Raw genomic sequence first — 72,089 nt, 5'->3', positions numbered from 1 at the left:
TTTAAAACAAAGCCTTAAAATAATATTTTCAATTTTCTTATATTTTTATTTTGTTTTAATGTACATAACAATTTATAATAATGGCATATAAATTACTATATCATTCTATGTTTTAAAATCAAAAAGATATCAATTTAAATATACTATCTAGTAATTTATGTAACGTCCCTAACATAGACTTAATAGCATACTTGAGCACCTCACACCTCCATGCACGAAGTGACACGGTACACCTTTATTCATACTTAGATGCACGTTCTTAGGTATATCCTTATATGAAAGAGTTAACATCTATTATGCATTTACAATTTATAAGCACATTCATATTCATAAATGTGAATTATACTTCAGCCATATAGTACACAACACCTGATCATCAATTATAATTTATGAGTATAAAACAACTTTTGTCACTTTATGAAGACTTAATGAGAAATTCTTTTGTTCCCAACATAAATCATAGTTTGAAATAACATTGGCTCAGGAAAATACACTTGTGATCATTTAGTATGAAACATCCCTAGTTTTAATACACCTATAATGACTAACACAAGTAGAATACAAAATAGTTATTAACTCTATTTAAACCTAAGAACAGTTCTCACGCTATATCTATACATAGGTGACAATCGCAAGTGAATTAGCTAGAGGGAGTGAGCCCCTTTGAGGAGTTCAACCATGTGCCTTGGAGGACTCATAAGTTGGACTCAAGGTCATCAATATACATGAGATACACCATCGTAAGGCTGGATTAAAGAACCACATGTTCTCTAATAGTAGGATCTGCACCTTGATTAAGTCTCGATTCCTCTACACACAACAACAACAAACAAGCAAGCAAGAAAAAGACACGAAACATACAAGAGGGTGAGCCATGTGATAGATAGAACAAGTTAAGCCAAACAATAATCCATACAATGGATTCATTCTTAATCACATTCATCATGTTCATCAAATAATTAATTTGGTAAGGGAATTTGTCATTAATCACACTCATAACACCTAACTCCCAACAATTTAATAAGGCAAACAATATAACACAACCACATATATGTTGGATGATGTATGATACAAATTTTTTATAAAGTTCTCTCTTTATTTAGTCACATGATGCAATACATGAGCATCTCAGTCACTCAGAATATCGTCATAATCTTTTAACTTCAGAAGCAGTCGGACGACTCTATTCTCTACTCCAAATCATATTGCAGCACATGTATTTCATAAAAGTAGTTTCTCGACAACCCACACTTCAATAGCGTCCTTCAGGAATAGATCTACCATGACCATGGAAATACTTGCTCGCATTAAGATTGGTAAGGGTTTGTTGGCAATGTGACTGATCACGGTGAGCTACTCCACACCATTGGGTCATCCCTTTCACTATACCAAAGTTCTCCCTTGAACCTGAACACAGGTATCCCGCAACTCTGCCAATTGTAATCTTGACAACTTTCTCTTCACATGTTATAATGCGTGACAAACAATTTAGTTATTATGTTTTCTACTCATCATTTCTATCACCATTTAATTCAGTTTCCTCTTCCTTTTGAATGATATCATATTCAAGCACATAATTAGACATGTGTGTGCCAATTACCACACATTTCTTTGTCAATATTCACACATATTCTACAACACATAGAATGACTTCACAATAATACAACACCATTAACATCTCTATTGAGTGTTGAGTCACATACAAGAAAAATGGGACCAATCATTCCAAAATTGAATTGTGACTCAATAGTCATATATATACATGTGTGTTTGTTCACAACTCATCCAATGGCACTCTGCATTATTCCTCAATTGAAACACTCGATAAAAATTTAGTAAACTAAAACACATCTAGCAAAATTTGGCAAACAAAATACACTTAGCACGATTTACGATCTAAATGAATTCTGCATAATTTGGCAACCGAATAAACATTGCATGAGATACACACCTTGCATAATCATTTAATATGGTCAATTACTCAAAATCTACAATGCATTATCAGCTAGCCAAGACATATTCTGCATTAATATACAATTCTACATAGTTATCTAGCTAAGTCATGCATTGTACTATGTGTCAGAACACACACATGTGTTTGTTTCAGTATAGTCTCATGCTAAATCATACGCACAATTTAAAATGTTCTCCAGTTTGGTTATTGCATCATACACTTGCAATTTTAACATAATTCAGTAGAGATCTCAAATTGTCATTGCGTTGATGATTCAAAAATCAGAAGACTCTTCTATTTTGAGGATTTATACACTTTCATTTAAACACACTAGTACGTGTGCATATACACTCATATTAGAATTCATACTAAGGTCAACAGTTATGCATCATAATTGGGTAACATACACACGGTCAATCATTATGCAGATTTTGTGAGCTAGAGATGTACCAAATAGCCACATTAGTCTAATCAAACTAAGAACAGTAACTAAGTAACCTACATGTAGTAGCGTGTAAAAAATTCTTTCCTTAATATAGATAATTATATATGTAATAGGGTGTGAAAAATACTCTTGTCAATATAAAATTGTGTGTATGATTAGGTGCATGGATTTGTCCTTATTAATGCAGAATTTGTAGGCAATAAAATGCTAAAAAATGTCCTCTTTATGCAGAAATAAGTAGTTGTAATAGCATGCAAAAAATACTTTCTTTTGGTAGAATTTAGCGTACAACATGCACTAAAAATATCTTCTCCTAAGGTAGAATTATGTAATACAGAATGTAGAAAAGTAAGAGAGCAAGTCATTGATACAAAAACAATTGGATAATAAGGTGTAACATGCATATTGGTATTCCTTTTAATGTAACATTATGTAGGCATAAGAATGTAGAATAATACTTTCTTTAATGTAGAAAAGTTATACAACAAAAAGTAGAGTAATGGTCTTTTTTGTACAGAAATGATCATACATCCAAATTTTGTGTAGTGTTTCCTTTCATATAAAATGATTTCCTTTGATGCAAAGATAGTTATGCAATAAATGCAGACTATAGAAATATACAAAATAATATTTTTCTTTATGCAATTTCTCATGTGGCAGAGATGTATAATGAGGATTATAGAAGGGTATAAAATGATATATTTTTTGTAGAATAACATTTTTCAATCCAAAATAGTTATGCAGCATAATTTCAAAAGTTAAAGTGCAGTATGCAGGATAGTGTATATTTTTTTATTGTGAAAATACTTACTTAGCATAGTGCAAAGTACAGAATACAAGAAGAAAGTGAGGATGTGTTTCTCATAAATGCAAAATTGATTATATAGTGAGATATAGAATTAATATGCAGTTCATGTGAAAATATAATGGGTGAAAAATGTAATAGAACATAAAATAACCTATTCTTTGATGTTAATTAGACAACAAGGTAAGATCTTGGTCAAATTCCATTGCCTTTAAGTCCAGTCGCTTAATTTGTAGGCAACTGTTGGTCATCAATTACTTCACAGCCCCCATTATTCTATCGACTGTATTACATTACTAAATTGTTAATTTTCATCTATTTATCCTTTCTTATTTAGTCCTATTTCTTAGTCAAACTTTGTGTTTAGGATTAGTATGAATTTGTTTCACAATGTCTCTCACCCTTTTTTCTTTCAATCTACAGTCTTGACATTTTACTAATTAAGTCTAAGTTAGTTTATCTAAGTGATTAGTGAATTCTCTTTAATACTAGTTTAATTCCTAAATCTCTTTTTATGATCGTTCCTTCAGTTGTCACACATTTCTAATCAATATATTTTTGCTTTATTCTAAGGTATTTCACCAATACTTTAACACATTATTTTATTTTAAGGTTGCTTTCTCTACTGTCTTGCATGTACACTTACCTCTCCTGGTTGTCTGAGTACTAGAACTCTGGTGAGACTAAGCCTGGTTATAGTTTGGAATTAATTTAAGGATCCTAGGTTTTTGTCATGGAGTGATCAATTGAGCAAACAAAATAAATAACAACACACACTCATGCTAAACTTCATATAATCTAATCTACTTTCTAATTCACAGCAACAATATTCCAGCATACATCACACATATACCTCAGAATTTCATTTTATATAATTCCTCCCTTTAATCACAGCAACACTACTCCTATTTTTCACACACACCACATACACATCAGACCTCCACCCAATGTACTCTACTTATTAACCATTATTGCATCATTTCTACACACAACACATACATATATTCACATAAAAGTATCCAATTATCTATACAATAGTCCACACAAGTATAGAGCGTAGACCTAAAATAAAATGGGGAGTTTAAATGCTATAACATAATTCAGTCACAGTGAGTGCAAGATTCAAAGATTACACGTCTCAACTTTTAATGCAGTAGCATCAATAATGTAAAACAAAGATAGAATGTCTCATCATATACCAGATTCCCTATCAATCCATATTTAATACATCTCATGATACAAAAGGTGGTTGATAATAAATACACAATTGTCATCCAGAAACAAAATGTCACCCTTTTTGCATTCAACATTCATCGATTTAGCAAAATATCCATAACAAAATTAAGGCAATTATAGTGGCAAGGGTGTTATAGTGTGCAGTAAAGTGTGTCGCGTTTAAGAATATTAAGAGGTTAGAACATTTAGTAAATAGAATAGATTTCAAGATAGTATATCTCAACAGTTGAGTGAGTGTGGTACTTGGTTTAGAGAGTAGAAGAATAACAATGTAGAATGCAATGGGTTTACTCGAATTTGAAAGTGAGTTGGTTCAGATTATTAAGTTTGCGAAATCGATAAAGTCTCCCTACACATATTTCATGTTAGGATCAAGCATCACACATTCATATTAAAGGAAACATCATATGTATTTCATAAACATAAGGTGCAAAAGTGATTTCTTTCTTAAAACTTATTTGACAACTAATTAGAACTGTGAGTGGGACATCAATTTAGAATACATGCAAGAGGTCGCCTTCTTGGCTTGCAAAAAAAGGAGAAAATTAGAAAGGGATGTTATTAGTCCTATTAGATACAAGAAAAAGAAATGTAAAACTGCAGTCTCGATATTATGGAAAATTCATGGTACAATTAAGGTTTGTCCAAATCTACCATAATACATAGCACAGATTAAATTTAAACCCAAGGGATATTTATCGCTTAAGAGGATTTTCTATTAATTTAAGTTAGACGTTGCATTATGCATATCTTCATGGAATAAACAGTTGCACACTTTTTAGACAAAAAAGAAACATTATGCTTTGAATTCTATATACACAGGTTCAGCTGAAAGTTTACATGGAATCTAAGTAGCTATAGTAAGTGTGATACAATAATATACTACGAAGTATGTCATGTCCAGAGCATCCAAAGGCAAGAATTTAATAATCAAAATAGGTCACAGGGAGGTTCAATTCACCATGCAGAAATGTGTACGTGTTTCTTATTTCAAAGGTACAAAAATAACAACATTGAATATAGTGATTTTACACAAATAAAAAGGGACCAATTCAATTCAATAAGTTTAAAAAAATCAACACAAGTTACTGATGTATAGTTTACATCAAAATTAAGCATCATTCTTTTATATTAAAAACTTAGAATGAGTATTATATAGTGTAAAGTGCGGTTAATAATTCCATTCCTTAAATTTATTTAACTGACAACTCTATCCACTCAACCAATAATTAAAATCATAAATGAGGTGTTACTTTGAAATGCATATAGGTCATGATTCTAGTTTCATAGAAATAGACAAACAAAATATCACTTATCCTAATAAATACAAGGAAAGGTAATGTGAACAAATAATTTCAACTCATTAAAGTATTCAATATTAGATTCACAAAATTTCATATAATTTCATTCTCTAGTTAAGAATTTGTGAGGATGGAGTATCTCCTAGTCAAGATAATAATGTATATGTCATAACACAACCAGGTAATAAAAATCAAAATAGAACCACATGCATCAAAATTTACACCACACCTATGATACACGATTATACCAAATTTTATTACATGTAATTGATTCTAGTCAGTGGTCACGCAAAATAGCAGGCACATAACAGTCCCTAACTATTATTTCATCACACATTCAGTAAATGCAATTCAAGTATTAAAGGATCATGCACACATGCTTAATTGAAGCATTTTGTATCAAACAAGAAGTTCAGAAAATTAGGAGTAAAACCTATATTCCACCATTTATTTCACTTAACACCCACTGGATTCAGTCATGTTAGTCAATTAAAAGGAAAGAAAGAGAGAAATGGATAAAGCAATATCAACATGCAATAGGGATATAGTATAATCGTACTCCCTATCATTAGGACTCATTTTATTCATAATCTGTGCAGAAAATATGAGGGTAAAAGAAAACACCATGCATGCAATTGATCCAAGTCTTAGAAAGGAGAAAAAAGACACACATGCAGGACACATCATCTATTCACAACTAACAATACTTGTACTCCCCTTACCTTGGCTTGATCACGAGAAATAATGTGTGTAGGAGTTTCCTCTTGATGAAGCAATGTCTTGGATGAGTAGCTCGCGGACTGATGGTGCAGGTAACGAGAAAGTAGGATGATGAACAAGGTGCAATCCAAAGGGTACTATTCAATCTCTCTATTTTCTCAATGTTTTATCTCATGCAATGCTTTTTTTTTGTTTTTTGTTTTTATTTTTTAAGCACCGAGGCAAAGAGTAATAAGTCCCTCTTGATAGGTGTTCAAGGCATAAGGCAAAGTGGAAGATTAGAGGTTGTGGGTGAGGTTTTCTCTTCCACAAGCGTAATTTTTGCATTATATGCCATTAAGGGCGATGACCACTGTATGAGTTGACATGCATTAAAATAAAAAAATTTGAGGTTACCAAGGTAGGTTTCATACTCCTTTTCTAATTGCACTCTAACTATTACTCTTATGCAAGCATCGAGAGAAAATTAACAAATATAGTAATATAGGAAAGAAGGAGAAAACAGAATTCAACTCTTTCACTTTAAATGAAATTGAGATACATCTAACATATAATGTAATGTCCACATAGCAACATGTAACGATAAAATTGTACATGGATGCATGAAAACAATTACAATTCACGCATAAAAAGGTAGAAACATAAGTCTAGAAAAGACTAGTAAAGAGAAATCAACAACAGTGGAATTATCTACAAAAGAAGACCCATTATCACTGGCCAAAATTTAGAGATTAGCTAAAATTTAAGGATGTTACACTTTACACATGTGAATTATCTTAAATCTTATTTTTAAATTACCAAGTACATTCCTACTTTTTCCTTTAAAATAATAATAATATTTCAATTCACACAACAATTTATAATAGCGATATATAGATTACTCTATCTTTTATAAAAAAATATTAAATAGTGTTTACGTTCAAATAATTAAATCGCGATAGTCTTACTAATTGAAAACAATCTTTGTGTGACAATATTTTGAGAACTAAATTTGAAAACATCTTTATTACTTTTTGATAAGTACACTTGTCTACAAACAAATACAAATAGAAATTCCACTGGTGCAAACATAGTTTATCTTAACCCAAGTGTTATTGCATGGTCCTGTAAGAAATAGTCCATGGTTATCCACTCTTCCACAAAGGCTGAATATTGCACCATATATTCAAGTGCAACTGAGCTTCTTTGATTACAATAAGTCTTGCTTGAACTTGAAGTTAATATTCAGCATCCATTATAAACACTTAATTTTATTCAAGGTATATTTTTATCAAAATTTATTTTATATAATTAGTTGTTATCATATTTAATTATATTATTTATATTTAAGAAACTAAAAAAAAGGAAACAAAAATATAAAATAAATCAAATCAAATAATATTTTTAGATTATGTTAATTAGTAATATAATAAGCAAATAATAAAAAAAATGAAAGAAAACATTTGCATGATGAGATGGTTGCTTGTGGGGTACTTCAGCTGCCTGCAAGCCTTAAATTGAGGCTGGAATTGTAGAAATGGACTGTAAAGAATGGAACTTATGAGGCACGCAAATAAGAATGAACAAAGGGGTTGTTTTGAGGAGGACACACTATGAGGAAGAAAAAAGGATTTCATTCTATCCCAAGATACAGTACAGTGTGAATTCTGCGTCAAATAAATAAATATATATATATATATATATACATATATATAACCCGAAGTGGACCGAGGGAAAGACGAACGAAATTAAAAGACTGAAAGGAAAGTAGGTAGTAGCAGGACTACTATATGAAATGCAGAAATTAAAAGTGCAGTATGTAAAGAACTTAAAACATAAAGAAACTAGAACGGTGGTATAACCAACACAGATCTAGTGAGGAGAGAAGAGAAGAAAGCCGGAGCGACGGTAGTCCGAACAGGACCGGCTAAGAGGGAGAAGAGAGGAAAATAACTTGAAACAACAAATTTTATTGAAAGATCTCAAAGAAGAAGAAGGCTTACAAGGGATTATCTCTCAGAGCTTCTCTCAGAGCTTCTCTCTCTTAAATCTCTCTTATGTTTCTAAATGAAAAGGTACCTCACAATATGGTCGAGGCCTCCTTATAAAGAAAATTTTTTGTATTATTTCTACAGTTCCGGTTGGTAACTGGAACTATTTACTACAGTACAGGTTTAAAGATCTTTGATGTCGATGCCAAAACAATCGTCTTCATTTTGATCTTCAAAATTAGTTTCTTGTTTTGTAGAAGATTCTCCTTCTTCTTGGCTCTGTAAGAGTAGGAGAACATCTTGAAGATTTTTCTTCATTTTTTCTTTGGTATCGCATCCTGACAAGAAGGCTGCAATTTTGGATTTCTGGTTGAGAAATTAGAGTGTTGCCGGATCTGTTAAATTTAATAATTTTGGATTTTTTCCAAAATATTCAGCAACTCCTTCTGGACCTGCATGGTCTGCATTGAATTGGTTCCACCATTTGACAAAGGAATACCTGTGCAATAATGGAAGAGAGTCTTCATTTTCTATTTTGCCATATCGGTATTGCCATGAGAATACCCATGCTAAAGCAAAATCAGAAAAATATTTGAGGTCTGCTGGAATTCTTGACTCCCGCAGATATCTGCTTTTATAAATTGTATATCCTTCTTTGACGGGTGTAGGAAGGATTTCTTCAATTGGTCCAAAATAGTCCCACCATTGTAGAAACCAATTTGGAAAATTATAATTCTGATTCTTTTTAAAGTATATCAACCAAGAGTGTCGGTTGAGTTTGTTTTGGAACCAGAAAGTTCTCGTCCAAGCATCAATGTAGTCCCAGTAATTATATCCTACTGGGTCAAAGGGTTGGGAAAACTTTTTATAAGAGTTTAAATTTTTCCCAAAAGCTTTTGGAGTTAAGACTTTCAGGATCTGGATTGTGGAATGGGTTATAATTGAAGGATCTTTGTGGTCCTTGTAATGTTTAATGGAGACCGAATCTGAATCTACTAAAATAAATTCATAAAATTGTCTGGTTCTATTTGCCGCATAGGGTCTGAAATGGAATCCAGGTGGGAAGACTTTGGTGATAGCTTTGTATGGGTTTTTGTCCCAAAATTCTGGTTCCATTTGTATGACTGAGGAGAATTTTCCTTTGGCAACATAATGGTTTGGATTTGAAAGTTTTTGTTTTCCTTTTTGAAGGTCAATGGTCCCTTCTATTTTATTGATTATTGTTTTCTGGGTTTGATTGAAGGACTGGAGTATAGTGTTTAGGCTGGCTAAATCTATTTCCATGTTTTCTTCAGAGGCAATGTCTGCCCAAGATTTATTGGGTAAACTACTTAAGCTTCCTTGTTGGACAGCTAAGAGTGTACTAATTGGGAGAGCATAATCTGCTTTGGTTTGTCTGGTGGTTTTATCAATAGAACCGGTCTTTTTGGAGGATTCTTTTGGAGTTCCAGATTGTTGTGTTGAAGACTCAACAATTTGGATTGCTTTTTGAGTTGATGACTCAATGGGGGTCAATGACCCAGAAGAAGATGTTTTTGAATCTGTCGAAACAGATTGTGGCTTTGATTTATTTAGAGTCAGGGCTAACCTGACTTTGCCGCCTCTGGTGGTACCTCCCCTGGAAGGGGTAATTGCCTTTCTATGCATCTTACTTATCCTGTAAATATTCACGGGTAAGGTAATCAGGAAGAGAGTTTGAAGTGCCTTTGAGATACTTAATATCAAAATCAAAAACACTTAAAATTGCTTGTCATCTCGCAAAAATTTGTTTTGAGGCAAGATTTTTAACATCCTTTTGTAAAATTTCCTTGGCAGACTTACAGTCTACTCTAATTAAAAAATTTTGATTTAATAAATCATATTAGAATTTTGAAACGCATAAAACAATTGCTAAAACTTCTTTTTTAACAGTAGAGTAATTCTGTTGTGCAGAATTCCAATGTTTTGAAGTGTATGCAATGATATGCTCACGAGACTCTATTTTTTGTTTAAGGATACCTCCATAACCTATGTCTGAAGCATCAGTTTCAACGATTTTGAAGGCTTGAGGGATGGGAAGATATAGGCAATTTATCTTCCTGACTTTATTTTTAATTTCTTTGACGACATTGGTGTGAACGTCAGTCCAAGGGGAAGGATTCTTCTTAAGCCTATCATGTAAAGGCTTGATGATGTTATTCAGGTGGGGGATGAAATCCCCTACGTAATTGAGACATCCCAAAAACCTTTGTAATTGGGTTTTGTCAAGAATTCTGTCAGGAAATTTATCAGCAAATTCAATGGACCTACTGATAGGAATAATGGTACCTTGGTGGATATTATGTCCAAGAAACCTGACATTGGTTTGAAAGAGACTAATTTTTGATTTTGAAACGGCAAGGCCGTTTTGTTTAATAACATTGATAAAAACACTTATATGTTTGAAATGTTGATCAATGGATTGAGAAAAAATTAAAACATCGTCAATGTAGACAATGACAAATTTTGAATAAGGATTGAAAATGTCGTTCATGATTTTTTGAAACTCAGAGGGAGCATTTTTCAGACCAAAGGGCATAACATTCCATTCATAATGCCCAAAGGGAACAGTAAAAGCAGTTTTGTACCTATCATTTTCGCAAATTTGGATTTGCCAAAACCCAGATTTCATATCGAATTTTGAAAAGATCTTAGCAGAATTAAGTCTGTTAAGAAGATCTTTTTTATTGGGAATAGGATGCCTAATCCATTGGAGGGCTTGATTGAGGGGTTTGTAATTGATGACAAGCCTGGGAGTCCCTATCTCAATCTCAACTGGTTTATTAACATAAAAAGCAGAGCAAGACCAAGGACTCTTACTTTTTCTAATGAGATTCTTGTCTAAGAGATCTTTAATCTCCTTTTGACAATAATGAAGAAGTTCTTCATTCATTTGGATTGGTCTGGCCTTAGTGGGAATTTGGGTATCTTTGAATCCTGATTCATAAGGGAGACTGACTATATGCTTCTTCCTATTCCAGAAAGCACTGGGTAGGTCAGAACAAATAGAAGCTTGGATTTTGTTTAGGAGAAATTGGATTATTTTTTTTGAAGCGAAGGATTATGTAATTGCTTTTGAAGATTGGCAAAAGAAACTTCTTCTTTTAAAAAATTAATTTGATTAATTTTGTTTTGAATAGAATTAATATTCTTTATAAAAGGTTTATTAAAAAATTTTAAGGTTATTTGTTTTCCCAGATGACGAGTGGATATACCATCTTTCGAAATTTGTAGAGGGAAAAGAGCCTTTATGAAAGGTGTTCCCAAAATAACTTCATTTTTTAAATTTTTCACAAGAAGAAAGTTTGTTTCAATCTTAAGTTCTTGATTTTCAATTACAGCTTTGGAAAGCTTGTAATTTATTTTGAGTTTTGAACCACTAGCAGTGCTGAGTTTTTCAGAAGTTTTTTCAAAATACTTGGTAGGAATTAAACCTTCTAAAATACAGTTTGAATCAGCACCTGTATCAAAAAGGGCTAAAGTATCAAGAACAAAGTCATCAATAACGATTCTGATGTTTATGTAAAATTTTTGTAGTTTGACCTTGTTGATCAAACACATAAAGGTTTCTTCTAAATTATCAGAATCAACCTTTACAGAATCACTATCTTCAGGAAGTTCTGCTTTCTCAATATCAGATTCATCATCTAACTGAGAAAGAATAACTTGATGAATTTGTTGTTGATCTTTGATTTCTCTGATCTCTTTCTTAAGATTATTTATCTCAATCTGGAGATCTTGAATAGTGGTTGGTTTAATACTAGAATTCTTTTCTAGTCTTTTGAAAATATTTGTAATATCGAATTTGTTTGAAGTAAAATATTCTTTGGGTTTAGGTTTGTTTTCTAAAACCTCTTTGAATTTATTTAGAAATTCTTTTCTATCTTGAGGATCCGATATAGAGCTTATTGCTTCAAAAAGAAGATCTTGTTCTTTTGTTAAAACATTGATTTCTGGAGTATCATCACTATCAGAAGAGGAAGCTTGGTCGTCATTTTGAATTTGGTTGACATTTTCCTCAGATTCTTTAACAGAGTCTTCATCAGAGGTGTCAGCCAGGAGATTGTTAATCTGGTCTTCTAGAGAAGGCTCCAAATTAAGACTACTAATTTTCTTTTTTAACCTGCAGTATTTACTAATATGGTCAGGTTTGCCACAATTGTAGCAGGTTATGCCTATTCTAGGTTTTTTGGGAATATTGGTGGGGATGACATTATCCCCTTGCTTCTTAGGATTGGGTTTCCTGTTATATCTGCGCTTGTAGGGTTTTTTGTAAGGTTCAACAGCCTCTTTCTTAGGGACATGTTTCTTCTTTTTGGGAGAACAGGATGGAAGGCCAAACTGTTCGCAGAACGAACCTAACTCTTTTCTGCTTAAGGCTTTTTCCTTAGCAAGTTGTTTTTGGAGTTTATCCTTCTGGCAGGCCTTAATACCACTATGGATTATGATAGCAGTAAGCTATCCATAATCATAATTATCATAATTAATTTCTCCAGTAGGAGAACGACTTCGGAGTTTACTTCTAATAAGATCTCCGAAAGCCTTGGGAAGCCCGTCAAGATATTTTTCTTTCCAGTAGGCTTGGTTACAATCTTCTCTGGTTAAGACCCTAGACATAAAGGTATCTTTATACCATTTGAAATGTTCTAAGGAATCACATTTGAGGTTTGAGAGTAACTCTCCTGATCTTTCCCTCCAAAGAGAAGGATCACCAAGAAAATGTTGGGATATTGTGTATAACAATGTATACACAGCATCAGGGAGATGTTCATTGTCACTGACAATGTTTTTCCCTTTATCATCAATTTTGACTGCAGAGAGGATGTTTTCTCTATCAGCTTCAGTGAGATAATTATCCCACCATCCTTTAAGTTGGCCAGTAAAACCAGCAACAAGGATGTAAACAATGGTGTCTTCGGGCATATTTTGATTAGTAAAATAGCCCATGGCGACAACTGACATATTCTGAAGCTTGGCAATGATATTATATTCAGATAATCCATCGATATTCCAAATATAAATATCATTAGAGTTAAAACTTTGAATAAAGTCTTGTTTTTCTTCTAAAACAAGGTCAGGAGCAGTGGCTTTATTATAATAAAGTTTTGAGGAATTTTTCCAATTGTTGATTGGATTGATGGCTAAGACAGAATCTGTTTCAGAACAATGTTCTGAATCAGCCTTGAAAATAGTATTGACAGTTTTGCCAAGAGACCTAGTTCTGGGTTTAGCACTAGATTCTTCAGAGGGCTGAGGAGTGTCAGGAATGGTAGTGAGTAGGCTAGTAATTTTACTAAGCAACTCATTTTGGTTTTCCTCGTTTACTTTGGTTTTTTCTTTTTGCCTAAGTTCTAAGATTTTCTGCTTAGCTTTGGCACTAATCTTAAAAGGTTTAAACAGAGGTTTTTCTAATTGTGGTTGGGAGGATGAAGAAGCTATTTCTTCAATTTTAGGTTTGACAGGATTAACAGAGATTTTTTCTCCTAAAACCTGAAGGTATTTATTGGTATAATTGGCCTGTTCCATGAGGCCTTGGATGTCATGAGGAGTGATAGACTCATCAGGATTCTTAGACTTAAAAGGAGTGGCAGTAACAGGGTTACCGCCTTTATCTTTCAGATTAGGCAATTGGTATTGAGAAGTGGGTGGTAAATCACTTTGGACTATTTGTCCGTCTTTGATTTGCCAAGATATGACATTAGCAGAGGAAGTACTAATAATATCCTCTTGCCAAGGATAATCAATATTGTTATGAATGGTATAAGCATGATACCAGTCAAAGAATGGAATGTTTTCTTTGACCTTTTCGAGAAATTGATAAAATTTCTCTTGAATATCGGACCTATTTTTTCCCTTATAATTTTGAAAGAACCACTCTCTTTGAGGTTTCCAATCCTCAGAGTAGAAATCTTTCTTAAGGGTTTCTTTATCTATAATGAATTTATGAAATAACATCATAAGACTCATTAAGGGAAGAGTAGGTTGTAGATTGGATACTCTGATTTTCGTCTTCTTTTTCAGAAGTCTGGTAAACATTTCTAGGAATCCTAGAAGAAGTATCTAAACCTTGAAGATTTAGAGAGGGGTCATGATTAACAGACCTAGGAATATCAGGTCTAATATAAGATCTAGAAGAAAAGGATCTTCTAGCAGAGACAAAGTCAGATCGATTACTATAAGCATCGATCCTTGAGGAGAAAGAGTTTCTCCTGTCAAAGGTTATTTCAACCTTTCCAGAATTGTCTTGTGAGATATCCTGTATTTGAGGAGCAGGACGAGGAACACTGGGTGAGGCTTTATCCATAACCCATTTTTCTGGGAGAGTAACTTCATCCCATTTGATAATTCTAGGTAAAGAAACATTAGCCTTTGTCATATCAGTGATAAACAAAGTAGTTTCTCCTCTTTGGGGCTTAAGAAGGACTCTAGAAGCACAAGAGTTCATGACCTTGTACTGAATCCTATAGATTAGAGCTGCGGGAATAGATCCCTCTTTCATGTCTAACCCATGAAAGCAAATATTGAGAAACAAGGAGTCGAGAATGTGTTCATCCATAAGACTCACAGTTTTGTTAGGAAAACAGTTAAAATAAATAGGACCTTGTCCGAGACTGGTTTCAACTGTTCCTATAAGAGAATCATCAAACTTATTATGACGAATATCCCTTAGACAGATTAAGACAGCAACATCTATGCCTATGTCTATCAAAGGTTTAATTGCTACCTGAACACATCCTATGTGAAGGTATTTGTATTTTCTCTTATGATCGTTGAGGGAGGATTTAGACAGGAGATGAAATTCTTCTCCTATACCTTTCCCTAAAGGGATATTATTTTCAACAGTCTTGATAATATAATCAGAACTGTTTTTCTTTTGTTGATCTTCAGGAACATATAATGTATCCTGAGGAATGACTGGGATGGTCCAGTCATCCATACTTTGATTTATCTCTTCAAAACGAACTTCTTCGTCAAAGAGATTGTGTTTGGGTGTTATTTCAGGAGAATGTTTCTCCTGGTCATCAAAGAGATTGGTTTTAGTGGGAGAGGAGGATGAAGAACTAGAGCCAGAGCGAAAGGAAATGCGAGAGAAAGAGCGTAGAAGTCTAGACATGATATAAAAACATCTGGCTCATCACCCTCATCTGGTTCCATAACAATACATCTGTTAATTATTTATAACTTATTCAACTGGATCTGGTTATTTATGGACTTTTTTTTTTTTTTTTTTTTTTACAAAAAATCTGAAAATTCTTTCACTATAGCCACCAGCTTCTTATGTTCTTAGTTTCTTTTGAATACAACATCGTCAAATTAGCCTTACTGCCCTTTCAACCATACGGGACTTACTGCTACAGTCCTATTCAAAAGAACGAAGAACTGCTGTACTTCCAGTAAAGGATTTTCATAAAACAAAGATCTATACAAAAGCAATATTTCAGAACCATTAGTTCGTGGCGTTGTTACAGACAGGGACGACCATTACTGGTCTCACCCGAAGGGCCTGTCAGCTGTCCAGCCGATAAACCATGGTTACAGAAATTTCATAACGAAATTTAAAGTCCAGATCAAGAAGAACATAGCCATAAACAATTAACAGTTATATTCCTACTTTCCCATCAGGCTGTCCAGCCGATAAACCATGGTTACAGAAATTTCATAACGAAATTTAAAGTCCAGATCAAGAAGAACATAGCCATAAACAATTAACAGTTATATTCCTACTTCCCCATCAGGCTCTGATACCAGATAATGGTCGTCCCTGTCTGTAACAACGCCACGAACTAATGGTTCTGAAATATTGCTTTTGTATAGATCTTTGTTTTATGAAAATCCTTTACTGGAAGTACAGCAGTTCTTCGTTCTTTTGAATAGGACTGTAGCAGTAAGTCCCGTATGGTTGAAAGGGCAGTAAGGCTAATTTGACGATGTTGTATTCAAAAAAAACTAAGAACATAAGAAGCTGGTGGCTATAGTGAAAGAATTTTCAGATTTTTTGTAAAAAAAAAAAAAAAAAAAAAAAGTCCATAAATAACCAGATCCAGTTGAATAAGTTATAAATAATTAACAGATGTATTGTTATGGAACCAGATGAGGGTGATGAGCCAGATGTTTTTATATCATGTCTAGACTTCTACGCTCTTTCTCTCGCATTTCCTTTCGCTCTGGCTCTAGTTCTTCATCCTCCTCTCCCACTAAAACCAATCTCTTTGATGACTAGGAGAAACATTCTCCTGAAATCACACCCAAACACAATCTCTTTGACGAAGAAGTTCGTTTTGAAGAGATAAATCAAAGTATGGATGACTGGACCATCCCAGTCATTCCTCAGGATACATTATATGTTCCTGAAGATCAACAAAAGAAAAACAGTTCTGATTATATTATCAAGACTGTTGAAAATAATATCCCTTTAGGGAAAGGTATAGGAGAAGAATTTCATCTCCTGTCTAAATCCTCCCTCAACGATCATAAGAGAAAATACAAATACCTTCACATAGGATGTGTTCAGGTAGCAATTAAACCTTTGATAGACATAGGCATAGATGTTGCTGTCTTAATCTGTCTAAGGGATATTCGTCATAATAAGTTTGATGATTCTCTTATAGGAACAGTTGAAACCAGTCTCGGACAAGGTCCTATTTATTTTAACTGTTTTCCTAACAAAACTGTGAGTCTTATGGATGAACACATTCTCGACTCCTTGTTTCTCAATATTTGCTTTCATGGGTTAGACATGAAAGAGGGATCTATTCCCGCAGCTCTAATCTATAGGATTCAGTACAAGGTCATGAACTCTTGTGCTTCTAGAGTCCTTCTTAAGCCCCAAAGAGGAGAAACTACTTTGTTTATCACTGATATGACAAAGGCTAATGTTTCTTTACCTAGAATTATCAAATGGGATGAAGTTACTCTCCCAGAAAAATGGGTTATGGATAAAGCCTCACCCAGTGTTCCTCGTCCTGCTCCTCAAATACAGGATATCTCACAAGACAATTCTGGAAAGGTTGAAATAACCTTTGACAGGAGAAACTCTTTCTCCTCAAGGATCGATGCTTATAGTAATCGATCTGACTTTGTCTCTGCTAGAAGATCCTTTTCTTCTAGATCTTATATTAGACCTGATATTCCTAGGTCTGTTAATCATGACCCCTCTCTAAATCTTCAAGGTTTAGATACTTCTTCTAGGATTCCTAGAAATGTTTACCAGACTTCTGAAAAAGAAGACGAAAATCAGAGTATCCAATCTACAACCTACTCTTCCCTTAATGAGTCTTATGATGTTATTTCATAAATTCATTATAGATAAAGAAACCCTTAAGAAAGATTTCTACTCTGAGGATTGGAAACCTCAAAGAGAGTGGTTCTTTCAAAATTATAAGGGAAAAAATAGGTCCGATATTCAAGAGAAATTTTATCAATTTCTCGAAAAGGTCAAAGAAAACATTCCATTCTTTGACTGGTATCATGCTTATACCATTCATAACAATATTGATTATCCTTGGCAAGAGGATATTATTAGTACTTCCTCTGCTAATGTCATATCTTGGCAAATCAAAGACGGACAAATAGTCCAAAGTGATTTACCACCCACTTCTCAATACCAATTGCCTAATCTGAAAGATAAAGGCGGTAACCCTGTTACTGCCACTCCTTTTAAGTCTAAGAATCCTGATGAGTCTATCACTCCTCATGACATCCAAGGCCTCATGGAACAGGCCAATTATACCAATAAATACCTTCAGGTTTTAGGAGAAAAAATCTCTGTTAATCCTGTCAAACCTAAAATTGAAGAAATAGCTTCTTCATCCTCCCAACCACAATTAGAAAAACCTCTGTTTAAACCTTTTAAGATTAGTGCCAAAGCTAAGCAGAAAATCTTAGAACTTAGGCAAAAAGAAAAAACCAAAGTAAACGAGGAAAACCAAAATGAGTTGCTTAGTAAAATTACTAGCCTACTCACTACCATTCCTGACACTCCTCAGCCCTCTGAAGAATCTAGTGCTAAACCCAGAACTAGGTCTCTTGGCAAAACTGTCAATACTATTTTCAAGGCTGATTCAGAACATTGTTCTGAAACAGATTCTGTCTTAGCCATCAATCCAATCAACAATTGGAAAAATTCCTCAAAACTTTATTATAATAAAGCCACTGCTCCTGACCTTGTTTTAGAAGAAAAACAAGACTTTATTCAAAGTTTTAACTCTAATGATATTTATATTTGGAATATCGATGGATTATCTGAATATAATATCATTGCCAAGCTTCAGAATATGTCAGTTGTCGCCATGGGCTATTTTACTAATCAAAATATGCCCGAAGACACCATTGTTTACATCCTTGTTGCTGGTTTTACTGGCCAACTTAAAGGATGGTGGGATAATTATCTCACTGAAGCTGATAGAGAAAACATCCTCTCTGCAGTCAAAATTGATGATAAAGGGAAAAACATTGTCAGTGACAATGAACATCTCCCTGATGCTGTGTATACATTGTTATACACAATATCCCAACATTTTCTTGGTGATCCTTCTCTTTGGAGGGAAAGATCAGGAGAGTTACTCTCAAACCTCAAATGTGATTCCTTAGAACATTTCAAATGGTATAAAGATACCTTTATGTCTAGGGTCTTAACCAGAGAAGATTGTAACCAAGCCTACTGGAAAGAAAAATATCTTGACGGGCTTCCCAAGGCTTTCGGAGATCTTATTAGAAGTAAACTCCGAAGTCGTTCTCCTACTGGAGAAATTAATTATGATAATTATGATTATGGATAGCTTACTGCTATCATAATCCATAGTGGTATTAAGGCCTGCCAGAAGGATAAACTCCAAAAACAACTTGCTAAGGAAAAAGCCTTAAGCAGAAAAGAGTTAGGTTCGTTCTGCGAACAGTTTGGCCTTCCATCCTGTTCTCCCAAAAAGAAGAAACATGTCCCTAAGAAAGAGGCTGTTGAACCTTACAAAAAACCCTACAAGCGCAGATATAACAGGAAACCCAATCCTAAGAAGCAAGGGGATAATGTCATCCTCACCAATATTCCCAAAAAACCTAGAATAGGCATAACCTGCTACAATTGTGGCAAACCTGACCATATTAGTAAATACTGCAGGTTAAAAAAGAAAATTAGTAGTCTTAATTTGGAGCCTTCTCTAGAAGACCAGATTAACAATCTCCTGGCTGACACCTCTGATGAAGACTCTGTTAAAGAATCTGAGGAAAATGTCAACCAAATTCAAAATGACGACCAAGCTTCCTCTTCTGATAGTGATGATACTCCAGAAATCAATGTTTTAACAAAAGAACAAGATCTTCTTTTTGAAGCAATAAGCTCTATATCGGATCCTCAAGATAGAAAAGAATTTCTAAATAAATTCAAAGAGGTTTTAGAAAACAAACCTAAACCCAAAGAATATTTTACTTCAAACAAATTCGATATTACAAATATTTTCAAAAGACTAGAAAAGAATTCTAGTATTAAACCAACCACTATTCAAGATCTCCAGATTGAGATAAATAATCTTAAGAAAGAGATCAGAGAAATCAAAGATCAACAACAAATTCATCAAGTTATTCTTTCTCAGTTAGATGATGAATCTGATATTGAGAAAGCAGAACTTCCTGAAGATAGTGATTCTGTAAAGGTTGATTCTGATAATTTAGAAGAAACCTTTATGTGTTTGATCAACAAGGTCAAACTACAAAAATTTTACATAAACATCAGAATCGTTATTGATGACTTTGTTCTTGATACTTTAGTCCTTTTTGATACAGGTGCTGATTCAAACTGTATTTTAGAAGGTTTAATTCCTACCAAGTATTTTGAAAAAACTTCTGAAAAACTCAGCACTGCTAGTGGTTCAAAACTCAAAATAAATTACAAGCTTTCCAAAGCTGTAATTGAAAATCAAGAACTTAAGATTGAAACAAACTTTCTTCTTGTGAAAAATTTAAAAAATGAAGTTATTTTGGGAACACCTTTCATAAAGGCTCTTTTCCCTCTACAAATTTCGAAAGATGGTATATCCACTCGTCATCTGGGAAAACAAATAACCTTAAAATTTTTTAATAAACCTTTTATAAAGAATATTAATTCTATTCAAAACAAAATTAATCAAATTAATTTTTTAAAAGAAGAAGTTTCTTTTGCCAATCTTCAAAAGCAATTACATAATCCTTTGCTTCAAAAAAAATAATCCAATTTCTCCTAAACAAAATCCAAGCTTCTATTTGTTCTGACCTACCCAGTGCTTTCTGGAATAGGAAGAAGCATATAGTCAGTCTCCCTTATGAATCAGGATTCAAAGATACCCAGATTCCCACTAAGGCCAGACCAATCCAAATGAATGAAGAACTTCTTCATTATTGTCAAAAGGAGATTAAAGATCTCTTAGACAAGAATCTCATTAGAAAAAGTAAGAGTCCTTGGTCTTGCTCTGCTTTTTATGTTAATAAACCAGCTGAGATTGAGAGAGGGACTCCCAGGCTTGTCATCAATTACAAACCCCTCAATCAAGCCCTCCAATGGATTAGGCATCCTATTCCCAATAAAAAAGATCTTCTTAACAGACTTAATTCTGCTAAGATCTTTTCAAAATTCGATATGAAATCTGGGTTTTGGCAAATCCAAATTTGCGAAAATGATAGGTACAAAACTGCTTTTACTGTTCCCTTTGGGCATTACGAATGGAATGTTATGCCCTTTGGTCTGAAAAATGCTCCCTCTGAGTTTCAAAAAATCATGAACGACATTTTCAATCCTTATTCAAAATTTGTCATTGTCTACATTGACGATGTTTTAATTTTTTCTCAATCCATTGATCAGCATTTCAAACATATAAGTGTTTTTATCAATGTTATTAAACAAAACGGCCTTGCCGTTTCAAAATCAAAAATTAGTCTCTTTCAAACCAATGTCAGGTTTCTTGGACATAATATCCACCAAGGTACCATTATTCCTATCAGTAGGTCCATTGAATTTGCTGATAAATTTCCTGACAGAATTCTTGACAAAACCCAATTACAAAGGTTTTTGGGATGTCTCAATTACGTAGGGGATTTCATCCCCCACCTGAATAACATCATCAAGCCTTTACATGATAGGCTTAAGAAGAATCCTCCCCCTTGGACTGACGTTCACACCAATGTCGTCAAAGAAATTAAAAATAAAGTCAGGAAGATAAATTGCCTATATCTTCCCATATATATATATATATATATATATATATATATATATATATATGACAAACAAAATAACCGCACTCAGAGCCAAAAGTCTTGATTTTTATTGTTCACATGTATTCACTGTTCATATATGCTCCTCACTTGCATGTGTTTCCATTCTTTTATAAATGAATATTACAATTAGAGATTTATAAATGAATATCCATTATTTTATTATCGTACATCTTTCCGTTCTTGTTGCTAGTTGTACTATGTCATATTTATGCTAATTGATGCTATTAGAATTTTAATGCAGAAGTTTTGGTCCTTATATTATTTTGTATCTTTGTTATTTCTTTATTATCTTTATATTATCAAATATGAATTTCATCTCCATTTCATTGATAGATGTAGATGTAATGTACTGTAATTTTTTCAATTTTATGATTTTATGTTGCTATAACAGTGTAAAAGTTGATGGGTACTTACATTATTTTGAACCTCCTGAAACGATAATTTCTTTTATGTACTTAGTTAAAAATACATTGTATACACATTTGTACAACTAATTAAAAAAAATTAAAGTTATAATTAAATATATTAAAATAATATTTTAACTCAACAATTTATAATGCTAATGTGTAGCGTCTCTACTTTTATGCATTATAAATTGTTGAGGCCAATATGTACCTTCATTACTGTTGGCTTCATGCGATATAAATATTTTGAATTAAGTGACATTTTGTTTTAAATCAATTACATATTTCACACTTTAAAATATATCCTTTCAAATATTTTTGCTTTAATTATACTGTCAATTTATAAATTAAGGTAAAAAATTAATAAATAAAACTTATCATCTTATCGATACACTAACTTATGATTCATCTTATATTAATTAGATGATTATTTCACTTAATCTAAACGTCTTATTTTAAAATACTGAATAATTAAGTAATTAATTTATTAATCAAGCCAAGTGCAACAATTTGTGACACAAATATGTAGTAACTCTACCTTTTTGTGTTATAAATTGTCAAGACATATGTATACCTACTTTATTTTATGTCGTAAGTACTATTGATATATTTAAAAGTAAAATCTTTTATAAAATTAATAAATTATGCATTTATTAAATTTTTATGACTAAAAATCTTCCTCCCTTAAATTATTAAATAATATAAAATTTATTCTAAAATAAAATAATATTCATTTTCACTTAATTATATAATTTATTAATCAATTAGAAAATATTTCTTTTTTTTTTATTTATCCTGGTTATTAGTCAAAATATATTGTATCCCTACATCCTATCTAACTTGTCAATTAATTAGCTTAAAATTAAATCATTTAATTAATGCAGTGATATGTAATATTATTATGTAGCATCTCTACCTTTGCAAATTTTAAATTGTTGAGACTTTTGTATACCAACGCTATCTTGGGTTTCATACAATACAAACATTTTTATTTTTATTTTTTTCATTTATATTTACCAATCAATTTAAATATATTTTTAGCTTGTTAAATACGCCTCCATTTATTAGATACAATTAATTTCATACCTAAGAAAAATATAAATTATGTTTCCAACTTTAATAAATTAAATAACCAAACACTCGATTATTTAAGTATACTTCTTCATTTATCATGTAATGCTTTGTGTATTGGATAACACAGGTACTACTCGGTCACTATGACAAAACAAGGAGTCCGAATACCTTTTCAGCATAAGGATGAACATTATATCAGACTAAGGTAAATTAGGGATCTTCGAATAATATTAAAATAAATAATCATTAATTATTTACTTAAACATAAATGCTTAATACAGGACAAAACCATGAGGCCTATTAGCCTAACATAATGTCTATAAAAGAAACGTAAGAAGTATAGGTAAAGGGTAAATGGTTGACTTTCGAATATTTAATAGTATTTATTGCCTAAATTGACACCTGACTTTATCTTTGGAGCACCTTTTGTAGGTACACCCTGATGAAACGATTTTAGCTACTCGTCATGCAAAAGATTGTCGTTAATCCTCATCAAATATGCAAAGAAATAAATGCAGTACTAGGGTGTTGTCCTAGGTCGTCTCCAAGGAATTTTTGGTTGGGAACATACATCGAACAAGTGTGAACATATATTTTAAAGCAAGTAAATTGGGGGGAGGTTTGTCAATTTTCAGATTTTAATCAAGAGCAAAGTGTAAACTAGTAAAATTCAATCAATTAAAATGAGTAATTCCTAGTCAATCAATGAGTTTCATCATTACTCTTTCAAATGATTCAATAATCCCCTTTCCTTCCCTTGAATTAAGTTAATCTAACAAGTGAAAATTAACTTTAACATCCCAATTAAAATTAAGCATCTTAATAGGCTCCAATCTCTATCCCTATGATTAAGCAACCTCAAAGATTAATCAAAATTAAGCAATTTTGAATTAGAATTTCGTTGGGTAATTTAGGGTTCATTAAGCAATGTTCCCTTCATGCAAATTCCATTTTATTCAAAGATTGGGGTCAATAAATTCAAGGAAAGAAAGATTTGTATTGCAATTAATCCCAAGAATTCAAGATTCATGTGCATTAACTAGGAATTACAAGGAAGTTTAGCCCTCCATGTGGATGGGCTTCACAAATGAATGAAAGAAATGCAAGAACGTAAGTAACATTAATGTAAATTCAACCAAAATCAAAAGGGAAATTGGAAATTAAAACCTATAGAGGACCCTTGGCTGTCACCCAAGACTCCAATGTTTTGGAAAAATGTCTCAATTTGGCAAAGGAAAATTTTGTAAAGTGTAAAAGTACCGTACCCTAATTCCTAAATTCTATTTATAGTGGATGACATGTCAGCAAAGTGTCCACTTTTTCCTTTGAAAGTGTCCACGCGTAATTCTCATAAATCTGTCAATTCTCGGGAGTTGCCACTATTGGTCTTGAAAGTGGGAACTTTGGATGTGCATAGCCACTTTGAAAGGCAATAGTGGCCACGCGCATCATGCTTCAAAATTGGCGTCCCTGGAGCTCTCTGGAGTTGCCACTATTGGTCTTGAAAGTGAAAACTTTGGATGCGCGTAGCCACTTTGAAAGGCAATAGTGGCCACGCGCATCATGCTTCAAAATTGGCGTCCCTGAAGCTCTCTGGAGTTGCCACTATTGGGCTTGAAAGTGGCTACTTTGGAACCTTTAATGCCCAGACTTGTTGTAGTTGCCACTTTTGCTCCTAAAAGTGGCTACTTTGGGAGCAACTTTCATCCAAGGACCAAGATTTCTCAAAATTAACTTGGGGACGCCGCAAAATTATCAAGATAATTAAAATTGCAATCTATATCTATTTAATTAAATACAAATTAACTAAAAATTAATAAACCTATGATATTTACTCAAAATGTGATTTCTATATTATTTGCACTATCTAAGTCCATTTTTTCTATTAAGGAGCACCAAAAAGGCAAGTAAAAATATAATTAAAAGTGGATTCATCACACCCCCACGACATACAGAGAAAAGTCAGAGGTACTTATGAAGGTATCGTCAGTACAATAGAGAAGCTCGTAGGAGATCAATATTTCTCAAGCAGGAACACTTTGCAATATAGATGTGCAATTTACACTGTCTTCGATCAATGAATAAGTCATGAGATATTTATGTATAGCTTATGATATCTTAAATTTCTTCAAATATTAAAATTTTTGAATAGAATTATGTATATTAAAAATAATTTTTCAAAAATTAAAATATTTGATCATAGTTACTACACTTTTACATGACTTACAATATGAATGTGTGATCTTCACCTTTCGTATTATTCGTCATAGGATAACATGTATAGCTGTGCTATCTTGTCTCTTTAAAGATCTAAACAATTTTTATTTCATTTTTTTTAGAAAATATGGTTAATTTTGAAACAAATGCTTTTAAATTCTTATGAATTTCTAATTAATAAAATAATTATATCATTGTTTATAAAACTACGTGACTTTGAGTTCTTCATTGTACACAGAGATATGTAGGAGCGAAATCATATTCGTCGCATCAAAATAATTTTAAAAAAATATATTTTTTCTTTTCTAAGATATAACTTAATATTTTTAATAAGCCACGTTTATTTTTTAAGGGTTAAATAAATGCTTTTTAAAATTATAATAAATTTGCACAATTAATTTAAGATAATTGTTATTTAAACAGACGTTATAGGGTGCTAACACCTTCCCTACATATAAATAATTCCCAAATCTATTTTTATTTTCAAAGATCAAAATTTTAAGTTTTTCCAAGGTTTTCTTTGATAAATTTTGATGCGACTCTACTAATTTTTCTTAAAAACGTTTTCGCCATACTATTGTGACCGCCCAATTGTGACACCCACCAACTATCTTCTCAAACAACATTGGTGCAATTTATTTATGTGTCAACCCTGTTTTCCATTCACAAATGAAGCATCTTGTTATTGATTATCATTTTATTTGTGATCTTGTTGCTAAGAATAAGCTCAAAGTCTTTCATGTTCCATTTAGTTATTAGCTTGCTAATAAAGCCTCTCATTGCCACAAGAGACAAGTTACTCACATCCAAGATTGGAGTCATGGAATCCTCCTCCATTTTGCGAGAGCATATAGGCATATTGACGCAATCATAAAGTTGTTATCAATGGTTATATTTTGCATTATTTTTACAATATTTATTTGTTGGTGACAACTATTATAGCTACCATTCTTAATTATATTATACATGTCCTATCTTGTGGCTATAACGCCCCAAATTTTGGTAATATTAATTATTATTATTATTATTCTTATATATATATATATATATATATATATATATTCATATGTGTGTTGATTTATTTGAAAATGATATTTTATGTGTATTAATTACATGGATATGTGTATGTATGACTGATTGGGCTGAAATGGGCTAAGTGCCTAAGTACAGGGCGAGATACTGGGCTGTTCTCGCTGCAGTGAGAGGATTCTCGCTGTAGTGAGAAGGCCCTGGGAGGAAGGACCAAAACTGTCGCCTTCTCGCTGTAGCGAGAGACGTCTCGCTGTAGAGACAAAGTGACAGTTTGGAGTGCATTTCTGGGTACAGTCTCGTTGTAGCGAGATTCTGTAGAAACTAGAGTGCAGTTTTCTCTGGTTTTTTTGCTGTAGCGAGAGGAGAATATCTCACTGTAGCGAGAGTGTCGCGACCAGAAAATGATTTAAAGGGGCTAGGGTTCAGGGAGAGTAATTTCTCCCTCTCCCTTCGAAATCCCTTCGATTCTCTCACTCCCAAACCCTATTCCACCGATTAATTGCCTCCAAAGCCGTTCGGGAGCGAGATTGGAGCTCAAATTTGTGTGGAGAACGCTTGGAGGTAAGTTTTAAACGGTTAGGGCTTTCGTTTTTCCTTCCCTTTCTCTGTTCTTGGTAATTTTTGGGGTTCTCATGAAATTCTTCCATGTGTTTAGGCCGAAACCCGTGTGGGGAGCATTTCCGTGGTTGAGTTCGGGCATGGGCCTTCAATCTAAGGTTAGGGGGGGACTCTACCCTACTCTTTTATGTGTGATTTGCTGATATTTTGTGTGATATTGTGATGTGGCTGAGTAGAGAGTAGAAAATTTTTGAGATATGTGATGTGGGCACTTGTGCCGTTTAGACATGTGTGTATATCTAAATGAACATTGTGAAAATGTGGGCCCGAGGGCCGTGTAATATGAATGAAAATAGGCTAGGGGCCGTGTGTCTTGAATAAATTGTGGGCTATGTGCTGTGTGTGCTGTGAAAATGAAATGTGGGCCTAGTGCCGTAAAGTTGAACAAATATGGGCCTAGTGTCGTGTATTGTTAAATGTGGGTTATGTGCCGTATACTGAAATGTGTGTGATTGGGGCGTGTAACACCGTTGTAATGTGCTGTGAATGGTTCAGCGATACACTGAGGGTATGGGAGATGAGGACGGTAGAAATACCTTGGGGAAGAGGGAGTGATGGTGACACCGACTGTGGAACGGTGCACCACGGGTCACACACTCTCTTCCTGACTAGGCGTCTGACCATTACATTTGCTGAGCGACTCGTGACTGCCCACGTGATATCCATGAGGCGGGGGTAACCGGCGACCATTCATGGTGTAAATTTGTGATCACAGTGTCAATGTGAGTGTGGCTGGCATGAGTATGCATGGGTTCATGAATTGTGCTTATGGATGTGATAATGCTGCCTGTGCTTGTATTTGTTTAATGTATTGGAAATGTGTTGGAAGTGAGACTCTATGCTTAAATGTATGTTTTGGTAGTGTAGAGTACTAACCTTTACATTCATTTTTCAGGTAATCAAGACGATCAGCACTTGAAAGGGGCGGATGAAACTGCTGTAGGACTAGGATTTTAATTTAAAACTAATGTATTTGAATGGGTCCTGTAGTAGTTACTTGATAGAAATTGTAACCCTTTTCCTTATTTTAAAATATTTGATGAAACCAAGGATTGAGAACCTTATTTGAAATGAAATTTATTTTATTCTGAATTTACAAAATTATGATTTATTAAAATTAAATATAAGGTGTTACAGTAGGAGTATATTTCCTATCCTGTAGCTATTTGTTAATGCAGAATGCCTAGTATCCATTCTCCAACTTGTAAGGGTATTGAATAAGTCATAGTTTTAGTTAACTTTTCTTGTATGGAATTGTTAAGTTAATTGTTTTCTGTTTGTTTTTATTATATAAATTAATTTTCATATTTCAACAACTTGAAAGTTGTGTATAAATAATCTTGATTTTGATCAATGAAAGTAAGCAATTCATTCTCTTACAACTCTTGCAATGAAACCCAAGTCTATATACATTTTTCAAAAAAAAATTATTTATGGAAGTAAATAGATGATTATATTTATAATAGCCAAAGAAAATTTGTGGTTTGGATTTCTCCTCCTCATAATACAATCAAAATTAATAGCGACAGAAGGTACTCGGATAACATTTGTGGTATTGATGGCATAATGCGTAATAGGCTAATAGAAAACAACAAAAGGCGTATGTGTCACACACTTCATAAGTTTATTGGCTAGAATAATTTTAACAAAATACTGTTTAACACACTCTCTAACACATAAGTTATTATTAGTTAAAATTTATTTAAAACTATAAAATCATTAATTTAAGAGTGAAAAAGAATAAGACTCATGTATTTTACCTAATAGTAAAATATGTATTAAAGAGTATGTGTCAAATATAGTTTTTGTGAACATTACTCTTATTGGCAATAGTGATATAATGCTGGTACAGTTAGTTGCTATAAAGCAAGGCCTCATGCTGGATTGGTAATTGGGATATAGAGATGTCATTCGTGAATATGGTGTCTTTGAAGTGGTTAAGGATAGCAATTCTGATCAAGTGCCCCTATTTCACCCAGATACTAGCATTGTGCAATAAATTCAAAACATGAGAAGAAGGAATTCGAATGTATATATTACTCATATTCCTTGTGAAGGATTTAAAAATAGTAAGTTTTCATTGAAAATTAAATTATAATAAAAAGCATAAAAGAGATGTATTTATTATATTTATTAACATAATATTTCCACTTTTAGTTCTTTAACTATTTATTATTGAGTCTCTTTGAAATTTGGACTAGTCAACTAATTAAAGTTTTTTATTTATTATTCTTAAAAACTTATGACTTTTTTATGTATGTTCAAGAAATATATTAAAAAATTAAATATATTTTATTAAATGCCTTAAGAATTTAAAATAATAAAATATTTACTCTTAAATTCTTAACATGTATATCATTTCTTTATCAATTTTAATATATATCAGATTTCTTTTAATGTGTTAAAGGATATTCAATTAGAAATTTATACATAATATTTCTTTATCAATTTTTTAAATTTATTGTATTGCTAATATTAAATATTGTAAATTTTACTATAATTTATTATTATATATTTTTGGTCACGTATTAAAAAAATTTAGATCAATGAGTATTAGTAAAAGAAACTAATAATTAAAATATTATTTTTAAACTTTATATAAACATATAATTAAACATTAATAAAATTGAAAGAATAATATATATATATATATATATATATTATATTCAACATTTTTCAGTTTTGAGAGTTTTAAGAATGATATTTTGTTGTGAATTAATTATTGTTTTCGAAACTAAAAAAAGGTTAATTATTTTTATATTATAAATGAAAGTTAATTGTTGAAGCATTAATGGAGCTGCTCTCTGTTATAGTATGTTACATGTATATTTTTTAATTAAAATTAATTAAAATTGAAATGTGAATTACACTCTCTTTTATTGCAATAATTTATTACCTTTATTTTTATTAATTTCATTTCAAAATTTGAAAATTAAAATTTTTAATTAAGTTTTCCTTATTATTTCATATAATTTTTATTTTTTGTGAATATTTATTCTTATATTTATAAATTTTTAAATTTAAAGTTTACATTTAAGAATTTCATCTCTTAAACTTATTATTATTAATATTTATTGATCGTCGTCATTCAATTTAAAACGTTTTTAGTATTATTTTAAAATTATTTAATTTTATTAAATTAATTTTTATTTTAATACATATTATTCATTGTTATAAAATTAAATCAATATAATTTTAAAAAATTACTCAAATTAATCTATTATATATTTATAATTATTCATTGAAATAAAAAAAATTATTCATTGAAATAAAAAAATTATTCTTTAAAGATTAAATTATTAATATATATATATAATAATAATAATAATAATAATAATAATAATAAATAAAAAAAATACCGTCGCTGTTAAACTAGTTAACATGTAAAAGCAAGACATTGCAGGAAAAAAAACAAAAAAAAGAACCGCAGTTTACCTATTTTCTTGAATGTTGCTTATCAGTATTTTAAAAGGAAACTTATATAAAGGATGAATTCAGACCCAAAAAAATTAAAATAATAATAATCATAATAACGGATGAATAAATAGTAATTTTTAGTAAATATCAAAATAAAAAAAATTAGTTTGAAGAGACTGAAATAAAAAAAATTAATAAAAAATTTTGTTTAAAGGGACTAAAATAAAAAATTCAATAAAAAAATTTGTTTGAAGAACTAAAACAAAAAAATTAGTAAAATATAAGGATGAAAACATATTTAAGTTTTTTATTTTATTTTGTAGATTAAATTATACTTTTAAGATTTCTAGTTAATTCTGTAGACTATTATTATTTTTTGCCTAAAAATCAAATACTTTATTAAATATTAAAATAAAAAATATAATATTAAATAAAAAATTATATTACAATAAATTGTAATATTAAAAAATAGAAAATGAAAAAATAGAATTTAATTTATTACAGCATCACTCAATTGTGAATCTTTATATCAATAATAATTCTGACTTTTATAATAATTAATATAAAAACTTTATCTACGGTATATTCTCATTGATGAATAGTACAAAAAATTTTACTATTAAAATTAAATTAAAAAATTATTAAAATTTGAGGATAAAAATAATAAAATAATATATAAGTTATAAGAACGGTTTCTAGATCAGGGTGAAGTTGAGTGTAGTTATTAAATTATCATAATCGATTTCATTTAATATTTTTAATTAATTTAGAATAATAATTTATTTAATCTTCCTTGAAACATTGTTGATTTTAAATAAAACTTTATTAATTTTTATTTTAAAAAATTCCAGATATTTCATGACAATCTTTTCTTATGCAACGTGAGATGTTAAGGAGAATTTTCATTTTCACTATTTTTACATTTTTCAATAGAAAAATTAGGTTCTTTTTTATTTTAACTTTATTTTTTATTTTGAAATCATCTAATTTTTTTTTATGTTTTTAAATTGGTCCTCTTATTTTTTTAATTTTAGTTTAATCTTTTAAACTTTTTTATGTGTTCCTTTAACATTATTTTTTTTGGTTTAATCTTAAAAGTATTTGAGTACCAAATCAAAATTAAAAAGTAAAGTTAAAGCCAAAAATAAAATTTAAAAATTTAAAATACCAAATTAAAAAAAAAGTAAAAAAATTAAAGTTTTATTCCATCTTTCTCATTTTTAGTGTACAGCGTGGTAAAAAAAAGAAAAGAAAAAAAATGGTATTATAATAAGCGAGTCCAAATGAAACAAAGAAAATATAAAATAACGTTAATAAGTGGAGAAAATAAGAGAAATAAATCCTTTTAAGAAAAAAGTCTTAAGTCTTTTAAAATATTAATTTATTAACTAATAATAAATTAATACTATTATTGATATTTACTTTATTTAAATATTAATAAATATATATATTTTTAAAAGTCTAAAGTCAGAGATCCGTTATACCCTTGGATTAGGACTGACTTAAAAGATCATAAAAATTGCATGAGTAATATGGCAGGTATTTAATGGTATATATTAATAAATTCATACATGACAAAGCAATTTTTCGAATACAAAAATCTAGTAAAAATAAAGTTTCCTAAATTAACTTTCACATGACCAAGCCATAAGGAAGATAATTCAGAAAAGGGTTGCATATTGCTCTGAGAAAACCAATATATGGATTGGTTTGATTACGTGTAAGAAATTTATTGCACGAATCTCCATGTATCTAAAACTGAGTTCAACGATCAAAGCAATAAGGAACTATATAAACAAGACAAACAAGATCCACACATTCTCACGTCTTCCACCCAAGAATTACAAAAATTGATAACACGAGTCATTAACAAGAATGGGTAGGGTATGCTCACTCTATTCATTTACTAGAACAAAACGCAGTTCAATGCCATCCCTCGAAAAAAATTTGCTAGATGAAGAGAGCCTTATTGAATCAGAGCCAAAGACGCACTCAAGGAAGCCTGGATGGAAGGCAATGCCATACATTTTAGGTATGTCTCTAAACATTGTTATAATTTTTTATGTTGGTATCTAACAATTAAATTATGTTATGAGGCTAATTACCATAAAATGTGCAGGAAATGACACAATTGAGAGGTTGGCAACTTTTGGAATGCAAGCAAATTTTGTGGTGTATTTGATGAAAGTGTATAACATGGATCAGGTGCATGCTGCAACCATTTTGAACACTTGGCTTGCTATCTCCAATGTTGCTCCTCTCATTGGTGCCTTTTTTGCCGATGCCTACTTGGGAAAGTTTCGAACGATTGCAATTGCATCCTTTGCTAGTCTTGTGGTACGTTTTAATTTTGATTTGGGTTTATTATATCCTGTGTTCTTCAGATACAATTACAATAAAATCACTTCTGAATATTTAATGATTTCGATTATGACCTTAGTTTTAAAATTGATTAGGGTATGGTGATAGTGATGCTAACAGCGTGGGTGCCACAATTTCATCCTGCACCATGCTCAATTCAGCACCAGCTAAGTGGTGTGTGTACAGGCCACACAAATTTCCAATTGGGTGTTCTACTTTTTGGTCTGTTTTGGTTATCTATAGGCACTGGTGGAATTAGGCCTTGTTGTATTCCCTTTGCGGTTGACCAATTTGATTTGACCACTGCTGAAGGAAGGCATGGAAGCAGTTGCTTCTACACTATGTACTACACAACACAGACTTTGATCATGTTGATTAACCAAACTCTTTTGGTTTATATCCAGGACTCTGTTAGCTGGACTCTTGGTTATGCACTGCCCAGTGTTTTTATGTTTATTGCAATAATTGTTTTCTTTGCTGGCACTAAAGTTTATGCCTATGTTAATCCTGAGGGAAGCAACTTTTCTAGCATAGCTAAAGTGCTAGTTGCAGCCCAACAGAAGCGCCACCTTCATCTACCTGCTGCTGAGGACACACAAGAAGCCTTTTATGATCCTCCACTCCAGAATGATTCAGAAGTAAAGCTGCCTCTTACAATTGAGTACAGGTAAAATAATATTTTCGAATAAAATGTCAATTTAGTCCTGAAATTAATATCAACAATCAATTTGACCATTTAACACTTTAGAAAAGCAAATTTAATCCCAAATTTTGACAACCCAATTGATTTAATCCTTAAAGTTGGCACTGCTGGTCAATTTGATTCTTAATATTTTCAAGTCAATTTAATTCCTATATGTTACGACCACCAATCAATTTGGTCTTTGATGATAGGGACCAAATTAATTAATACATACCGAGTCAAAATCAAATTCATTAATAATAAAAATAGAACTAAATTATTATTTTTTTTATTTTAAGTACCAAATTAATTAGTAGTTGTCAAATTAAGTCAACTACTAAATTAGCTTTTCATATTTTTAAATACTAAATTGACCAGTAATAATATCAAAGACTGAATTGAAGTTTCACTCTAATGTTATCAGGAAAAAAATCAATAAAGAAATATTGGTCAACCTAACATTTAATGTTAATGATTGAATTTATATTCTTAGGTGCTTAAACAAAGCTGCTCTTGTTGTGGTGGAAAACGAATTGAACACTAGTGGATCAAGCAAAGACCCTTGGAGACTTTGTAGCATCCAACAAATTGAAGAGCTGAAATGCTTGCTTAAGATCATGCCAATATTCATAAGCAGTATCATAGTCAACATTCCCGTGGGACAACAAGCAGTATTTGCAGTATCACAAGCCTTGAAAATGGATAGGCACATGGCACCCAACTTTGAGATACACGCTGGTTCTGTAAATGTAATTATGTTACTATCAATAGGTGTGTTCCTCCCAATCTATGATCAATTAATTGCTCCTGCACTAGAGAAAATCACCAAGCAAGAAGGGGGACTCACAACCCTTCAAAGAATTGGACTTGGACATGCTTGTGGGATTCTATCAATGTTGGTTTCAGGGTTGGTGGAGATCAAGAGAAGGGAATTGGCCATTTCTCAAGGTGCACTTGATGGGGTTGCACCCATGTCTGTGTTGTGGCTAGCTCCTCAATTCATGCTTTTAGCATGTTGTCATGTATTTGCAACTGTTGGGCACACTGAATTTTTCAACAATGAGTCACCCAATGGAATGAAAAGTATAGGCAACTCTTTGTTGTGCCTCAATGTTTCAGCTGCTAGTAACCTTTGCAGCTTCGTAGTGAACGTTGTGCATTCTTTTACTGGGCAGCAAGGTCATCCAGATTGGCTTGACAGTGACATTAACAAGGGAAGATTAGAGTACTTCTATTTTCTCATTGCCGCTTTGGGAGTGTTAAACATGTGCTTTTTCATATTTTGTGCTCGTCGTTATCATTACAAGATCCCTGTGAATGGATGAAAGCAGTGAAAATTGTTTAGCAGACAGTAAGGTTTCAGCATGGTACTTGTACATAGTGCGTAGATTTCACATTGATGTTCACATGATTCTGTTTTCTGCTAAACGTATAGTTCCAATCTGTGTAATGTAAAACGTTGTCCTCAGATTAGTATATCAAAATGGTAGGTGTTTCTTGAGCGAGCAGTTGTTTCATATTCAGAACTATTCTGTGTTTTCTTTGAACTAGTTAAACGAGATTGGTTTACAGAGCTTGATACCCCAAATTTGTCTACTCTCAACGTAAATTTTAGGATAAAACATTTTAAAATTAATGAACGAACTATTTAGTGCTCTACTATTTGCGTTTCATTGATGTGCCGAGTATAGGAAGTAGGAACATTCCATCAATAATTGGAAGTTTGATATTTACCAGAAGTGGTAATCAAATCATTGATTCACTATCCATCAAATTAATCTGTCTATAAATTAATAATTTTATTTAATTGTAAAAATTAATGAATAAATTAAAGTAGATTACTATTTATTATTAGATAGATAATGAATCATCAAACATATATCTTTAATAATTTGTTGAGTTAAATAATTTTAAAATTTATTCGTTGAATATGTCTTAAAAAAAAACCTAAATTTTGTAATATTTGAATTTAAGAATGAGATTATTTTTATTATTGTTAATTGAAAATTAAATTATTAAAATATGAATTTTCAAAATCTAATTCATGTTTGAGATTTTTTTAGTCACAAGTCTCACTGTTATTAACGACTAGATATAATTTTTTTTAAAAAAAAATATCATTACAAAAAGTGCACAACTTATTTAATCTTGACACTTTTCATAATTTAGAGGTTTCACAATTTTTGTAATGATGCTTACTTTTTTTTAAAAAAATCAATCTCATCATTTGATAGGTAATACTTACTTTTTTTAATAATAAAAAAATTGTAATGAGCAATACTATTTTTTTTTAATTAGTCTCTCTACTCCACAAATGTTATTTTTCATCTACTTCATCTTTTTTACGGGTCTTGATCTGGTCAAGTTTAGGTATTATTTGATAAAAAAAAGTATACCTACTTACTTTTCATATGTGTGATTGTCAAATTCTTTCTCAAACATACCTCAACATCAATAAAGATATGTATTTTTTTCATTTATAATTTTTTTTTCCACCTTTCTTTTTTATGGGTTTAATTCTCTCTTTTTTTCTTTCATATATATAACTTTTACGTTGTGTACTATGCAAAAAAGGATTTGATAGATAAAAATGCTTAAGAATGTGAGAGAGAAAGATCAAAGACGCTTAAAAAAGAAGAAGCAAGTATCACGTATCAAATAGAGAGACAAATTTGTTTTATTTTTGAAAAAAAACAAGTATCATCACAAAAAATGTGAAACTTACTAGACTATGATAGGTGTTAGGATCTAGTAAATTTTAGCATTTTTATTGGCAATTAAAATTTGTTACCTTACTTAAAAACTTCCTCTAAAGAATTTTTTTGGTCTATGTCCTTGAAAAAGGAATGTATTGGTACCTCACATGCTTTTTGTAAAAATTGTTTAGAAAAGATAATTGTCAACCTCGTTAAGAAAGACACACGCATAAGTCAAACAAGACTGAAAGTAAAGCATCTTTTGTTCACTAAATTGAGTTAGTTTCTAAGATGAGTGGGAGGACTTTCATGTGACTTGAATTAGAAGTTAAGGGAATAGGTAGGAATAAACTTGGTGAAACTGTGAATGTTGTGTATAGTTGAAAGCTCTCGAAAATTCATCACTCTCTTGAGTTTATATACATGTTATGTTTGAAAATGAGATTGATATATTTGCATATGTTGTAAATTGTGTGATTGAATACTAAGTTAAGTAAAATTTTATGGTAAAGTTTAGGCTCATAGACTTTGTGAATACTAAAGGTAATAAAAATTGAGTTTTATAACACAGTACTAAGTATACTAAAATTAATTGAATGAACAAAACTATAAATTGACATATATATTCTATTACCTAAGAAAATCAAATCAAATTATATTGGATAAAAACACTTAGACACTTGATTCTTTATAATTTACAAAAGAATATAATCTTTTAATTAGAGTTTTGTCACTTTTAAGTCATTATAAGTTAATCATCCTAATCTATAATGTTAATCAAAATAAGAAATTGATAATAAGCAAGCCTAATGTAGGATGCCTATGTGAATATAACCCACCTTTGCTGGTGATAAATGATGCAATATTAAGTTAGAAGACTTGGTTACTTACATATGCATGAGTCTTGCACACATGATGACATTTGAATATGAATATAATGATTAAATAATTTTAAATTCTAGTTTGACATGTTAATTGATGACCAATAGCTGGTTGAAATCATGCATATATGCATAGACAGGTAGATTGAGACTCCTATTGTAATTATGAGCCCTTGAGAAGGTATGTATGCATTAGTAAGAATGCTTGAAAAGAATTGACATGTAAGTGAATTCAAATGAGTCTAGCCACTTGTATGTCTCAAATCTTGAATTCATAATCGAACATTAATAACTGAATCAATAAAAGTAAACGTTTGTGAAAATCTAATATATTTTGAATGATGTGTAGTAAACAAACTAGGTGAAAAAAATTAGAAATTCAAAGAAATAGGCAAGGTTAGTAAGCTAGAGAGACCCTTAGTAGATGTACTTGAAAACAATGGTATGGGTATAAGTCAATCTTTTATGGAAATTATCAGAATAGTTGAATACGGGGATGTTGATACTGGATTTAAGCTAACACCTGAGTGCATGATGTGAAATGAGATGGTGTTCGAAGGGCAAGTGTATCTATCGAGAAATAACAAAGGGTTCTAAAATAAGTTCCCGAAATATCTTCCTACAATAATTGATTTCCAATTACTAAAAATTTCTTAATTCAATTGTTTGAGCCTATAAGATATAAAATTAAGAATCAGAATTTAATTATAAAAATTAATTTTAAATAAAAGCAAATAACACAATGCACATCTTGATTGAACTTATAGGAGAGAAACCTAGGGCATATGAATTTTCTCATTCAATCATTTATGTTATTTTTCTGTTTAACTCTAAATTTGATTTCCTTGTGATTACGAATCATTCATACAAATATTATTAATACTCAATGGTCATGCAATATTAATTTTTTTTTATTTATCTAAATTAATATCCCTAATGGTTATGCAAGATATCAATTTAAGAAAGCATAAAACACCAATGAACTTGTTAATTTAATAATGATTAGAAGAGAAAGATTGGTTTGGTTCACCTAATCATTTGTCTCGTTTTATCTTATAGATTCATTGACTAACCGAGGTATGGTCGCCTGATAACATAATTAATTAAGATTAAAAAGGAAGCACAATAGGATAAAATCTAATCACGGAACGAAAATCAAATTTAGATTCAAACATCAAAACTCCATAAATTCATGAACAATAGTTTTCATAGCCCTAACTATGGACTTAGTTACTCATGTTAAAGGAAAGAACTAAAGCAATCATAAACAAAGGCATAATCAAAAGAAATAGCAAATTAGAGTGTGAGATGAGTTTCTAGACTTCAAGTACGATCGCTCAAAGCTCCAAGTCCCGCCAAGAGTATATCAAAGATCCTGTGTAAGAGAAACGAGATAAGAGGTGTATCAAAAAGTCAAAGACAAGATGTAAAAAGGTCCCTCATCCCCCACGCGCAGGATGCCTAAGGTCTTTCTTTTATAGGGTTTGAAAACCCTAAAAGCTCTTCATAATTAGGCTTCTTGCATATGAGCACGACCGTACAAGGCCTTAAGCACAATCGTGCATAGGCTCAAAGCACCCCCCGTACTTGTTGAAAGGGTCTGGGCGTGCTGACTATTTTAAAGCTCTGATTTTCCACTAGTTTGAGCCCAAAACGCACCCAAAATTCATTTGTAACCTCTTTACACTAAACTGCACAATTAATACATAAATTAGTATAAAATCTAATTAAAATAAAGGTCAAACGTAAATATAGAGGTCATAAAAAAGGGCATTATTACAGACTTATCAGATAGGATATTAATCCTAGTTGAATTGGGGCTACGTGTGCAACCTGAAGATTTAACTCCAAAGAGAAATGGACTGTTAAGATGGCAATAAGTGTGGATATCTTTCTCCTATAGAAAAAGAAATCACAATATCACTATACGATGTTGGGTGAATGGTATGGAGGGATACTATGGTGACCTAAGGGATAATTAGAGTTTAAGCCTTTCTAATAATCATATGAGTGATCTTGAGAAAGGGCTTTGAATGTGAGTCTCTGCGTAGTGCCCTTTTATTCTTACTCATCCCTGAAACATATCTTGTTAGTGAAGCTAGTAGTTAGAGGTTCAAATCCCCACATTATATAGATATTTGGCTGGCTAATGAAACTTCCAACAACTTCTAAAGATAAGAAATGGATCTAAGAGTCATATGAGCATGATAAATGATTTTAGGCTAAACTAAAACTTAGCATATGTATAAATTCTATACATGATGGTCTTGCATTAAATTGAAGATGTATGAATTTTGTTCTTGTAAATGGATATAGAATTTATCATATAATATTGGATAACTTGATTTTTAAGAAAACTAAGATTTAATATCATTTTATATTTTCTCCTATTTATTTCTTTCCTTTCTTTCAAATCATTTGAAAATTCTCACCCTTTCCTTAATTTTTATTTTGCAATTCTTCAATGTTGTGTCCAAAAGCACAATTGTACTCAAGGATTATAACAAAATTCCATCAACAGGGTTGTTACACTCAAAAATATTGTTGCATCAATCGAATTATGGTCACATAAGGAATTCCATAGGTTATGTAGGGCAATGAGAATTAGTGGATGAGCAATTCTTTGATATTGAATTTTACCAAATTAATATAATACTAGTTAAGGATTTAACTTCTACCCTATATACTAATGTGGTATGGTATGCATTAGATCCTTGGAGTGCAAGATATAAAGGGGTATAGGATGCCTTATACCTTGTCCTAATATTAAGTTAGTCTCTAGAGCTATTAAGAAGGAAAATCCAACAAGTTTGTAACTTGAAAGTGTATTTGCTTGAACCATGCATGTGATAGATTGTGTTAGAATAAGGTTGTTACATGAAAGTTGCTTCTTCAGCATTTTCAAACCACTTATTGTAGCGGATAACTTTGAAATCAAACTAACACTATTAAATTTGTTTCAAAATGAGCCATTCAATGGCAGCATTATAGAAGATCCAAATTATTACATCTCTAACATTCTTTAAATTTATAATATTATAAAAATGAATGGTATTTCTTATGATGCCATTATGTGGAGACATTTTCCTTTTCCTTAAATGGACAAGACAAAGAATCAATTGTAATCCTAACCGAGAAGAAATGTCACTACGTGAGAAGACCTAATGTTGGAGTTTCTAAAAATATATTTTCCACGATTAAAATATAAAAGAATAAAATAGAGATTACATGTTTTCAATAAAAAGATATCAAATCCTTGTTTGAAGCATGAAAAATGTCCAAGAAGTTTTTTAGGAGATATTCACACCATATATTTTTATAAATGCAACAAGTGAATCTCTTATACAAATAGCATAAAACCTTCAACAAGGCTTTTAATTGATACTTCAACATGAGGATCATCATATATAAAAACTATAAAAGAACCATAAGAACTAATAGAGATCACAATATCTAACTAACTTTAGTTCATAAATGAAAGAAACATGAACAAGAAGGGAGCAATGCAGCTAGAAAACAAGACGCATTACTAGCATAGACAAAGCTAATCACTTAGCAATTAGAAGAATTGAAAATGAAGATGCAAGCTATGAAAGTCAATTTCGTGCAACCTCAACAACACAAATGTGATGTATACATAAGACAAAAGTGTCAAATGAGCTAGTTTGTCAACTACTGAATTAACCTCGTGAACATCATGATATATTAATATATAAAAGAAATTTTGTGTGAGATGATGAATATCTCACGTAATAGAACACTCTTCAAGAGAAATCAATCTTAATTTCTTCAAATTAAAGTTCACTACCTATAGGAAATTAAATTTCAAAATTACCCTATGATAATTTTTTAGGGCCAAGTGGAGACTGTAAAAGATTACTTTCAATTTAACATAGAAGGTAGACCTATTACCATCAAAAGAAATAAACTTCATTAGTCATTCATTTATAATCTCATATAACATGACCCCAACCCATATAATCCATCCTACAACTACCATCCATATTAAATTTTTAATGCTAAATAAATGGTAGATGTCACGGCATCTCCTAAAAAGGGACAAGTTTGAGGGACAAGTTGTTTGAAATTAGTAAAGAACAATCATTCTTAGACTAACGAATAAAATTCAAAACATGATAGACACTTCATTTCTTCTCATTAAAGAGTATATTATTTCTTTAATACTAAAGTTGACAAAGAATGGATAAATAAGAAATACAATCCTTATATAAAGGTAAAGTAGCAATCCAAGTAGCAATAGAGTCATTAAAATTACAATAGACAAATAACAGTTTCAAGCAAAAAAAATTCTTTAAAGTAAGGACAATTTCTAAGCTTCATCGAAATAAGCATTACCTTCTCTCAAAAAGTGAATTAGGTAACATTTAAGTTGTCATAAAAGGAAATCGAAGCTCCAAACATTTATTCATATAAATTCTACTCCATAATTTATGTATTTCTTATTTATTTATCATGTATTTAAATTGTTATTGCTTTGAAACTAAATTTTTTAAATGCTTGAATTGTTTAACATTTAGTAAGCATTAGTAATAAGTGATTGTAAATATAATTTCTGTAAAAATAATACTAAAAGAGTTAGAAACATTTCCTTTTACTATAATTGACAATTATATTTAATCGTTGGTTGAAACATATAAAAAAGCGTAAAATATTTAAATTTAATTTATATTATTTTTAATTAAAGTATCAACATATCATTCAAAGGCTTACATTTTAATAGTTTGATTATTCAAATATTAAATATTTGATATTTTATTTAATATTACATATAATTATATTTATATTTTTGTTTGTTATATTCAGATAACTTAAATATAGTCTTCTGAAATTAAAGAAAGACTAAAAATTATCTCATTTTAATTATTAAAAATATATTTTACTTTCTAAGGAGTGGCCGTAAAAGTCAAATTTTTAAAATATGGACGATATCATAGAAATCATTGTAAATAACATTAATTAATTTGATGTATTGTCACAACTGAAAAGTTGTAACGGTACGATGGAAACGTGTTTAAGAAAAATATCTTTTAAAAATAAAAAATATTTTCTAAAAAATCGGAAGAGTTGACACCAAAATTTATTAAAGAAAACTTTGAAAAAAATTTAAAAAATAATCTTGGAGACCAAAAATAAATTTGGGAATTGTTTATGTATAGAGAAAATATTAGCACTCGTCTGTTTATATAACAGTTACCTTCAATTAATTGTGCAAATTTATTTTAATTTTGAAAAATATTTATTTAACTCCTAAACAATAATTATTATTATTTTATCTTAAAAGAAGACAAATTATTTATTTAAATATTAATTGATATCTTAAAAAAATAAAAGTTATTTTAAAAATTATTTTGACTTGACAGGTCTAATTTCGGCTCTACATATCCCCATGTGCAATGGAGAACTCAAAGTCACGTAGTTTTATCATAAAAATCATGAAGTTGATCGATTAAAATTAAGTTTAGTAAAATAAAGTCTATTCTCTATTTTGAGATTAAAATTATTTTGATAGGATTATTATGTTTATGATACAAGATAATGCGGTTATACATGCATCTTACAATAAATAATATAGAAAGCGAAAAGATATCATACAACTATATTGTAAATCATTAAAAAATATTTGTATTTGTAAATAAAATATTTGAATTATGATTCATGTTGAAAGAGAATTTAAGATAGCATAAGCTATACATAAATTTCTTATAATTTATTGAACAATTGAAGGCAATGTAAATTACACATCAAAGTTGTTAAAAATGTATAATAAAATGAAGAAATAAATTAATTAATTCAGTATTAGTTATTTAATTTATTAAAGTTAAAAATATGACTTAAGAAAATTTAAAATATGAAATTAATTTAATTTAACCCAAAGTAATGTTGGTACACAAAAGTCTTAACAATTTAAAGCGTATAAAGGTAGAGACATTATACAATAACACTATAAATGATTGCCTTAATATGATAACAATATTTTAATTTAATTAAATAAATGATTTTTTATAATAGAAAATAGAGATATATTTTTAATTAGATAATAAATTTTAATTAAATAAAAATAATTATGTAATTGATTAATTTTAGAAGTTAGATTTAATTTTTATATAAATTGATGGTGTAAAAATTTAAAGTAACATTGGTACACATAAGTTTTAACAATTTATACGCATAAAGGTAGAATTGTTACACATTAGTATTATAAATTATTTCGTTAATAAAACAACTTAGATTTAAATTAATTGATTGATTAATAAGTTAGTAATTAGAGAAAGAACATTTTTTGATTAATTATTAAAATAATTATCTAATTAATTAAAAATAATATATGACAAATTAATATTGTGTAAAGCCAAGGTAACATAGATACACTTAAACTTCATCAATTTATAATACATCACAATAGAGAAACTATACGTTAGTATTATAAATTAATACAATTAGATTATTATTTATTTATATATATATAAAAATAATAATAATAACTTGCTATTCATGAAATAAAAGAAAGTAAATCATAAAAATATAAAATTAAATCATATCAATATTTTACAATTATACAATAAATAAAATAAAAGATAATAATTCTAAAGAACAAATAACTAACATATAATTAAGACATAAACTATGAAATAACATGAAAAATTATGGAGAGAATTTATTGTTAATGTTAAAATGAAATAAATTTTACATATAACAACACAACTCGAATAAATAAAAATTATCATTATTTAGTATAATTTAGACCACTCACTACCAAAAAGAAAAAAGAAAAAAAAATTTGGATTAAAAAGAATTAAATTTTTATTTAAAAAAGGTAAAAAGGTCTAAAATTTAAAAAAAAACTTTAGATTTGAATGGTTGAATTTTTTGTAGGGCAACAAATGAGTTTTTTTTTTTAAAAAAAAAAAAGGTCATGAAAGGGATGAAGTTAAGTTTGATGGAGACCATGATTGGGTGATGGGTTGAGGAGGAGAAACTTTCATGGTTGAGAGAGAAAAGTTTTTAAGATTGAATATATGGGTTGAGGGAGAGGTAAAAAAATGTGAAGAGTAAATGAGTTGTTTTTGGTTGGAGATAAGTTGAAGGGATGAACATCCATAGGTGAGAATGGTGAGTTAATAGAGATGAAAGGAAGTGGTAGAGAAAGAAGACCTTAATAATGGATTTAAAAGATTGAGAATGATTAAAAGAAAATTTTAAGAGCTTTATTGAATGAAACTTACATTAATATACATAAAAATTTTATAAAATACATGAAACTTACTTGAAATTTTTTAATCTCTTTTTCTCTTTCTCTTCTTCTTCATCTCCTTCTTTTCTCTCTAAGTTTAAAAATCTCTCCTCTCAAAATTTTTAGCCTCTTCCATGCCTCCCCTCCCTTTATGATTTTATCCTCCTCTTTTACTTTTAGGATTTTTTACAAAAATTCAAAAATTCTAATTTTTTTCTTTTTTTTTTTTAATGTATAAAGCAAGTATTGTTAGGTAAAATTATTTGCTATGCTTTATTTTTCAATTTTGAAGTCAAATATGAATTTTTCTATTTTATTAAAATAAACTTTATTTTTCTTTAAATATTTTATTTTTATTCCCTTTTTATTTTTCACCATGTTTCCTTTTCGGCAAGTGGTAACATGGTGAAAAGGACATAAACAGCAGTGATGGTTGGTTTTCGTGCACCTTTTTCCTTCCTTCCTTTAATTTCAATTTCGTGGATAATCTAAGGGTTATAGCAAATTAGTTCATCGTACTTGAAGTCGATCGATAGCAATGATACCATTTTGCAAGAAATGGAAGATTGGCACTTAGCAGGGTCCCCACTCGAGCTCGCCCCATCGTGGCAAACGCTACACACAATTAGAAGAGAAATTATTTTTGAATATCTCAAGGAGATCGATACGTACTTTTAGGTATTTTTCATTTTTTTCTAATAAATTTTTATGTATTTTTAAATGTATGTATTAAAAAAATTATACACAATATCACATAATGTGTATTTAACTCGAAAGATTAGCGTAACAAATGTGCTACCCAGCCTCGTTGCGTGGCAGCAGCGAGCTGAATAGGTGGTCTTTTAAAACTTGAATTCAATTTGGACTGACAAGGTTTTTTTAGAGTTATCCTGTATTAAACTTAATCAGAACCAGTTAAAAAGATCTTAATTCAATTTGAGTTTAAAATTTGAAATTCAAATTCTAGAGTTCGAGCTTAATCGGTTCTAGAAATCACAAACTTTGAGTAACAATTAGTATTTGATCTTCTAGTCTCATAGACACTTCGTTGTCTCTAACTTTGGATTTAAAAAAATATAATGTCAAATTTTAGTTGTTTAAATATTAATTTTGCAATTAAAATACATGATATATATGAAATTAATTATTTTTATTGACATAATGATTCATGATTGAATGTAGTATAAAAAATATTTATATTATTAGTATATAATTAAATTTTTAATATTTATATCTATCATTTGTGCATGAGTCGGTAGACTTATCGTGGCACACGTTCAAAGTGTCTTTGTACGTCTAGAAATCAAGCACCATGCTATCGTGTGCCCAAACATCATCCCTTGGCCATTAAATTAAATCTTTGTTTTCGGGCATATAAATAAGGGTCTTTGGTGGCAATCTTGGTCCTTAGCACTGAAACCCACCAAAGCCTAGCATCTGCTAGCTAGCTTTGTGCCTTGGGATGAATCCAAAGAGATATTGATGCCAAAATGAGTGGGTAGATAAAGGAGAGTAAAAGGTTAGGTAGCCTGGAAACAAACAAGTGGTAGTGAGAAGATGTTGTCTAGTGATGATAAAAGGACTATGCAATCTGGCTCTTGTTCTGCTTCCAGATTTGCCTCTTCTTGGTGGCTTAGAAGTTGCATTTCTTCATGTTCTTCAGAAAAAAGGGAACCATCCCACGGAAAGCTTTCTAAGTCTGCTGCTGAATCACCAGCTACCAACCCCAGGAAGCACCTCGGAGGATGGAAGGCCATAACTTTTATTTTAGGTCTACTTCTCTTTCAATTATGATGTTTATACCTCCTTTCTTCAACTCGTTTTCTATAAGACACGATTAATAAATAATCGAGTCCTTTACTCATACTGTCAGCAATTCGACTCTTGACTTCGTGTGTAAGAGAAAACAAAACTTGTATTAAGAATCTTTCATTTTATTTATTATCTCTTGTTTCTTTACCCTCCTTTCTTTTTTTCTTTTGCTTATATATTAAATGGGTGTAAAAAAATATTTGATCAATCTTTACGAATATTTTATGACACTAATATTATTAATATATTTTTATTATGATTTTTAATAAAAAAAAGTTTATTTATTAAAACAAAAACAAAAACTTATCCGCAAAATCTTGCCGTTTTTGACAAACGAAGCTCAATTTCCAATAATTAATGTATTTGACTGGGTTTTGCTTAACGCTGCAGGGAATGAAACGTTTGAGAGGTTAGCAGTGTTTGGATTGTTCGCAAATTTTACAGTGTATCTGACAAGAGAGCTTCACTTGGAGTTAGTTTATGCTTCTAACGTTGTCAACATATGGTTTGGGATCACCAACTTTGCTCCCTTGGTTGGTGCCTTCATTTCTGATGCCTACGTTGGTCGCTTCAAGACCATTGCTTTTGCTTCCTTTGCTTCTCTTTTGGTAAGAATCGAGTATGTTCTCTCTATATATGGCTACCTCATTCATTCAAATATATATATATATGGTTTCATTTTTTAACATTGACAATTCATGAGAACTTGCTGGTATAGTCACTATTGCCTTTTTTTGGGTTTAGATTTTAACGGAAAAAGAAGTAGGAGTGCATTCAAATATATTAAATCGGTTCAAAGTGAATCCATTCGCATTTTATGTGCATGTTCGTTACTTAGTTTATTTAAAATGTTTTTCTGATTGAAAAACGTTTGGAAAATTTAAGATGATTGAATCAGTATATTAAAATCTAAAACATAATTTAATGTTTTTCATTAGTTATAAAAAGGATATTTTTAAAAATTTAATTACAGGCATTATATATTAAATAATTAAACCTGTATATAAACATTTGTGTTATATAATAATATATCAATTAATAATTAACTAATTTTCTCAATTCGTGTATATAAATTTTAGGTTTAAAATTTTTTTTTTTGTTTGGAATGTATATAATTTGATCTATTATTTTTTAATCAATTAAATACTTTTATTTTTGAAATTAAACAAATGTAATTCTTTAAATAATTGTATTTTACATAAATTTTTTCAATATCAATATTTTTCTTATCAAACTATTATCCTATGTTATATAAAATCCTTTAAATTTTCTAAATTTTTATTAACTTTAAATTTTTAAATTCATCATAATCTCGCCTTTCTCACCTATTTAGATCCAAAAATATTTTAAAAAATTTTAATAGAATGTTGATAAAAAAATATTTTTTATTCGAAAAAAATAATTTGAAAAATTGAAAAAACTAAATCATACCTAATCTAAATTAAAGAAAAAATATATATAAGTAAACCTAAATTCTTAAAATAATGATTCTCCCAAGTAGATGGCGGTGATATATGCTTTGCTGAAGCCTGGAACTGAAACAGATAAAACATATTCTGTTCACATTAAATATATGCACCTGTCTATGCTATTATTGCTTACCTCTAATATTATGGCAGCTTTGAATGAAAGTTGTTGAACGTAATAAAATATTAATGATAGTGGAGTGAATGGCTGGCCTCTTTGTTTTAGCGAATCTAAATTAATGTTAAAATATAAGGAAATTTTTTGAAATATTTTTATTTAATTAAAATTTAATTTTTAATGGTATTGTTTTAAAATATAAATTAATAATTGCATGTAATCCTTAAAATAGAAAAAGAAATTTTTAAAAATTAGTTAATAAGATTTATTTATTTTTCTTGAAATGCTAAATAGCTTCATTCATGAAGGAATCTTACTGGACATACTAGAGAATGTTATTATTTCTTTTTTAACAAAATTCAAAATATTAAATGTGATTAACTAATTTTCTTAATTAACATAATTTAGTTATTTGCGGTTCATGTTTGAGACCAGAGGGGTGTTTATTACTGTTTGGTTTTATTTATTTTAAATTTTATGATAATTTTTATGAAAAACAAATAATTAATTAAAAAATATTGTTTAAAACATGTCCTAAATTTAATATTTCTAATATTTTGGGGAATTAAACTCTAGTCTCTTTTTTGGGTTAAGAAAACTATAGTCTCCTTAAAATAAATAAATAGTATTATTAGTTTTATAATTCATAACTTAAAAAAAAAAATTTGTAATTAATTTTATAATTTTTTTAATATGCAATATGAGCTCCACATTTTTAATTATAAATAAAAAAACTATGTGAATAAGAGAAAAAACATGAGAGGAGAAAAATAAGTAGCATAATTAAAAGGAGAAATAACAATAACGATAAAGATAAAAGAAAATATATATCAGCAACAGTAATAGAAATTAGGCATAAAAATCTTCATTTTATCAACTAAAAAGTTGAAAATTTAGGACGCGTTTAAATTAAAAATAAATAAATATCTATATAATAAACTTCAATCATATGAAAAATTATGGAATGAATTCATTATAATAAATTTTAAAAATTATAAAAGTCATGAATTATTTTTTATAGGTTTTATATAAAAATTTCAAATATTTCTACAATCGATTGTCATTTAAGGGGATTTCTGTCTTTTCTCTTTTTTACATCCAAAGCATACTACTAGTCTCTTGATTAGTTTATGGTTTTCTTAAAGAACAAAATGATAATGATATAGATAAACAGCATTATATTATGTCAACTGTACTACAACTATTTCAGAATACTGTCTTATTGAACTTATTTTATAAAACGAATGCTTATTTTTGGAAACAAGTACTTACTTACTTTCAAGTATATTTGCAAACTTAGGGAAAAACAAAGGAAAGAAGCTTTAAAAATTAATTTCATTTTGAAGAGGCCACTAAGCCAAGCTTCTAAAATATAAAAGGACAAGTAAGACAAGTACTTTTTTAATTATTGAATTAAATTGTGTATAATATATTTCTCAAGAAAACAGTTTCTCTAAAAAAGAACGTAAAAATTCACCATTTTTTATAACTTCTTTTTGAACTAGTAATGTTCATCAACTTCAGCCATCAATCAATACTATTCGACAATCGAACCCTTATTAATTAAAAGGTAAAAAAAATATTAAATAATGTTGTCATGTATTATTATATCACTAGAAAAATGTTATCTCTTTCCTTCCAATTTTTTATTTAAAAATAAGTCAATTAACTTATAAATTGGTCAATTAACATTGAAGGACATTGTCTGGATGAGAATTGTGTTATAAGTCAAAGCATGTGGATAACCAACTCTCAATAATTTGTTTGTGTGTAGCTCTTTCTATCTATCTATCTACGTGTCAAAGCCAATTGATATTGATTGTGTGGTGACTATAAAATAACATCTTTAATAATATTTATTAAAAATAATTTTTTATATTTAACCTCTTAATTTAAATTTCTTATAAAATAGATTAAATATATAAAATTTTATACAATTAAATACTAAATAATATGTTATCATCTTTATATATTTTAACAGATAAAATATTATTTAAAATAAAAATAAAAATTGCAATTTAATTAAATATTTACAAATGTTTAAATTATATAAAAGTTTATATACATCTTCATAATAGTTAACTACTAGAATTATTAAAAAAAATTTAAAAGTGTTAAATCTATTATTAAATTTAACACTTCATGAATTGATCTTAACATTACACGCACGTAGATAAGGATTAAATTTCTCAGACAAAAAAATATTTTGCTTAATAACTTTTATAATATATTGAATTTGATTAATTCAACTGTTAAATAAGTGATATGTTTATGTTAATTAAATATATTAAATTTTAAATAAATTAAACATTTGTAAATATGTAATTTTATAAATAATATTTATTTATATTTAAAAATATATATAATAGACATGAAAATAAATTTTTTAATGAACTATTAATTAGTTTTTAATTTATTCAAGTTTTCATAAATCTTGATATATTTAAAAATATTAATTTAACAAATAAATTGACAAATTCAAAGTTTATAAGAATTTATTAAATAGAATAAAAATGTAATTACTAAGGATATGTTTGATTTTTCTTTTAAAAACTGTTTTTAATTTTTAAAAATAAATTATAATATGAATTTGTATTATATTTTATTTTTAAACTGAAGTTTTTAAAAGATAAAACAAACATATGCTCTAAGATACCCTTTAGAAATATAGTTGCGTGCGACCAGCAAATCCCGTAGATAAATCTTTCTTCCTGATTTTGTCAAATAGACAAAAGTTACTTTAAAGATATAGCAATAGATAGATAATGGACTTGAAAAGGAAAAACGACAAAAAAATAGATTATGGAATTGAAAATAATGAACTAGAACAAGCCACTTAAATCCCGTTTAGAGGAATGAAAAGTATTAAACTGCAATAGTGGAATATACATTACAAACCTGTCTTTTCTTTATTATGTAAAGTTGTGAATTTAATTGAATACATTCACAATTCTTATACCATCACTTAATTATAAATTATTACATCAAAATAAATTATTAATTTTTATAATAATTAAATTAAAAGTTATATTTACTAAATATTTTAATTAATTGAAATAAATAAATATTTATACTATACTAAATTAGACTCTAATTGGCATCAGTATGTCTCACTAAGTATATTCTTGGACAATTTAGATGCTTTTAGATGAGATTGGATTAACTTTTAGTTTATGAAACCTTTTTTATTGTGATAAATATTTCATTTTTAACTTCTAAAATGTTTATTATAAATTTATAATTGTTGTGAAAAAAATTAAATGGACATTTTTTTTATAAAATTTAGAACATATGGGTTAATTTTAACTTATACAATAAGTTTATTTTATTTTTCCTCAGTTTATTTAATTTATTTCTCAATAAATATTTGTTGGGAACTTAATCAAATTTCAATTGAACAATGTTAAACAGGGGATGGTCGTGGTGACTTTAACATCATGGTTACCACAACTGCATCCTCCACCTTGTACAACCCTGCAAAACGCATCAGGTCAATGTGTTAGAGCAAGCAATTCCCAAATTGGTGTGCTGTTTTTGGGACTTTGCTTTCTGACCATAGGCTCTGCTGGGGTAAGGCCATGTAGTATACCATTTGGTGTTGACCAATTTAATCCAACTACAGAGGAAGGGAAGAAAGGGATCAATAGCTTCTTTAATTGGTACTACACAACATTTACAGTGGTATTGTTGTTCACTCAAACAGTGGTGGTCTATATCCAAGACTCTGTGAGCTGGAAGTTAGGCTTTGGGATACCAACATTGTGCATGTTCTGCTCCATAATCATGTTCTTTGTTGGAACAAGGTTTTATGTTCATGTGAAGGCAGAAGGAAGCATTTTTTCTGGTATTTTCCAAGTTCTAGTGGCTGCCTATAGAAAGAGAGAAGCCAAGCTTCCAAGTGAGGAGAAGGTAGATGGAGTTTTCTATGATCCACCATTGACGGGGACAGTTTCTTATTCAAAGCTTCCTTTAACCAAACAATTCGGGTCAGATGTCTCTATCTTCCACACTAAATTCTAAATTTTTTGTCGAATATGAAGGGGAGCATGACTTTTTTGATGTGGCCACTTCTATTACATCATTGACTAATAATTATATTCGGCACTAAGGAAATCACCAAACATCTAATTGCACATTGCAGCTACTAGAACTTGGATCATTTTATAATCATTATGGGTCAGCATCTATTCCCTTAATTTATATGCTTATATTATTTGATAATTTAGGAAAATATTTTTCTTACAACAAAAGTTAACTAATACCCTTAACAGTGATTTTTTTTTCTATTAGAAGCTTAATATATAGTACATTCTCTTATAAATTTTAAAACATTCTTAACAGAATTTCTAATATATTTTTTATTTATTAATTTTTTAACTAGTGCCATTCGGATGATAACTAAGAATAATTTTTTATTATTAAAATGTTTAAAAATTATATTAAAAGTACTGTTAACTAATTCTCTAAGAATAACAGTTAAGAAAATAAATAATTTTTATTAAAAATGATAGAAGGTGTTAAAAATTGTACTAAAAATGCATTAATAATATTTTTTTAATATTTTTTTTCACTTTTTAAACTTTTAAACTGCTCCCTGACCTTTTCCTTAAATTAATACTGACATGTAGAAAAGGAAAACTGTCCATGTCCTAATAGGCTAATAGCACATAAGCTGATTAATTTGTCTCTTATTAGGGCTTTGAACAAAGCTGCTCTAATAATGGAGGGTGAGCTAAACCCAGATGGGAGCAGAGTAAATCAATGGAAACTTGTGAGCATCCAGCAAGTAGAAGAGACTAAATGCTTAGCAAGAATTTTCCCAATCTGGGCAGCAGGGATCCTAAGTCTCACTTCCATGGCACAACAAGGAACATTCACTGTATTACAAGCCATGAAAATGAACAGACACTTAGGACCCAATTTCCAAATCCCACCTGGTTCACTTGTAGTCATATCATTAATTACCATAGGTTTGTGGCTCCCTCTCTATGACCGATTAATAGTACCAAAACTTAGGAAAATGACTAAGCACGAAGGGGGCATCACACTCCTCCTAAGAATTGGAATTGGCATGGTGTTCTCTATTTTATCTATGGTTGTGGCTGGCTTGGTTGAAAAAGTGAGAAGGGACTCAGCAAATTCAAATCCAAATCCAATTGGAAATGCTCCCATGTCAGTCTTCTGGCTAGCCCCACAATTGATCCTAATGGGTCTATGCGAGGCCTTCAATATAATTGGACAAATTGAGTTCTTCAATAGGCAATTTCCTGAGCATATGAGAAGCATTGGTAATTCCTTGTTTTCTTGTTCTTTTGCTGCTGCAAACTATGTTAGTAGCATACTAGTGAACATTGTTCATCATGCAACAAGAACACATAGCCACCCAGATTGGTTGACAAATGATATAAATGCTGGGAGGATAGACTACTTTTACTACCTCATAGCAGGGTTAGCGACCTTGAACATGGTTTTTTTTATTTATGTTGCTAGAAGATATCAGTACAAGGGGAGTGTGGATGTCCAAGATAAACCTCTTGATGTGGAGTTAGGCTCTCACAATGCCTAAAAGAATGATAAAGATCCTACTATTATGTATGTATGAAGACATTGCATAATTAAATAAATTGGAAAGAGCTTTCTTTTCTGATAATTATATTTAAATAAAATATTTTACATGTTTTCGTGCTTTCCTTGATTAAAAGAATAGAGACAAGGTGTGGGAAAATATATGTTTAACTTACAATATTTCCTAAGATGAAAATGATATAAAAATGATGCGAAACTCTTTTATCTGCATGGCTCCTCTCTCTTTTTTCTTTTCTTTTTTTCATTTACTTTTAACCATGAACATTTGAAACTAGCTATCATATCTTAGAAACTTTCTGATAAATAAAAAACTATCCAAATTCCTTGTGACGAACTTAATCAATGCGGCTTTTCATCAAAGTAAAAGAATTAAAGCAGTAGTATGAAGGTAGACATTTCAAATATTTGGATTAGGCCCCATTTTTCTTTGTAGTTATTAGTCAATTACTTTACGGTAACTAAGTGTTGTTATTAATTATAATTTTTAATATTATCTAACATTTATTTTTCTAAAATTTTTTCATACTATGAAGTTTTAATATCTTTTCTTTAAACAGTTTAAGCTCTCTCGTTTTCTTTTTTATTTCCACTTTTAATATTTTAAAAACTTAAAAAAAAAGTTGAAGAAGTAATTCAATATCAACATAGGAATTTAGATAAATTTATTAATATTTATAAAAATATAATAATGAGTTTAATTGATAAACAAATAATGCAAAGTAGTAATAGTTCTTATTTTAGTTCAAAATAAATTTAAAGAATATAATACTTATAGAATTTTATCGGCAATACTCATAAAGTTGTTAATATAAACAAAATTTAAAATTCATCCCATTTCATTTAGACAAATGATTATATAACTTAAAAAGCAAGAAAAATTAATATGAATTTATTTATTTATATTAGATTAAATCCTTTTATAAATTTTATCTAAAGTTTCAAAAATTATAAATATAATTATAGTAAAAAATCATTTATTTATATATTTAGAACCTATATGAAAATTGCACTTATGTTGGGTGAATTAGACTACTACGTGTCTAAAAGCAGAGCTAATCACACCAACGTATATAGGGCAAATGTCCAAAGTATAGTTATTGCCGAGGAAAACGTGGCTTGGGAACCTTTTAGGTAGGACAAACGAAGCAACATTATAATGTCGATTTTACTTTTATATAAATGGGTTATCTCCAGGTCTCTCTTTACTTTTTGTAATTTGTTTTCTTTCTTCAAAAGTGAATCCTATAAGAAATCATGTCCCTCAACTTTTCCTTTTGGCTATGATTGCCGACTCATTCAACAGAATATTATGTCTTTTTTATTTTATTTCACCAAGGGCCAACTAATACAATTATTTTATTAAGAAAATTTAAATAATGTCTTAAATATATTAGTTAAAAAGTTAACTTATTTTATTTATAAATAAAATTACTATATTGGTGATTTATAATACATGTTAACATGATTAGTAATTATCCCTAAAACTAGCAAAATTAGCATACACAGTCAGGCTAATTTGAACCCGTATAAAAAAAATGCATGATTCAGACTTAAATTTTAATTTAACTTATTTTAGTACCTCATGTAATACATAACTATTTTATTTAAAATAAATATAAAACATCAAAATATAATATAAATATTAAAAATACAAAAAAATAAGAATTTTATATTTTCATTAAATTAATCAAATATAATATACTAATAAATATTATATCGACATATATTTTAACAAAAATAAATTTTACATGTATAATATTATGTTAAAAAATATAACTGTTATATATATATATATATAATATTGTAATAGATAAAAAAGAGTAAAAGGTACTCTAATATTAAAAATAAATTTTTATAATTAACTAAAGAAATAATTAAGAGGATATTTAAAAATAATATAATATTTGAGAAAAATTAATAAAATTCATAAAATTTACAATTTTTCATTGAAAAAATATGTTTTTTTTTTATAAAATTAAAGATATGTAAATACTGAGAATTTTGACTGAAAATATTGTAAATTATAAATTAAATATTATAAACATCAATATAAATATTTATGAGAAATTCAAAGTTAATATAAGATAATAAAGATATTTTTATAGATATAAACATAATTATTTATAAAATAATTTGAAAATTTATATAAAGTGATAAAAAAATTAGTATAAATGTAAAAATAAGTATTTAAAAATATAAAATCCTATACAAAATAATAAATAAAAAATTAACAATTTTAATCTTTAAATTTTAAAATAAAATTAATAAAAATAAATATAAATAATATTATTATAAAAATATGTAATTTACATATTATTTAAAAAAATTAATCATTAAATATTATATTTTTACTTTCCAAATAATAGACTCTCGTATTCACTGAATAATTGTAGCTAATATAAGGCTCTCGATGCTCACAACAAAACAATTAATAACCCTTGGGAGTCCAACTGCCTTACGCCATCAAGGAAATTATGGTCCACTTAACAAGTCAACGACAACGTAATGTGACGGGAAAAAAATTAAAAGAAAACTGTCCCTAAATATAATAAATAAAGATAGATTTATTTTTATGTTTAATCCATAATAAATTAATTTCATTAGATACTTTAATTAAAATTAGAAATACATATTATTTATTCATTTTAAAATTAAATTTATTCGAAAACAATGTACTAATTATCATATAGAACGATCGTGTATCAAGACTGAACTTTGGGTGTTTTGGGGGCAAAATTGCTTGCCTGTCATGCTGTGTCTTAGGCCAGTCATGGAAAGATTCCTTTTGACATGTTTGAAAATGAAAGCTCAATATGAACGGTTCAAAATAAGCTTTAATGTTGAAAGTATTGATGATATTATATAGCTTGGGAACAGGTTGATTAAATCCCTTAAATTAGTAGAACGTAGCCATTTTTTCCACAAGATATTTCCACTTCATTGATGGGACCACTATGATAAGACATTGTATGAATCATGGAACTAAATGAATGAAGACAAGACAACCCACGTAAGAAAAAACCTTCCTCGTGATAACTTTTGTTGACGAACATATACATTCTGATCGAGGGGAGTAAAATCCATGAACATGACTAAAAATTGTTTAAACTGAGAAAAAAATTGTAAAAGGGGATGGCTTTTGTTCGACTTAGTTAAGACAAGCCCATAGCATCGTTAGATCGAAAACGGGTGAGCAGCAATGGCCTAACGGCAGTTGAACCCGACCGAAATGTTGAGGACCAACTTTCAATTTTTCAATAGCATAAGTATAGTGCAAAACTTTGGCAGAGAGAGATAGGCTCAGTTGGAATTTGGAGATTCGGATTCTCTTCATTTTAAGTACAAATATAGTAATCTAGTTGAGATATATTTTGCTTATTTTAATTTTGTTTAACCAAAATATAGTATTAATAACTTATGCGAGGAGAAATTTTGGTAAAGTAAATTTGAATTTATTTCACAAAAATTGTCACTTAAACGAGATAAAAAATAGTTAAAGTTGTGCTTGTTTAAGCGACACTAGTATATTTACTTAAGTTAAAAAGATATTCACTTACGTAAGTCTAAACTAATTTAATTAATTTAAAAAATATATATTTAAAAAATATATAACAAAAAGAATTACATAAAGTATTTAGATTTTTTAGCGAGAACTGTAATTTGCAGTCTAAATTTATTTAAGCTAATTTTATTTTGCTTAAATAAATTTAGCAAAAAATAATATTTACTTAAGGTAAAATAATTAACTTAAACAAATTTGATAAAAAAAAAAGTAATTTTTGTTTAAGTTAAAATTATAAAAAAAATTTAAAATTTCATCATCTTTTTTAAACTATAGAAGATTTGAAAAAAATTTATTTCTATCAATGATTACCTATTTACCTAAGACCTTTCTATATATTATCCCACTAAATATTTTAAATATATTGTTTAATGTGTTATTTTTACTAAGCATTAATAATAGGGTAGAATCATTTAAAATTGAATTAAATTGTTGCGAATGATGAAAATGATTATAGGACTGATAATTTTAAGAAATTAATTGAGAAATAATTGTAATATATTTTCTAAAATCTTTAAATTTTTGTAGTATGACCATAAAATATGATCACATGATCTTGCAAAAAAGTTTTTTAAATTTTCTATAGTTTAGAAAAGAAGAATATAAAATTTTAAAATTTTTCACAATTTTTGCTTAAGCAAATTTTTGTAATTTAAACGAAAAATACATTTTTTATTAATTTGTTTAAGTAAATTTAAATTGTTGGCTGAAGTTTCTGATTAAACTACATGGTATCCATATCTCCAAATATAAGCTTATCTCTTACCCAAATTAATATTTTACACCTCAAATGGATTGAATTAACTCCAATCTAATGACTTTACTGGCTGACTAATATGAAAGAGGTTTAGATTTTTTTAATGAAAGGTAAATGAATCGTTAGTCCACTGTGTGAGCTGCGATTTTAATTATGTTGATGCTTAGGGTGCAGGAACAGAAATTGGCATGCTTAAACAAATTATCTTTTAGAAAAGTCAAGTGCAAATAAAAAATTCATCAGGTGTGTCGCGTGAATCGAACGGTTAAAGTTTTAAAAACATCGTTTAAGGACATATTTTTTAAAAAAAAAATAGATGAATTACTATGAAATTTTATTTAAAATTTTTTAAAAAAATTAAAACAACATGATCTTTGAGATAAAAAAAAAAAATAGATTTTGTGAGTATGTGTAATGTTAGACTTGTGATTTATTATTGAGTAATCTATAAAATTTTATACTTGTTAAATGTTAATTGAAGAATTATTTGGTATTGGTATAGATTTAGATGAAGTTTAGAATTATTTATTAAAAAAAAAAAAGTGAACAGTACCATATGAATAGTGTCAAATGAACAGTAAAACTGCCTATGAACAGTGCAAACTGCTTATAAACCGCGTATGTACAGTGATCGCTGACATCATGCTGACGTCACATACGCGTACAGTATTTCTGGCGTGAATAGTATCCTGAACAGTGTTTCCGTCGTGAACAGTAAGGCAGTGAACAGTGTTTCTGGCGGTGAACAGTAAATTTTGAAAATTTTCTATAAAAAAGGGCTTCACATGAAATTTTCATTCCTTTACTCATATTCAAGGTTCTCAAAGGTTCTAAAGCCATATACCACCATTTTCTCTTATATTAAACCCTCATAAACTTAGATTTCTCGCCAGATCTGAGATTCTACGTCTATTCTGAGGAATTTGAAGTAAGTTTCTTTAAGTTTGAAGCTAGAATTACCGTTCGTTTCTCTTCTTCTTCTCTTTCTCATAGAAGTTCATGGTGTTCTTAGAAGAAACTCCGTTCTAAAGCCAAATCTTCTTTGAATCTTGCTATAAAATAAATAATATTCGGTAGATCTAATGTGAATCATTGTTCTGAGGTAAGGGGAGTTTACTTTAACCTATGAATTACGTTTTGAACGGTTTAATATGCTATTTCAAAATGTTTTGATATGATTTTGTTAGATCTATTGAATAAAAGCTATTTTCTAAGCTGTAACTGCTGTTAATTGATTTAAAATATTGAGATTTTGGTTGATCTATTATAAACTTGCCTTTGCTGAGCTGTTAAAATAATTTTGGCAGTGTGCATTATGCTGAGATATATGTTTTGCATCATTATAGAGCCGAGTTACATGTTTAGGTGGGTAGACATGTAACGGTAAATTCATGCTGAGCAGTTGTGCTGTGCTGTTTGGATCCAGATACCGGAATGGGTCGCTCCCGGACCGGCTCGGTTCCTTCTGGATTACTTAGGCTGTGAAACCAGTTGGAAACCGTTTTCATACTGTGCATTAGATGGGCTAGAAATACATGGGGTCATTACTGTGAGAAATATTTTGCTCTATAAATATGATTTTATTTTATGTTTGGTAAGCTCACCCTTGCATTTCTTTCTATGTCGTTGTGTGCGTGTGTACTGCGATGATCGTACGGTGGTACGTGAGCAGATGTAGCAGGTGTTGCATCTACTTCACAGGCTGAGGGGCCAGTGGAGAAATGTTAGAAGCTGAAGTTGAGTAATTTTGCATCAAAGTCTTTTTCTTTATATTTTGAAACCTCATGTAGAGGGAGCTACGTAGTATAATTTTGGGTATTTTGAATATTATGAACTAAATGTAATATTATATTGTTCGATTGGATATTTGTTGTAAAAAACTTTATTTTATTTTGAATGAGAAGTAAAAGTTTATACTTATATTCTCTATTATTTATTTATCTTAAATAAGTATGTGATGTAGAAACAATGTTCTCGGTCCCCTTATAAGAGGGGTCATGACATGTAATAAAAGTATTAGTATTTTAAAATGTTCGTTTAAATAATGACTATCTTAAATTAATCATATAAATTTATTATAATTTTAAAAATTACTTATTTAATTTTTAAATAATAATTTTTATCACTTTTTTTAAAAGAAAAAAAGTATTTACTGAAATATTAATTGATATTTTAAAAAATTATTTTAAAAATTATGTTAACTTAATGGGTCTGATTTTTACTTTTATTACAGATGCAATAAAAAATTTAAAATCACATAATTCTATATAAAATATTATTAAATTAGTTAGTTAATTTAAATTTTAGTAAAAAAAAATTTAAAGTTAACTTTTTTATAAAATGATAATGTGTAAAATACAATATGACATGACTATATATGTATCATATAATAAATAATATGAGAGTCACACACTCATTGTAAATTGTTACAAGAAAAAGAAAATTAATAAAAAATAAAGATGTATTAATTTAAAAATATTTAAGTGAATATTTAAATTAAAAAATTCATTTACAAATAATTTAAGATAATGGAAATTATATATAAATCTTTTATGATTGATTTAACTACCGAAAATAACATAAATTACACATAAGAATTATAAAATTTTGTATGATAAAATGCAATAAATAATATTTAAAATTTGATTATTTTGTTTACTTTGTTTACTTTTTATGACAATGTGACTTAAATCTTAAATTACTAAATTAATTAATTATTTAATAAAAAAATACTTAATGAGTAAAAAATATACTTAGGTTAATTAGTAAAAATAAAATAAAATAAAAACTTAAATTAATTTTAAAATAAAATTATATTGTGTAAGACTCAAAGTTTTATTAATATGTAAAAGTTTCTACAATTTATAATGCACAAAAATAAACACGTTAAAGAGTTACAAATTATTATATTATTTAAATTTATTTTTTATTAAAATTTTTTAAAGAATATAGAATTTAACTAAATGAAATAAAGAAACTATAAAAATTTATATCAACCAATATCTAAACCATACAAATTACACTAATGATATCAATAACTATAACATTAATAATAAAATAAGATAAATACTAAAAAATAATAATTTTTTAATTATTATTTATTTACTTATTCATTTCTTTTTGATCATATTATTATTATTATTATTAACTATTTTTATAGCATACACTGAACTGTAATCAGTTACGCTATAGAATATATTAATTCCCCAAACTCTTTTTTTTCTTTAAATTTAACTGTTAAGAAAGAGAAAAAAAAGTTGAACCTGTGACAAAAAATCATGTCACGTGGAGAGCATACATATACATCATGTATGAAAAAGTCACGAGAAAATGAAATCACGCGTCAGGAAAAGATTGCATGGGAAAGATATATATTAGATTCACGTAGAAAATCGATAAGGTAAAGGAAATAATCACAAAGACAAATGCAAGTTAACTCAAGATATCTATATTCAAGAAGATCATTATTCAAAGCAAAAGTTATTATTATTATCATTTTTTTTTATTTTAGTTAATTTATTATAAATAAACAATAAAAAACATAAAAAAAATAAAGCATGCGTCTTTTTCTTGTATTATGAGTTATTTATTGTTTGAAAAAAAGAAAATTTTCTAAGTTACAAGGGCTCTTATCATATTTTTGTGGTAGGAAACAACTATGTCTTTCATAGGAGAAACACACTTGGCAAATTGGTGGTATGGACAAATCTTTCTACTAAAATCAAAGAAAAACCTAAGTTTCTACATCTTGATGAGTCATTGTGAAAATATCTAAGTCCTAAGATTTTGTCAAATGAACTACTTTTGGGCACATTTATGTGGAGACTAGAGAATAGTATCATTTTTTGTCAAAAAAAAATTGCATTTCAAAAAAATTTAGAGGGTCATGAGGAGGGCCTTAATTTTTGTTGAAAAGAATGTTGCCTTTGGAGGAGTTTTGGAGATTTTAGAGCCTTAGGTTGAAAACATTCAAAACTTGTTGAAAAAAGAAATTGACAAAGAAATTTATTCTAAGTCTATGAGACAGTGTAAAGCTCATGAATTTCCCTAAAACTTGTTGAAATAGAAATTGATAAAGAAAATTATTTTAAGTCCAAGAGACAGGGTGGAACTCACAAATTTTTCTTAAAACTTGTAGAAGCAGAAATTGACAAAAAAATAATTCTAAATTCAAGAGATAGGGTGGATCTCACGGATTTTACTTAAAACTTGTCGAAACAAATTTTAAGTATAAGAGATAGGGTGGAGCTCAAAGGTGAAGAAACATATCAAAAGAATTATAAGGCTTGAAACGACTACCAAAGCAGTGGTTACCACTAAATTGAAAGACAGAGACATGAAAAGCTGATCATGGACGACAACAGTTATGGAGAAGGCACGATCATAAGTACACGATAATGGATAATGGGCAACAGCAGCTGAAAGTAAATATGTGCAAAAGGAAATTATCAAGAGACCCACAAAAGGAGAAGAGCAGTTGAGATACATTACTTATAAATAGTACCAAGTTTTACACTACAAGGAATGACTTTTGGCACCACACACTAGTACTTAAATTCTCTGCATGCTGAAATTCTGCACCAAGTCAAACACTAGCTACCAAGAGATTCATAGTCATTTTAGTTCCTACAATTCAATTGATGTTTCAATCTATTTCTATAATTTTTACGTTCGATTCAATATTGCTTCATTATTCTTCCATTATTTCTGTTTAGTGCTTTGTTTAACGACGTTTATTTCATTATTACTAAGAACACACTTAAAAGAACTCAAAGATGACCTAAAATTCAGTCTCAGATTGCTCTTGAATTTATTTATTTACTATCTGTAAATTTTCACCGTAAACATCTATACATAATTCATGCAAGGTTTACAAAGTGAAAGAACACAACATAGACTTAGGTTGGATACAAAAGGGAGAGAGTCTATTTCAAGTCCAATTTTTTTTTAAAACCATCTAAATGAGATCATAAGTATTCAACTTAAGAGAGTATATAATGATCATGCTTTAGCACCCATGAGAGAGAGAAAAGAAAAAGAGTCATACTGAGAGTTTGACATTGAAATAGTCTAAGGAGAACAATAAGATGAAAGGCTATAATGTGAGTCATGAGACTTTCTTGATGCTTCAATGATACCTAAAAATAAAGATTTAGATTTTTTTTCCTTTTACTGTTTGATGCCCTCTCTCTTTTCTTACTAAAAATTTTGCTCCATTTCTTTTGTATCCCTTTCCCTTCTTTTCTCTATTTTTATTTCAATTTTTCTTTCAATCTTGGTTCTCTCTCACCTTGGTTATGCGTTTTTTGTTTTAAAGAAAATTTTTCAGTAGACTTTTTTCTTTGCACTAGTAGAAAAAACGCTTTTTATATCAATTAAAAAAAATTTTACATTGATTCTACAACCGATGTAGATACAGATAATGTAAAAAGTTTAAGACTTTAACATTGGTTGTTTATAACAATCGATGTCAAAAGTATGTTTTTGTACATCAGTTGTTTATAATAATTGTTGTAAATTCTTTCTATTCATGTTCATCATTATCAATGGCGTAGGTGTTTCTCTTCTCTGATAATTTTAACACTCATATCAATATTATTAATATATTTTCTCAGGATTTAAAATACTGTTTAAATTAAATTAAAATTCATAAACGTCAGTGTTCATTGTGTTTATCACATTCATCGTGTTCATTGTGTTCGTTATTGTTCATCTTTGTTTGAATATGTAACATGAAGAATATGCAATTTGTCAAATTGTTTAATGAGGAAGAAAATATAGAAAATGAAGCAAGATAAAATTATTGATGTACCTAAAAAATCATTGTCGTGTTTGCTATCCATGCATGTTCCTAGTTAACAAAAGCTTCAAAAACTTAAGAAAAGTCTTTGTTTGTCTCTAATTTATACCATTTCACTTGCGCATATTTGAAAATTTTAAATTTGAATTAATTTTACATTAATTCCCAAAAATAACTGATGTAGAAAGTACTTTCTGCATCGATTGTTTATTAAACTGATATAAAAAGTTCTGTAATTTTAAAAACTTTGAAAGGGTATAACTTTTGATACAAAATTTTGATTTTTACAAATATAAGTTTTTGAAAAATGATAAAACAAAAAATTGAAAAATAGTAAAAAATAAAAAAAATAGGAGAAAACATTGATATTTTGGAATCAAATCTTGAAAGTTACATGAAATAGACATATAATTTGTATACATTGAACTTATGTGTTAAAAGTTATGTTCATTCAAAATTTACAACTAAAAAAATGAAAAATTGTAGAATTACAGTAGAAAATACTTTCTACATTGATTTTTTTAACAACTAATATAAAAAAATTAGTATAAATTTAAAAAATACTACTATTTTTTTTTACATTGGTTATTTTTAGAGCTAATGTAGAAATTACTTTCTACATCAAATTTTAAAAATATCAGTCTCTTTTTTACATCAATTAAAAAAGAACGGACGTAGAAAGTGTTTTTATTACTAATGTTAGTTAGTATTTATATTCTAATTTTTGGTTATTTTTAAGATTGAACTTGTTCAAAGTATCCCTGTTGCTTTGTTTTGGTTTGCTCTTCGCTTATTTCTGCTTGCTTTTATGTTCTTGAGCCCTTCTTTGGTGTTGAGTTTCTTCTCTCTCTACCATGCTGCTCTGGTATGATATTAAGCCCCTTCTTGAGCTAACTTTTAACTTACAACCTTATGGAGATAAATCTTAACTTTCCTTAATTTGTCCAAGCCAATTTTTACTTTAAAAAAAACACATTGTTCTTATTTCTTCTTCTTTTTTTTCTAAAATCAAGTTCAGGCAAAAATAATTGTATATATCAATTATTTTCTCAACAGAATAATTAAATAGACAAAATTTATTTATGATAATATAACTACATATTAATGACTAAGAATTACTTGATTTAAAAATAAAAATTATCATTGTGACATGTTGAAAAAAAATTGAAAAGATTTTTCATTTAATATTTGTTTGAAGAATCTTTTCTCTTTTTTCGAATGAGCTTAGCCTCCAACTAGTAAAAGGAGATGAGCTTTGCATATTGTGATTGTATGAGGAAAAAGGAGTCAAGCGAGTGAATAAGTGCTAGTGCAATTATGGATGAAAGTCATTAACGATGCCTTAATGGTTTAGTATTTGTGATTAATAGTAACATGTTAAGGACTTAATAGTGTTGGGTTACGGTAAAGAAAAATAAAGTGTTTGCAATGTATTTGTAAACAAAATACTAAACATTGAAAAAGAATGCAACTAAAGCAATGGATCTGTATATATATATATATAAAAAAAGCAAAAGGTAGAGATTTAGGGTTAGTCTAATACTGTTCAACTTGTAGTTTAAATTATATTTATATACTAAGTCAGCATAGGGCTACGATAGAATAATGAAAAATGTTGATAACATACTTTTTTAATACACTTTTAATTATTAATTAAAATTTTATAAAAATTAACAATTTTATGCTAAGTGTAACACTTTCTTACATTTAATTTAATGATTCCTTTTTATATTTTTATAATTTTCATAAATTCCAGTAAATAATTAGGTGTATATTGAAAAAATACGTTAAAAATTGTATTCCTAAAGTCATCATTAAAAAATGACTTAAGTAGCTTGATATGCAAACTACAACCTATATACTTTAGCTTTTGATGTATATTAAGTTTAATAATATAAGTTATATATTATTCCCATATTTTTTAATAAATTAATTTAATTTAAAAAACATAAAAAAACTTAATTTTTTCACTCAAATTCCCGTTGCTAGAAAGTGTTATATATGAATAGAGTAATACATCAACAAAAAGTGTCATGAGTCAACTAATGATTTGGTTTCTTAAATAAATATTATAATATTCCAAATTCTAATATTCTTCTATTTTAGAGTATTATTTTTATTTATATGTTAAAAACAACTCTTAAGTTGAAATACTATGGTCACAAAAATAATTTGAATACAATAATCACAAAATACAATTGATTAAACCTCAAGTTAAATAATTTAGTTCTCCAATCGCCGATAACTAATGGTTTTATTAGCATCATCACAAGAGAGTAATAGTTACACATCATAATATTATGAGTCATTATTAATACTTAATTTTATCTGAGTCCCTGTCACAAATAAATTTCAAAACAAAAAAATTAAATATAATAATTTCTTTTTTTAAGAGGTTAAGAAAATAGATAAAAAAAACTAATTTAAAATTTAAATTCAAATTTTCAATTTTTAAATGTAAAACCAGATTTAGAAATGGTCAAAGTACTTAGTAGATTTTTAGGAAAATGGATAAAAAAGAAGAAAAAATTGATTACTAGTCATAAAAAAATAAAGAAGCCTTTATTAGGATCTAGGGTTTTAGAAAATGTCTATAAATAGGAAGCTTAGGTCTTCAGAGAGGGGGACTTTGGAGGTGGACACCTTTTATTTTTATGAGACCTCGTTGAGAGAAAATTCTAGAGAGAGCTTAGGAAACAAAGAGTAAAAGAAGGACAGGAGATCAGAGAAAACTATCTAGCAGCGCCAAAAATCCTAAAACACATCTCGAGATTGTTTACAGAGAATAAATCGAAGAAGAGAGATCCAACCATGAGAGGAAAAAGAAAAACTTTCATTAAGTAAGTGTTCTTAATTTTATTCTTTGGTTTGTTTCCCATCCTCTCTTTGTTTAATAAAATTTTTCCGCTTTTTCTCGAATAAAAATCCTCTTTCTTTATTCATTTCTCATCCTTCCTATATTTATTAAGGATTATCCTTCTTCGTTTATTTTTTTTATACGTTCCTCTCTTCTTCTTCTTCTTCATGATTTAACCTTTTTTGCAAGTGTAATAAATAAATAAAAAGAGAAAATTTAATAAAATTTTATTTTTTTTATAAATTCTAATAATTTTTCTAATCCTAAATTACTTCTCACTCAGTCACATCCTAAAAAATAAAAAATCTAAATCCATAAAAATTAAATTTTTTTCACTAAATCTAAGTATTACCTTTTTGCAAACCCTAAAAATAAACTATTTTTTTTTTCTAACTAATGTTTTTTTTTTTTTGCAAACCCTAAAAAGAATATTTGTTTTTCTAACACAAAATCATTCAATTTTTTGCAAGGTCTAAAACAAACCACTTTTTTCAACCCTAACAATTTTGCAAATTATAAAAATTTAATTTTTCTAAATCTTAAAAATTCTTTCTTTTCATAAATTCTAAAAACCCTAATTTCTTTGCATATCCTAACCTTAAAAAAAAACTTAATTCCTAAATCGAATAAGAGTTATTTCCTCATCATTTTTGTTTGCTCTTGTATTTGTTTATTTGTTCTGTATGTCTCTCGTTTGTTTTTTTTTTTTGCGTACAAAAATCTCATATTAAAAGGTACATCAATTTTTCATTATTAAAAAAAAGGGAGTCTTTTGAATCCACGCAACAGCCAAGTAATTTTGATAGAGTGGAAGATCCACCTTCAACGTTGCTTGGATCGTAAGGGTTTATTGAGTAGCAGTGTGCTAACTTGAACCCTGTGCAGGAGTGGATTTACTTAAAAAAAAAATAAAAAAAAATCAAGTTTTTCAAAAAAATAAAAAAGACAGAAAATCTTTGAAATATATCCAAAATACAATTTTTGAAAAAGAATTACGTGGTAGCTTTGATTCCTACGTTACACACGGAGGATATGTAGGAGCGGGAACCTGACCTGTCAAGTCTAATTTTTTTAAATTTTTTTTTCAGGTTCAAAATTTTTTTAAAATTTTTTTAAACTAAGATTAATTTCTAGCACATTTTTTTTATAAAAAAAACAAAAATTTTATTTTATTTTAAAAAATAGTAAATAGAAAATAAAAAATAAAGTGTTAAGATAAGTTTTTTTACTATATATTTGTTTAATACAAAAAATGAAAAAAAAGAATAATATTTTTATAAATAACTCATTCCTTTAATTCAAATAATTTTTATTGTATTTCCTCATTTAAAAAAAATAAAATTAAAATCTCTCAAAAATTTGTAAAAATTAGAAATAAATCTAAAAATAATAATAATAACAAATTTGAAAATAGTAAAAAAAATATTAATTAGTTTCTTTTAGAGTGAAATAAATGTTTTTAAAGTTAAAATAAAATTTTGCACAATTAATTAGAAGGTAATTGTTTTAACTAATGGATGTCGTAAAGTGTTAATATCTTCCTTACACATAAACAACTCTCGAGCCCAAATCTAGTTTAGAATATTTTTTTTTAATTAAAAGTTTTTTCCAATGTTTTCTTTAATAAATTTTGATGGTGACTCCTTGTCATCATCGTCCTGTTGTGACCCCAGTTGCGACAGATGGTGACTTCACTGGGAACATTTTTGAGAGTCAAACCTAATCTAATTAAGTCTGCAAAAGTTTTAATCTTTTTTTATTTCACTCATCATTTTGTTTGTGTATTCATTTTATTTTATTTATTGTTCAATTTATTTTTGTAAATATCTTGTTACTATTATTTCTCTTGCTATATTGTGAATCTTAGGGTAGATGACTTTTGTACATTTTTCGGTATTTGTTAGTCTGTGTTAGATGGGTAGTTAATAGGGTAAAAACTTGTATGCTCTATGGACACACATCACTAACATTTACCTCACACACATTTAGGCTTTATACCCAAGCCTAAGAGTAGAAGGTGCCTTAACAACTACTATTGAGGGACTTTATGCTCACTTGGTAGTTGTTGAGCTACCACTCAGATTGTTACTAGTACATTGACTTACTCATATTGAGAGGACATATCTCTACTTATGACTAAGTCATGAGCTAGGTCCTTATTATTTAATAGGGGCAATCTGGGAGCCATACAAGACCATAGGAATCTAGATCTATCCATGAAACCATACACCAACAAAAGGACATAGTGAACTCTAAAAATTAGAGTTTTTACCAAAGAAATGTAGAAAAATTAAAATAAATAAAAAATATATATTTTCTTTATAAAATTTATCCTGTTCCTTCATTTGTTTAAAATCATTCATAATTATTCATCTTACACGTTTTGTACAAAAAAAAATTATTCATGCATTCACATATACAAAAAAATTGATTCATACAAAAATAAAATATTCATGAATTCGTGTATATAAAAAAATATATTTATCCATTCGCATATACAAAAAGAATTGATTCATACAAAAATAAAATATTCATGAATTCGTATATACAAAAAAAAATATATTCATTCATTCACATATAAAAATGATTCATGCATTCGTATATAAAAATTAATAATTAATGCATTCACATATAAAAAAATGATTCATGCATTCACATATACAAAAAAAAAATGATTCATGAATTCGCATAAAAAAAATGATCCAGACATTCGCATATACAAAAAAAAACGCATTCACATTTAAAAATGATTCATGCATTCACATATAAAAAAAAATAATTCCATCATTCGCATATACAAAAAAAATGATTCATGCATTCACTTGTAAAATAAAAAAATGATTTCATCATTCGCATATACTAAAAAAATTATCTATGCATTCACTTGTAAAACAAAAAAAAATGATGATCCTTCCATTTACATATTCCAAAGTCTTTAATGCATTCACTTTTTTAAAAATAATTCATGCATTTATCCATATGTTCATTTTTCAAAATAATGTATATTTATATAACATTATAGAAGCATACTAAGTTGCATTTTTCTTATTTCTATTTATTTTTAAAAAAATTTACTTTTAGAATAAAAATATTTAAAGTTGTTCAATGTTATACTAGCAAATGAGAAATATCAAGATTATGTTTACTCATTATTGAGTTTGATTTAAACAATATCCATTGATGAACAATAGTCTTTTGATTGAAAATATATGATGTTCTATACATTGCTAGTAGATAGACCTCATCTACTGAGGAGTGAATGCTCCTTTAGAATGAGAGTCAACACTTTCTGACCTAAGAGGAAGCATACTTCTAGTGTTAGAATTTAGGGAACTTCTTTAAATAAAAAATAAATATATAAGTCTTTTCACTACCAATTCCTATCTTTTGTAAATATATATATATATATATATAAATCAATTTCAAATCTTACATTCTTACATTAAACGTTCCTAATTGGACATGATCAATGAGTTAGAATACCATAACCAAGAGATAAATATGGATATCAACCAACCAAAGGTAAAAATGACCAGGATTTTAAAGCCACAACGATCTCTAAAGAAATAGAGTAAATTGATTCTTTTTAGATATCTCGCCAATGCCTATTCAGCTTTACTTCATTAATTTGAACTGAGTCCTAAGATGGAATGTCATGTCCCAAGGAAGACATTTTTCTATGCTTGTTTGCCAAATAAAAATTTAACAATTGAGAAACAATCAATCTTCCTTTAATTTTTAATTCTTCAAAATAATTTTGCAATAATTCTAATGCTTTACCTAAGGCTTTAGGGTATCCTTTTTTTTTTTTGGAATTTGAACTAACATGTTTCCTTTTTGTACATTTTAAACTTTATTTTCTTGCCTATTATCTTTCGTTTTAAGTTCACTATCCATAATTTTTATCCCAAACAATGCAATAATGGTAGTATCATATCAAGTAACTTTGACTATCTCATTATTCAAGCAAATGGGAAAAATGCATGTATTTGGAAGCTTTATCTTGATATGTGAATATCGTTGTAATGAACTGTCACAAATATTGGATTGCAATTGGGGCAATATTTTGGGAGAAAAAAAAAGGTTTGGATCAAAGAAGAACAAGTGCAATGGGGCAACTTTCGTGGAATTAAAATAAATTTCGTTACGAAAGATGACAAAACCTTCTTTTTAAGAGTACAAATGTAAACAAGTTTGAAAATAAAAAATGTGATCATACTTATAAATTAGACCCCACTTGGACATCAAAAGATTGAATATATTATGCCATAAGGATTTCTTTATTAGACTTTACTTCTCCCAGATATGATAGTTGGGATCTCTTTAAAAAGAAAAATAAAGATGAAAAAAAAAACAAAAGAAAAAAGGATGGAAAAAAAAGAGAAAGATTCGATTGTTAGATTTGAAAAATACCAAAAGGAAAAAGAAAAAAGGTTTCATGAAATAAAAACAAAAAGAGGTTACCAAAAAAGATCTTAAATGCAAATTAAAAAAAAAAAAAGATGTCCGCTAGGTTGAAAACTCAAAAGAGCAACCTAGGCAAAAGTCAGCGCAAAAGAAAAAAGAGAGACTTGACTGTTAGATTTACCAAAAAGAAAAAAGAAAAAGAAAAGTAAAAAAAAGGTTTCATGAAATAAAATAAAGTTACCAAAAGGGATCATAAATGAAAAGCATGATAAAAGCTTAAATTGGATCAATGGATGTGTTGAAATCCTTAATCTAGGACAATTGGCATGATATATTTAAATAGGGGCAATCAATAAGTGTCAAACCCTAAATTGGGATAAATGATGTTCCAAACTTTTCAAAATGGGGTAATTAATAATTTTGAGATGAAAAGAATGAAATGACATGAATGCAAACTGAGGCAAAAGATAGCCAATTGAAGTGCTTGACTTCAAACTGGATAATTAACAAGACTTCAGGCTTGGTTAACCTACTTCTAAGCTTGTTAGTTAGTGGTCAATATTATTAACATGTTCAACTAGCATTGATCAAAAAAATATTACTCCAGTATCATTGTAGTCATTCATTTTGATTCCATCCACTTTAAACTATATGCATTTCATTCTCACCCGCTATACATTACCCTCTTTGCAATGTGTTTCATCTCTTTTTTAAATAAATTGTTGATTTCCTTTGTTTTACCATTAATTTATTTTACATTTTGATAAACATATATTAAAGGGAAATATGTATCCACAAAAAAAAAAAGAACATTGCAAGTATTTTGATTTGTCTTGAGTCATAGAAAGTTCATTGGGTTCTCAATAAATACAACATAAGCATATCATCATTTTAGCTCACAAAATATTAGCAGAAGCTAATCTGAAAGCACGTTGGCCAATCATCTAGTCACAAGTCAAGCAAAAAAAACCATGAGTCTTTCCTCATATTTGATTCATAAGGAGCGTGACTTTGTAAAGATGATGGGCTTCAAACTATTTTAAAAATGAAAATACCTTGTTTTGCATCATTTTCTAACATAGTTTTGATTTCTCATATTTGATTCATAGGGTGCATGACTTTGTAAAGATGATAGGTTTCAAACTATTTCAAAATAAAAATAATTTGTTAATATTCATTTTACATTCTTTATGTTTTACATCATCTTGACATCTTGCATCATTGACATTATCTTGCATCATTGACATCATTGACATTATCTTTCATAGTGCTTAGATAATCTTGATCTCCCAGCCATTCATAATTTTATCTTCATTATGTTTGTTACATATGATAAACATTCATTTCATAAACTCACACTTGTTGCACATCATAAGATTTTTTGTTGTTCAAGTCCTTGTGC

At 28.9% G+C, this 72,089-nt stretch overlaps 2 protein-coding genes across 2 annotated transcripts; both read left to right on the top strand.

Moving 5' to 3' along the window:
* The first annotated feature begins 32,376 nt into the window (after positions 1-32,376).
* LOC113859626 (protein NRT1/ PTR FAMILY 2.13-like) lies at positions 32,377-34,818 on the top strand. The gene is made up of 4 exons (XM_027492349.1): positions 32,377-32,482; positions 32,570-32,787; positions 32,907-33,478; positions 33,987-34,818. Exons 1-4 carry the CDS (start codon positions 32,377-32,379, stop codon positions 34,816-34,818), a joined length of 1,728 nt encoding a protein of 575 aa, XP_027348150.1.
* Positions 34,819-45,579: 10,761 nt separating this feature from the next.
* On the top strand, positions 45,580-53,408 carry LOC113858284 (protein NRT1/ PTR FAMILY 2.13-like). The gene is made up of 4 exons (XM_027490844.1): positions 45,580-46,093; positions 46,525-46,742; positions 51,130-51,704; positions 52,414-53,408. The coding sequence occupies exons 1-4, from the start codon at positions 45,880-45,882 to the stop codon at positions 53,282-53,284; spliced, it is 1,878 nt and encodes a 625-aa protein (XP_027346645.1). The 5' UTR covers positions 45,580-45,879; the 3' UTR covers positions 53,285-53,408.
* The last annotated feature ends 18,681 nt before the right edge of the window (positions 53,409-72,089 follow it).

Source organism: Abrus precatorius, unplaced genomic scaffold, assembly GCF_003935025.1.
Source record: "Abrus precatorius isolate BTA unplaced genomic scaffold, Abrus_2018 Scaffold2, whole genome shotgun sequence".
NCBI lineage: Eukaryota > Viridiplantae > Streptophyta > Magnoliopsida > Fabales > Fabaceae > Abrus > Abrus precatorius.
Note: the sequence above shows the minus strand (reverse complement) of the source record. Positions and strands in the feature narration are given on the sequence as shown.

Bases quoted from the DNA above. Each gene is read 5' to 3' on its own strand.
- LOC113858284 (XM_027490844.1), top strand. From the start codon at position 45,880: ATGTTGTCTAGTGATGATAAAAGGACTATGCAATCTGGCTCTTGTTCT. The intron at 46,094-46,524 runs GTCTACTTCTCT...TTAACGCTGCAG, and splicing joins GGCCATAACTTTTATTTTAG to GGAATGAAACGTTTGAGAGG. The intron at 51,705-52,413 runs GTCAGATGTCTC...GTCTCTTATTAG, and splicing joins CCTTTAACCAAACAATTCGG to GGCTTTGAACAAAGCTGCTC.
- LOC113859626 (XM_027492349.1), top strand. From the start codon at position 32,377: ATGCCATCCCTCGAAAAAAATTTGCTAGATGAAGAGAGCCTTATTGAA. The intron at 32,788-32,906 runs GTACGTTTTAAT...AAAATTGATTAG, and splicing joins CATCCTTTGCTAGTCTTGTG to GGTATGGTGATAGTGATGCT. The intron at 33,479-33,986 runs GTAAAATAATAT...TTATATTCTTAG, and splicing joins CCTCTTACAATTGAGTACAG to GTGCTTAAACAAAGCTGCTC.